General features: G+C 36.8%; 1 protein-coding gene across 1 annotated transcript; it reads right to left on the minus strand.

Annotated features, from left to right (window-relative positions):
- Nucleotides 1–38,948: 38,948 nt before the first annotated feature.
- LOC127125935 (myosin-6) lies at nt 38,949–51,281 on the minus strand. The gene is made up of 39 exons (XM_051054796.1): nt 50,995–51,281; nt 49,744–49,875; nt 49,378–49,521; nt 49,124–49,269; nt 48,884–49,043; nt 48,670–48,728; nt 48,413–48,572; nt 48,052–48,201; nt 47,817–47,953; nt 47,589–47,735; nt 47,364–47,465; nt 47,108–47,165; nt 46,871–46,972; nt 46,206–46,243; nt 45,992–46,118; nt 45,710–45,880; nt 45,488–45,619; nt 45,267–45,376; nt 45,128–45,188; nt 44,859–45,036; nt 44,554–44,759; nt 44,275–44,394; nt 43,805–43,903; nt 43,355–43,567; nt 43,080–43,219; nt 42,833–42,947; nt 42,700–42,744; nt 42,528–42,614; nt 42,263–42,433; nt 41,749–41,904; nt 41,462–41,650; nt 41,133–41,258; nt 40,947–41,017; nt 40,735–40,834; nt 40,528–40,584; nt 39,807–39,863; nt 39,585–39,665; nt 39,441–39,511; nt 38,949–39,305 (listed from the first exon to the last, which is right to left on the minus strand). The coding sequence occupies exons 1-39, from the start codon at nt 50,995–50,997 to the stop codon at nt 39,191–39,193; spliced, it is 4,536 nt and encodes a 1,511-aa protein (XP_050910753.1). The 5' UTR covers nt 50,998–51,281; the 3' UTR covers nt 38,949–39,190.
- Nucleotides 51,282–72,089: the final 20,808 nt, after the last annotated feature.

Consider the following 72,089-nt stretch of genomic DNA (forward strand, 5'->3'; position numbering starts at 1 on the left):
ATGATATAGAAAGTGTTGGGGTAACACGAATAGTATAAAAAATGACGGAGAATAGATTTTGGTGGTTTGGACATATAGAGAGAAGACCTTTAGATTTTGTGGTAAGGAGATTATATTAGTTGGAGAGAGGTGAAATAGCTAGAGGTAGAAGACAACCTATGAAAATTATAAGAGAAATTATTCTAAAAGATCTCATACTTAACAATTTAAATAAAAGTATTGTCCTGGATAAAAAATTATGTCGAAAGTTTATCTATGTAGCTGACTTCACATAGTGAGATAATGTTTGATTATTGTTGTTGTACCTATATTAGTCAATGTATTTTTTAGTCGTGCAATTCTTGCATTTATGGATGTATGCTTAAATAATAATCAGACATTCATAAAAACAACTTTTTATGTGTCATGGTGCACTTGAAATATATGAATGAATTGTCATTTATTTCATACTCAAGAACATTTTAGCCATAAAGGGGATATAAATGTTATCTTCTTCATTGGCAAAAGCATTGAAGTATACATTGATAATGAGATGGTAAAATTCAAATACTTTAAACATTACTTATTGAAACTAAAGCAAGGCTCGAAGATAACTAGGTTGCATTAACTAAAAATAAATCTTACCAAATATAAATTTGAAATGTTGTTGAGATTTTACTAGATTTTTTTTGGGTGTATAACAAATTAGTTGAGGTGAATAAGAATAAATTTAAACTACTTTGAAAACTAAATCTTCCATGAATAAGAAAGAATTGCAAAGCGTTTTGGGGAAAATCATCTTCTTAATAAGAATCATATACAATCCAAATGACAAAATAAAGGTCTTATCACATTTGCTCAAGCTTAAAGATTCAAAAGAAATAGATTTTTCTCGAAGCATAACTTCTATATTTAGTGAATAAAAAAATTAATTAAAAAAATTGATTAAATCCATATTTAGTGATTTTAGGAGATAAGTTAGAAATCTTTCTTCATAAATGTTTGGTATGATAATTCAATGGTCAAACATAAGCAATCATCAATCATCTTAGTTTTTCCTGACAAATACGTACATAAATAAGTGTATAAACCAACAATTAATATAGGGCATTTGTATAATCCATTTGAATTACATGCAAATTATTCCTTTATGATTCACGTTACGCACAACGACAAATTAGACTACATATGAGTTTGAAATTTAAATAATTTTCTACAACTACTTGATTTTTTTCCATTTGATTAATTGCATAGTATATAATCAGTCACATTACTTTATTATAAATTACATACTACAACTTACTATTAACTACTAACTACCATAACGGCAAAGATATGTAACGAATTTAAAAGAAAATTGGATGTATTATTTTAGTATATACAAATTAATAATTATACATGTATCAAGATATAGTTAGGAAGAATGAAATTGAATATGGTTAGAACATGACCGGCCGTTTACCAAAAGAACATGGCTGAAGGATTAGATGCTTATGATATTATTATTATTATTGATGATGTGTTAGTATTAATTAACTACTACATGTTATGAAACTTGTTTGACTATATATATACAATTATATTTTAAGAAAATATAGCATATCACTAGGGAGAGATGTGGACTCTCTAGTGAAACACATGAGACCACATGGAAAGGAAGGTTTAATTGCATACGAATTGGAATATTATTTAATTATAAACTAATTAAGAAACTTACATGTGAAGTAGGTATATAGTTTGGTGGTTAATTATCACTAACAATCTTGTTTTAAATCTTGTCAACAACAAAAAGAACAATTTTTTGCTTTTAAGTTGACCAGCATGCGTATGATTTTCCGGTACAAATAATACTCCATTTCAATGTGTTTTGAGGGAAAAGTAACCATTTATATTGGGGGATAAATAAAGATATGTTACTACAAATATTTCTTCAACTCCTTTTTAATGACCTCTTTTTGACTTTTTTTTTATAGTAAGGAAGCTAATAACTTTTACTATTTTTTTAAATAATAATTGTTTTTTATTTAATACTCTTAATTATTTATTAATTTATTTGATTTTTTTTATTTCAATAAATAAGTAAGGATAATTTTGACAAAACGACAATCAATGTTACCTTAAACTTTGAAAACTACAATTAAAAAGAAATAATTTTTTTACTCAAAAACGACAGTTAAAAAGGAAAGGGGGGAGCATTGTTTTTTGGTTACAAACTATTTTAGGTGAGTTGGATCAAGGTCAGGACGTATTTTTAGACAAAAAGAGTGTTTATTGTTTCATTTAGGAATTACAAAAGATTAGTGAAATGATGAAGTATGATCTTGGGGGGAGGGGGAGCAGATTTTCGATACGACTGTATAGTGGTCGAACTACAAGGTTATAACTCAAATAGCTTAAATCAATAAGAGAATGAAGAGTAAAGTGAGTTATGGTTCAAAGAGAGAATATTTCAAATTCCACACGAGAATTTTTCTCATTTAAACAAGCAAAACCTTGTCATGCTATATTATTTTTTCTATATGCATAAACAAATTATCTTCTTCCAAACTCAGTAAACAAATCCACTAAATTAAAATTAGAAGGAAAAAAAAACATCCAGTCACAACAAAGTACGTAATCTTTTTATTTATATATTTAACATTTTATATATATGATTATACTAATGAATAGTGCTGACCAATTTGATGTACAATGACAATTATTGTAGAAGTATAAAGATGCACAAAATTATAAAAATATATTTTTTGTTAAAAATATAATTGTTTTAATATTTTAAAATTTGTATGATATGTCTATCTAACCATGTTTTTGTTTTCAAAAAAATCTAAGTATAATTTTAAAACAAAGTCTTACTTACATTATCATTATCATTGCGTAATCTTTAAAATTAAAAAGTTAGTTATTTCTCATAAAATGTTATGCACCCTTCACAATCAGTTTTCCTAATCACTCATAATTATTAATTACTTTAAAATAAAAATAATTAACAGCTATTTAAAGCTGGATCAACAACATTAATGGCCCATCAGTTTGAGTATATTCTTCCTTTCCCACTAGAACTGTCATACTGAAAAAATGGAAACCTGTTCATTATCTTCATTTTGTTTCCTTAACCCTAAGCCACAATTTTTTGCATCTAAGACATGTGTGTGTACTTTATAGACAGTGATGTATCATATAAATCTAATTTAGGAACTTGTGGCTAGGGACCATTTTTTGAGCTATATGGAAATTTGAAAATGACCGACTTGGAATTTCTCATCATATATATTGATTGGTTAATAAATTAATATCACAAATAAGACAAAGCAAAGCAAAAAGATTGCATCTCTTTGTGACAAGGAATTTCATGATAGTGATAGCTTTGGGTGGCTTTTGTAGATTATGGTTGGCATAATAAGTTTTTGGCTAATACACACTAATCTGCATTTATCGTGCATTGTCCAAATTAATGTCTAATAGGCTTGAATATTTTTAGGTTTTTATAGCATATCAATTTTTACTCAATTATTGTTCTGGTCTCTGCCAATTAAGAATGGCAATTGGATTCATCTAGAGGGCATTCGTAAATATTATCTACAATATATATAGGATAAAATCCATAAAAATGAATATGGCAATGACATGGACAATTAACACGAAAATAAACGTGTGTATATATATATATATATATATATATATATATATATATATATATATATATATATATATATATATATATATATATATATATATATATATATATATATATATATATATATATATATATATATATATATATATATATATATATATATATATATATATATATATATATATATATATATATATATATATATATATATATATATATATATATATATATATATATATATATATATATATATATATATATATATATATATATATATATATATATATATATATATATATCAGTTTTATTATAGGCATCACCATTAACCTTGTACATATTTTAATATAAATATTTATTTATTTTTTAACTTATCAATATCATCTTTGAATGTTAAAAATTTAAAATGTCATGATAAATTATAATAATATATTTTTTTATTAGAAACTTGGATAGACGGATATATGTATGTGTACTTACGTACTCATAGGATACAGATACTGGTACAAACATTGATGTTCATGTAGGTGTGAGCTCGGGTACAAGAATTTTTTTAAACTTCAGATATTGGAATGAGTATTATAGTACTCTGTCCAAACCCTGTCTATTGATCGTTACTGAAATTGTTAAAGAAAAATGGCACATCAAATTTCTTTAGTTTTCATACAAACGTGAATATTCAATGTTTTTTCAACTAACTATTTTTTTCATTATATTCCTTTAAATTGTTGAGAATGTAATTCTTGGTGTCGAAACATGTTGATGTCGAAACACTTAGGTGTCGAAGTGTCGAGGAGTTAGTCTCGACATGGATTCTTTACTTAGGCCCAATTTGTAGTGTTAGCAAAATTAGGTATTTGCACTTTGCTTGCGGAGTAAGCAAACCCAAAATCTATAAATAGGGAGTAACTCTTATTGATTGTAATACAACACAACAGAAGTGCAGTTGCACAGTTGAATAAAATCTCAGTTTTAAGAGCCTAACTCTATTTCTTCCCAATTTTCATCTTTTATTTCTTCTTCCATTAACAATTGTGCAACGCTATAATCTTGCAACCTAGGGTGGTTTATTTACTCAAGTGAAAAGTGAAGAATAAGAGGGATTCGATCGGTGTGATTAAATCTTATTCATCAAGATTATAACGAAATTCTCCATAGGTTTTGGTGAATTTCTTGAAGGGAAATTGGTGAATTCCAACACCTGGTGTCTAGAGCATTGATTGAGTGATTCGTTGGAATCCAAACACGATGGTGATGATCATTTGAACGGGAATTTTCTGACGAGTCTCCCAATTCTGAAGAATCATAATTACGAGAATTGGTGCAACCAAATAAAGGTTGTCTTTTGCTATCAAGATCTTTGGGATCTTGTGAAGGAGGGAGTGTCGCTTGCAGCAAACGCAACGAATGAAGAAAAGGTTGCACACAAAGAATTGAAGAATAAAGATTATATGGGTCGGTCAAAAGGTCCAAATGGTTAAGGCCCAAATCAACTCAAATTCACTTCATTTTACCCAAAAAAATAAAATTCATCTCACACAGAAAGCAAGGTACATTTTCTGATATCCATTTTTCACTACAATCATCTTGAATCTTCGACTAACTTGGGCGTTGAAGTACTAACCTTGCATGTCCATCTCGCGCCCCCATATCGAAGATCAACATCACCAATTCAGGATTCCTCACTACCTACTACAACTATTTATGCTTCTAATACAAAACAGTTGTGCTGTATGTGGGGACGACTTCTGCCTCTTGCATTTTTCAAGATTTCGTGTTAACTCTTCAATTCGTGAGTTCGTTACCTCCTTAGGTAACCAAATCAAGAGCATTCAGAATCGAACACGAGGATTCAACGTGTTCGATCTGATCAAGCATTATTTCATCTTTGATTCCTCAAATTTAAAGACATTTGATTCCCGCGAAAATTTCACGAATGGATCATCCTCGATCCAAATTCAGATCTATTTTAAAATTTCCAAAAAAAATGGAGGTAATTACTTCCAATCTCCTATCAAAGGTTCCTGGTCAACCTCCTAATCATGTATCACTTTAATTATCAATCATCGACACGATCTTTACCGTAAAGAGTTCTAACATAGATCTATGACTGACACATCTTATCGAGAAGGTGAAGAACCTCTAAGCGATAAATGAAGATCGTAGTGCATCGGAATTACTAGATCATGATAGATTATATCGAAATCCAAACAAAAAATTATCAATGATCAAATAAGTTGCCATCCCGAATCATATTATATAGTGTTACAGCACGGAGTATCATATATTTCAATTTTATTCTATCATGTCTGATTGTCACCACTGAAATCCACAATGCTCATGTACTCAATACCAATCTATCTACTAAAACACCTATTCCTCCTAGCCACTAATACTACAATAAAATTGGAAATACAAATGCACGAAGATGTTTGAAGGACGGGGAAGTTCCACATATCGCATATATGAACTTGTTGATGGTCCCAGCAGTTTCCACCATCAACGGAAATCTTTACGAGATACCCTATAGGTAATAATTTCATAAAAATAATTTCCAATACGAGACCATAGAGATATCAGGTCTCCCCAAACCGGAACCATATGTATAAGATATTAGAGACTCCTTTAGTGTTCAGTAGCTCGGTAACTCATTCCAGTGAAACGATGAAGGTTACACCCCACATGGAGAAATACGAGGGTAAAAAGACACCTCGGACTCCGTATAGTTGAAGCAAAGTATTGTTGAAGATATCTCTGGTCAGCATTTTCATTTAATCTCCCGTTCGGCCTTGCCAATCCGTAAGGAGGAGATCAGGTGAAAGAAAGAAACCAGACTCATACCATAAGGACTAAGGGGGAGACTTTAGAAAATATCCCCTAAGAAACCTCACTTTTGGGAAGTTACGCCCTCAGCCCGAGCATAATCTAATCAGATGCCATAGGATAAAATTTCACCCCTCCTATTGGCATGCTGCCAGTTGCATTTCAAAGGGTCATGATGATCGCCTACCTCTAAGTGAAGGGAGGCAAAGATCCCAAATTATAACATCGGGCTACCCCTAAAACATCTACGAAGATGCTGACAGTCCAGGGGTGTCTGTTAGTTAAAGAATCCCAAATGAATTTGAGGCGAGTCATCACCTCATCCATCCATGTCGACGCTCTGATCAACTGAATAATATGTTATAAAATTGGGAGTGAATTGTATCCTTACAACTCCTTCTATGAATTAAGTACTTTGTAAAATTGTTGCACAATTTCAATCACTAATATGTAAATTGTTAACATCACGACTGCAAACAATCTTGTGAGTTCCATTCAGCATGGCGTAAGTCATTCTTTTCAAACAGACTTTATGCCTAAGGAGAACTCTTTTCAACGTAGTTCGCACACACCCTATGAGGAACTAGCCACTCCAAGAGCGTAGGAGGTGGAGCCCAGAGGTGTTCACCACAAACTAGGTCAACCTTGGGCGTAAGGACGTGAACCTAACCTTTGGTCAGGGATGGTTCCTAACAACGTGGAGAAAGCGAAATAACCTTTCTCACTGGGATCTATTTATAACGAAACTCTGATTGAGACTACATAATTTAAAGAGCACACCAAGAACTACGACTCAACGAGGCACTTCCTCCTCATGAAAGTAAAGTTGCTAGGGTTCTCACACCCATAGAAGGCAACACCTTGCAGCTTCCACACCGCTTACTTACGACCGACCAGTGGACACCATTGATGCCCTTGAGGCATACAAAACCTAAATTTCCCACGAGGAAAATGAATTTTAAATTACAGTGATAATGAGCAAGTTCTGACGTTGCAACAACTAGCAACCAATCAAAAATGTAATCCGACAATAAAATGGAGCCAAATACATATCCAGGACACAAAGTTAAATAAAGCCACAACTCACTGAGGTAAAATCTATTTATAAAAATTATTATCATCATAAACAAGGCACAACATCCTGGAAAGTACTACATGAAAAACAAAAAAAGAATAAATAATCAAGACGCGTCACCTGGAGCAGAAGTTCCCGAATGACCCCCAGAATTTACCTATAGAGCAACTTTGAAAGGGTTTAAATCTTCAATAGGAATCAGGATAATAAGACAGAATCCCTTCGCATGTTCCACGGCTGGATCGCAAACCCCATACACACCCTACACAATTCATTATAGAGAATATGGAACTTCTCCCGCAGATGTGCAACCTCACCCTCAAGAGCCTTTAGAGCCTCAACATGAATCTTTACTTTGCGCTAAACATATTTTTGATCCTCCTCTACATTGTGGTTCACCTTAGAAACAACATCATAAGCTTCTTGACGCCGTTTTTTCTCCGCCTTGAGGGAGGACTCCCTCTCAGTAAGGGTTGAAGGACAGTCATGCATCTTCGCTTCCTCTTGTCAACATTCAGCAAGTTTATCCTTCTCCTGTAAATCGGAAAATTCCTTCTAGTAGGACGAGCACTTATACTCCATGGTTTCATCTCCCCTTCCAAGTGTACATCTCCTTGGTAGAGTTTCCTAAAGCAAAGACATCCCCTCTGTCAGCAGTGGCCAGAGATAACAAGGAAGCATCTTGGTATGTATGAAAGGTGACCTCAGAAAGAAGCTCCATCTTCTGAGCCTCAAATAACTTCTGGAAGAAAGATAAATTATTTGTCGATACAATAGCAGCAACTTTCTCAGAGGTGTGAGGAATTCAAGAGTAAAGAATAATATGCATTCACATGAAGGGAGTTCAATACCCTGAGATAGAGTGTCTTTTGTTATTTATACTATTTTAGTATGTTTCCTTATCTTAGTTTATCATTACATTTATTTTAATTTCGTAGGGTATTTTCTAAATAAATAATTATTTACACCCTCTCGCTTTGTAGGTCATAATTTGGGTTATGAGAATCAGATTGACATGTTCTAATAGGCGTTGGAAAGTTGAGAGGATAAAATAAAAGTTTTATGTTGAGGTCAGAGGCAGATTTAGAGTGTAGAAGACTCGAATAAATCATTTTAGTTTCAGACTTAAGAAAATACTTAGTTTTGGGGCCGATTTTGTATTTTTTCGGGTCGGTTGCTATTAGTCCTGAATTCCCTTGCTGTATTTAAATAAATTAGTAAGTTTATGATTCATTATTCTGCAATTACAAAAATTAGAAACTTTAGACAAATTCATCGAGAACTAATCACCTAGGGTTGATCTACTGTAATCGCGTCTCCATCATACTTTGAGATTTTTATATTAATTAAATCTATTTTCCTTTCAATTCTTCTCTTTGATAATCAAATGCTTAATTCTATTTCTCTTAGGGTTGATTGATTTATTTCGATGATTGTATGTTCCTTTACCTTAAATTTGATTTGCTTAATTTGCGTTTGTGTTATCGCGTTTGCCTAATTCGCGATTGTTTTAACTCATCTGCTTAATTCAGAAATTAGGAATATATATCTTATGGTGTCAAATGCGTTGGTTTGATTGATACTATAATCAAAAATGGAATAGAGACTGCTTAGACGTTGGGAATTATTTTGATTGATGATAAGTTGGAGATCGAACAGTAGATTAATTTGTTAATCGTAATTATTATTAAACTAGTTTTATCGCTTCCATTAATTCTAATCAAAATTCACCCCCCCCCCCCTGTTCCAATCGGTTGGTTAATTTAATACAAGAATCATTATGATATGACTCAAGTGTCGCTTCCACTTTACTACACTTTTATACTCATTTTTGACCCATGTGTGACAACGGATCAAATTGGCGTCGTTGTCGGGGAGTCTTGTCGTTTTTAACCAACATTAGAGTCTTAAGTGTTATCCCTTGCATTTTGGACCCTTTGTTCTTGTTGTTTGGGCCGAATCGTGCATATCCGTCAAAACCGGTCCGAAAACCCAGTTTTAGAAAAATTGTTTTCGTTTCGAAATTTTTCCATGCCATTTTAGTGGGAAAAAATTCAGGTGTCAAAACCCTAAATTCATCATTTTTCTATTTTTTATGATTTTTTTACTGTTTTCATAATTTTAGAAAAATCCAAAAAAATCTCAAAATTCTTAATTGGCTTCATTAGCTTAAATTGTGTTTTTATATTTCTTTTATTTTTATTTTAATCGTTGTGTTTTCCAACTATTTTGCTCTATAAGGACATTGTTGGCATTTTCAAATTTGTTGTTGCATTGCTGAATTAGTTATGCCTACTAGGTTTGGTTGTTCTGACTTGTTTGATTTTGAATCTAAAGTTGAAAGAACCTTGCACACACGCCATAAAGCAAATTAGGCTAGCACTAGTTCACCACTTGTAAGCGATACTGATTCTGATTCTTTGTTTGTGCATAGCTTATTTGATTTTGAACTTGCTTTTGATAATAACATGGCTAAACAAAGGACATTAAGAGAGCTTATTGCTCCTGATATTAATTATAATAGTTTATGTATCGAATATGTTGATGTTGTTGTTCCTTTTAAATTGAAATCTAGTTTAATACACTTGTTGTCAAGGTTTAATGGTCTTGTAGGTGAGGATCCGCATAAGCATGTGAAGGAATTCCAGATTGTTAATTTTACACCTTTAAGACCTGAAGAAATAACAGAAGATCATATCAAGCTCAGATCCTTTCCATTCTCACTACAGGGTGCTGCAAAAGACTGGTTGTACTATCTTGAGCTAAATTTTGTCACAAGCTGGAATGATCTAAAAAGAGTGTTCCTCAAAAGTTGCTTCAATCAGAAAAGATATATGTGGTATTAGACAGGTTGACATGGAGTCATTGGTCGAATATTAGGGGAGATTCAAACAGTTAGTGTCTAGTTGCCTCAGATCCATATCACCAAGCAGTTTCTTAAGCAGTACTTTTATGAAGGGTTGCTACCAATGGACATAAATATTTTAGATGTTGCTAATGGTGAATTACTTATTGATAAGACTCCAACTGCTTCCAAATCCTTGATTGAGAAAATGTCACTCGACTCCCAACAATTCACAACTAGAAACAATTATGTGGTCCAAACTAAAGGTGTGAATGAGATTCAGGATTTTTCTTCCAACAAGGCTCTAGAAACCAGAATTGACGAGATTACTTCTTTAGTGAAACAGTTGGTAGTTGGTAAATCTCAAACAACAAACTTGTGTGGTATGTGTACTTCTCCTGAACACCCGACCGATACATGTCCAATTCTACAAGATGATTTGGTCAATGAGTTGCCTCAAGCATACACATCAGCCCTTTACAATCAAGGCAACAATCAGAACGGGTACAACACTTTTGACCTATCCACTAACAGGTATCATCCCAACTAGAGAAACCATTCAAAACTTTGGTATAGGAATCCACAACCTAGCCAACAACAATTGATGTTACCCCTGCCACCACCATAGAACCCTCCCCAAGTAACCACATGCACCTTCCGAACCTTCACTTAAGGACTTTGTCAAGTAAGTGGATGTAAAAATCTTCAGTTTCAATAATGGACAAATTCTAGTATTCAGACTTTGCAAACACAAATTGGACAGCTTTCCACTTCAATGAATGCCATGTAGCAAGCTTAAGGATCGAACCAACTACCTTCTCAAACAATAGTGAATCCAAAAGGCCCTAATGTGAGTGCAATTTCCTTGAGATCCAGAAAAGTTGCAGAACCAGCCCCAGAAAAAATTAAAAAATTATTAGTGCGACACCTAAACCTGAACCTTCTGTTGTTGTTGAGGCTGAAAAAGAGTATGTACCACCAATCTCTTGTTAGAACAAGATTTGGTTCTGCATCTATACCTTGAGTTTTGATGATAACAATGTCGTATTTGTGTGAGAATAATTTTGGTACCCTAATGGTTTGTTATTGTGTAGCTTTAACAGCCAGTTTCTATTTTGAAGATATGACGTGCAATGTCATCAATTTCTGAATGATGAGTTCTCATTCTATTTTTGCGCCAGTTATAAGGAGTTTTGAATGATGTTCAAAGTTGCTACAGTAATGATCATTCTGCTTCTGTGATGATTAACTCATGAGAAGCTTCTAGGGAGACGCTATGTTGCTTCTGAAACATTCTCTCAGTTAGTGCTTCTCGATGTGACTCTGATCATAAAGCTTCTGAAGAATGGCAGGCTTCTGAATTTATGTTTCTTAGTTGAAGATTCTGAAGATCTCAAGCCAGAGTTTGAGGTTATCAAGGTTCTGACTATAGATTCTAAAGACTCTGAAGATTCTAAAGATACTGAAGATCTCAAGTCAGACTACCGACGCTATCAAGATTCTGAAGTTTCTGAATCCAGCTTTATGTTTCTTCATTTCATGCTTCATTAACTTTCATCAGAAGCCAATGAACTTGAAGATAAGACTAAATGGGTACGTGATCAAATAGTATATAGTACAAATCAAATATTCTTTACAGTGCCTAATTTCGTGGACAAGAACAGTATTATACATCACACTTGTCACTGAATTTATAGGCAAATGACAGTATGCAGTATCACTCCTTTCACCATCCAATACTGAACAACCACTCTATTTGGTTTCCCCATTTTTCCCTCCAACGATCTCTTTTCTTATGCTATATAAGTGGGACTTAGAGACTTGAAGAAAACGTGAATACTACAACAATTTGACAAGTCTGTTTCTTTGTGAAAAGCTATCAATTCTATACACGGTTTTTTTTAAGTATTTGCTTATCATTTGTGTAAAATTTGCTTGTGTAGAAGAAACTTGTAACACACAAAATATTACTCAAACTGTTTGTTTGATTCCTTAAGGAGACTAGGGTATAGTCAGATTCTTAAGAAGACAAAGAAATTTGTTCTTTGTGAATTCTTAAGGAGCTAGGGTATAGTCGGGTCCTTGAGAAGACAAAGAAGGTTATTCTTTGGGATTATTGTAATCAGTTGATTATAGTGGATTAAATTCTTATATATAAGGCAAAATCACTTTGGCGGGTGGATTCGAGTAGCTTTTAGTTTCAAGCGAACCAGGATAAAAATACTTGTGTTTTTATCTCCTTGTTATTAACATTTAAGTGGTGTTCTTGAGTTGGCAAAAAGATTTTGTTTTGTAAAACCCAATTCAAACCCGTATTTCTTGTGTTTTTCACACCTTCATCCCTTTCCCACAAAGAGTATTGAAAAATAAGAAGATTGATGAGGAAGACAATGAGAGAGAGAGAGAGAGAGAGATTTGGGATGTATTCAGAAAGGTGGCAGTGAAAATTCCACAACTTGATGTGATTAAGCAGGTTTCGAAATATGCAAAATTTCTGAAAGACTTGTGCACACGTAAGAGGAGGCTAACCGGAAACGAGAGATTCAATTTGGGATAAAATGTTTCAGCCCTTATTCAGCCTAAATCTTCACCTGAAAATATTATCAGTTCAGCCCTCAATCAGCCATGCCAAAAAATGCAATGAACCAGGAACTTTTGCTATTCCATGTACCATTGGAGATAGTAAATTCGAAAATTGCATTTAGATTTAGGAGCTTCTATTAATGTTATGCATAATTCTATTTTTAACAATCTTGATCTCGATCCTTTGCAGCATACAGATCTTATTATTCACTTGGCAAACAAGAGTAATGCTCGTCCTATTGGAGTAGTGGAAGATGTGCTTGTTTAAGTTAATGGCCTAATTTTTCTTGCAGCTTTTTACATTCTGAACATGTATGGAGAAACAAATTCAAGCAGATCGCCAATCATTTTGGGCAGACCGTTCATGAAAACAGCGAAAACAAAAGTTGATGTTGACTATGGAACCATGTTCATGGAATTTGGTGACATTGTCGCAAAATTCAACATTTTTTATGTATGAAACATTCCTTGAAAGAGAATTTTGTTTTTCAAATAAAGTTGCTTTCTGAAGTTGTTGATGAAGCTTATTCTGATTTGTTTTTATTTGATTTTCTAACTTTACTTGGTTTTGATGATATTTACTCATATGATGATTGTACTAACACTAACATTTATGTTGTTTGTGCTGAGATTGATGTTGCCTTGCAGGGTGACAATGTAAATGAAGCTATTTATGCAGTTGAAGCTCTTGACAACCCGACTGCCCCAAACATACAGTCAATTGAAGTGCCACTTTCCTTAATGATGAACCCACTTCCGGAAAATCTGAAATATACTTATTTATAGAGGAATGAAAAACCTTCGGTTATAATTTCGTCTAACCTTGATCTTGATCAAGAAAATAAGCTTTTGCAGGTTTTGAAGAAGCATAAGAAGGTGATTGGGTGGACCCTGACACTCATGATATTAGCCCATCTATGAGTATGCATAGGGTCTCACTTGAAGATGGAACAAAAGTAGTAAGGCAGCCTCTTAACCCTTTGATTCTTGATGTCGTGAAAAATGAGATCACTTTCACGTGATCATTCGACATTTTTACTTATCGAATATCCTTCTTTGATCCTGGAACAAAAGACGAAGGCACTATTAAAAATTTCAAGAACAATGGACACTTTCCAAAGCTACTCCATGAGATCCCCACTTTAGAAGAAGAGACTGCACAAGAGCTCTCTTTGGGAAAGGTTGCTTATGTGATCACCTATCCACTTTTACTACTCAGGTGTGTTCTTTCCTATCTATAATCTCTCTTATTTTATACTTATGTTCTTTCATTAAGGATAATGTGTGTCTTAAGTGTGGGGGAGGGAGGGAATCATTTACTTGTGTATTTTCTTGTTTTCATTTACTTACTTGTTTTCTTATTTCTTGTTTTCATTTACTTACTTGTTTTCTTATTTTTTTAAATGCAAGTTTTTCCTTGATTTTTGGGTTACAAGTGTTGTGTGAGTAATTTCTCTGTTCTATTGATAAAAAAAGTATGGTGTGATGTAATTGATTTATTATGCATTCTTAGTATATTAAGTAGGGTCAAACTCTGAATTGTGTATCATTTGTGGTAGATCATTTATCTTGTGAGATTTTGAGCCTAATAATGGATAACATTCAAAAATCCATCTTTTTCTTTCTTGTGTGTTTCACTCATGTCTGTTAGTCTCTAGAACTTGAATTGACTCTTGTTGAAGCTTTTTGTTTACTTGTGCATACTTATATGATAAAGGCAGCTTATTTTTGTTTTATTTATCTTTTAGTCAGTTAGCCATGAAGTCAATCCTAAATATATCATCCCTTGTTTGAAACCCCATTGAGCCTATTATCTCATTCTTTGTTTAAAACTCATTACAAGTCAAAAAGTGAAAAACAATGATATCATCATATTCAAATGGTTAAGCGAGTCTTGTTTGGAGTTGTATGGGATTGAATTATTATAGTTGTGAAACTTCAAAAGTTGGAAGAAAAGAAGAAGAAAAATTAAAAAAAGTGGAAAAAGAAAAAAAGGATGACAATACATATTCCTTCTGGAAAAAAAAGAATAAAATGAGAAAAGAGAAGAGAAATAGTTTCAAGGTTGTTGTTTGAGAATAAATGAAGTTTTATCTAGTTCAACTCCAGCAGTTTCTTTCATTTTTCTTTTTGACCCTTTGAATCTTAGCCTAGTACCCCTTAGGATTTATCTCACCCTTACCTTGGCCAAGTTATAATCCGAATAAAAGTCATTTTGATCTTTGTGTGCATGTATTTTAATTGTGAATGTTAGATTCTTTTCAAGCTTATGGTAGTACTAATTTTCATGATGTGCTTTGAGTGTAAACAGTAATCTAAATACTTGAGAGTTGAGTGAATTTTATCATGTGAGAATCTTGCTGCTTTAGATGTACTCTTTGGTAAACTGTCTTCTTACTCCTTTTGAATATCATTGAATTTATTCACTAACACCATATTTCTTGAAGGTTAGAATGAGGATTTTACTTGTACCCTTGTGATTTTGAAAGTCTTTGAATTTGCATGATCTGTTTGTTCCTATTTTTCTGATTTGAATTTTAACTTTAGAATTTTGCTCGGAGTGCAAAAGTTCAAGTGTGAGGGAATTTGATCAGTGAATTTTTATGCATATTCTTTCACTATTAAGTTGCAAAAATTCTAGAGCGTATTTTCTTATTTCTACTATTTTAGTGTGTTTTCTTAGCTTAATTTGTTATTACATTTATTTTAATTTCGTATGGTATCTTCTGAATAAATAACTATATACACCCTCTCACTTTGCAGGTCATAACTTACCCTACAAGAATTGGATTGAGGAGTTCTAATAGGCGTTGAAAAGATGAGAGGATAAGCTAAAAGTTTTATGTTGAAGATAGAATCAGATTTGGAATCTAGAATACTCGAATAAATCGTTTTAGTTTCAGACTTCAGAAAATACTTAGTTTCTGGGCCGATTTTGTATTTTTTTTTCCGGGTCGGTTGCTATTAGGCCTGAATTCCCTTGCTCTATTTAAAAAAATTAGTAGTTTTAGGAATCATTATTCTGCATTCATAAAAATTAGAAGCTTTAGACGAATTCATGGAGAACTAATCACCTAGGGTTGATCTACTGTAATTGCGCCTCCATCATACTTTGAGGTTTTTGTATTTCCCAATTAAATATATTTTCCTTTCAGTTCTTCTCTTTGATAATCGAATGCTTAATTCAATTTCTCTTAGGGTTGATTGATTTATTTCAATAATTGTATGTTCCTTTACCTTAAATCATGTTTGCTTAATTCGCGTTTGTGTTATCGCGTTTGCTTAATTCACGATTATTTTAACTTGTTTTCTTAATTCGGAAATTAGGAATATATATCTTATGGTGTCAATTGCGCTTGTTTGATTGATACTGCAATCGAAAAGGGAATAGAGACCGCTTATGGGTTGGTGATTATTTTGATCGACGATAAGTTGGAGACTGAGAAGTAGATTAATTTGTTAATCGTAATTGTTATTAAACTCGTTTTATCGCTTCTGTTAATTCTAATCGAAATTCACCCCCACCCCCTTGTTCCAATCGGTTGGTTAATTCAATACAAGAGTCATTGCGATACGACTTGAGTGTTGCTTCCGTTTCAGTACACTTTTATACTCATTTTTTACTCATATGCGACAGCGGATCAAGGGGAATGTTGGTCTTCATCCCCCCTTTGGACTGGAGCAGGGGACGGTGGTGTATCCTCCACAAACAGAGTGGCTACCATACTAGTGAATTGATTGACCCCAGAAGAAGGCATTGTAATCTCGATAGTCGGGATAGGAGTAGTGGTTGTAGAAGGAGAAATGGTCGTAGGAAGGGGTGTTAATGCCCGACCAAAAGGACCAGTCTTGATACCTTGAGTGTTGGAAAATTTGTACACTAACTCCAATTTGTCCATGTTATCTACAACGTACAAGCACACATGTTAAAAAAAATTATGGGACTCTTTCCTCACTAAAGACTTCCCTCCTCTCTGCACGACCAGCTGCACTAACAATCGCATAAGGATCAATTTACTTTTTCCTCTGCTCAGAGGAATGAACTTCATTAGGGCCAAACTCTTCTTTATAGCCAAGTACTTTAAACTAAGAACGTATATCCTCATTCATCATTACCTCGTCGAGGGAAAGAGGACCTAACTTGACGCGGTAGAAATTGATAGTATAACGGAAGTGAGGCTATAACCAATACTCAGAAATCTACTTTTACATAAATGATAAGTTTCTGCTAGAGAGTAGTAAAATGCGAGATGGGCCTCTAGAGTGAGAGGTTTCACCAGTAAGAAGCACCGCAGAAAATTGGCCCATTCGTTGGTGAAAGGGCATAACCAAGGATCATTTGGGTGAAAAGTAATAAGCCATTAGGCATGGGTGTTGTCCTGAGAGATGCGCACCATATAGAACAGGTCAAAGTAAAACCCACGGGAAGGACTGGCCAATCCAAAAGGTCGTCGACCATGATATCAACAACATTTATAGTTAACTCAGTATTGTGAATGGACTAGGTCTCCACCATATATGCAACCACCGAGACGTACATGACCGCTTCTACCGGCTCCACCAGGGTCACACCCCTCCAAGACAATTCGTCATCTTTAAAATGTATGTTCGGCTTGATCCAAGAAACTACATTTGACCTACCCTGGAACTCTAAGTGGGTCCTAATTTCAGCATCTCTAGCTTCAGTGTTACGGGTTCTTTAATAAACTTTATCAAAATCATTAGCGCATTCTCTCATCCGCTTAACAACTTGTATTTCTGCATCGGTCAAAACTGGAGGGGGCATGGGGACCTTGGTGTGATCATCCTCACCATCTTCATCTGAAAAAAGAGCCTCGAAATAATCCAACGAAGAAGCTCTCTCATCGAGGGAGTTCCTAGATACCCTTTCTAGATCAGAATCATCGGTCAAGGACACAACTTTGTGGCTTGTGTAATCATGAGTCAGTGAAGGAGAACGTGAATCAGAAGCTACCCTAATTCCCGCAGTGAAAGAAATACTACTTTCAGAATCATTAATTATGCAAATAGAGTTATCATTCATCTTGACCAGATAACGGGAAATGATGAAGGTAAAAGCTTGAGTTGAGAAGGATACCTAGGTATGCGATGTTGAGGAAGTGGAGTAATGAAGAAAGGCATAAGCTTTAGACTAATAATTGCAATTGATATGATAGAGCGCTCTCAAGAAGGAAGAAAAGAATATGCTTGCCAATAAGAAAGCTTATGAATGAAATTGAATGTCAAAGATTGTGAAAAGTTTTTTTGATGTGTCATACCCCAATTTTGTATAGGCATTTTACTATTATACGGGTTTCAATCATATTCTATTTCAAATAAGTATGATAGTCAATTTCATAGTGAAGTGAGAATTCAAGGATATACAATAATAAGGTCTCGTGTTTGAATCCCAGTTTTCTCATTATTTTTAGTACATTTTTCTCTTTTGACCTTTATTTATATTTTTCACAAAATAAAAAAAATTGCATTTTTATTTTTTTAACTTTTAATTTTTGTTTTATAAGCATTTCTTAGATAAATATTAAATAAATATTATTTTTTTAATTTTTATGCACTTTTATTTAAAAAGAGTGAAAAAAATCCAAAAAAAATGTTATTAATATTATGTGTTCTATTTTATAAAAAAAATAGTCAAAATATCAACAAAAAAAACATTTTATTTCGTTAGGTTTTTATTTATATTAGTTTATTAATTCGATTATTAGGTATATTAATCTAATTTAGGTCTTCTATTTTAGTCTTATAAAAGAATAAAAATACAAAAAAAATATTTTATTTTTTATTTTTAAAATTTATTAAATCAATCAAAGAATTACAAAAAGATAAAAAAATTCTCACACACTAAAATCAACTAAACCCATCAAATCAATTCTTTTTTTTCGCCCGTTGTGATAAAACTCTTTTTTTCACAAAGTAAAATCAATCAACCAGTAAAATGGCAAACTACGTAGACTTTGACTTTCTTACCATTCGGTAAGAATACGTAAGCACAAGGTTGTGAAACCCTGGCGAGTCCCCTAACGTAAAACTAACATTTTTCCTCTTTAACTCTTTTTGTAAATTTCAAGTAAATAAAAGCAAGTAGAAATAATTAATATGCAAACACTCCTTTAGACAAATGCACTAAACCATAAGCTAGAGAAGGTTCCCATTGAGTACAAAGGAGGTGAGGGGTGCGTAACACTTTCCCCTAACTTAACTGACTCCCGAGCTCATATTCGGTTGCAATGATCGTCTTATCCTTTCCTTTAAAATTTTATCATTATTTTCTTGATTCCTTGTAAATGAATAAAATATTGTGGCGCCTCTGTAATTTTTTCCGCTCGGGATTCTTTCCTAAAGAGAGTCAAACATATCTCTTAGTTTTAGGGTTGTTTGTTTTCTTTTGTTTGCATGTTTGTTTTTATTTATGCTTTATTTATTTTTGCTTTATTTATTTTGTTTTATTCATTATTTATTCATCTGCGGATTTGAGAATATCATTGTGTGAAGCTCTACATTTGAGCTTGAGAAAAACCATAGGCTTAAGACAGTAGTCATGTCATATCAATCGGGGTATATCCATCTCATTGATTGGTATGTAGATTCCACTCAGAGTAAATCATTTTCGACTCGTCTTCACGGTGGGGGTCTGTCCCTCATTGTGTTGATAATCTGAATATGGTCCATGACTCTGGGAACCTTTATCTAGAATCCATTTCACCTATGGTGATCTTATGTTATCAATTTGCAAGGGTCAATACTAAGGTTTCACCTAGATGAGACTTATCCCAAAGGGTCACCTTGGTAGGGTCAGCCCTTAATCGTGGTGAAATTTTTGTTATAGTTTATGACTTTAGGTTCTTTTATCCAAAAATCATATAGCCTATGCGTTATGGGATTGGATAGTAAAGACTTAGAATCATCCTATCATTGGGATCCCTCCTAAATAAGGTATTCTTATATTTATCATTATTCCTAAACCCATTTGGATTTCCTTATGTCTGTCATTATCTTAAAAATGCATGTACATTGCATCTCCATATAGAAAAACTTTTAGCATCTCTCAGAAAAAAAATACTTTTGCATTTTCATACATGCAGTTGCATAACACTCATACCTCTTCCACCTTCGCCAGAGTCTCAGTCCGTCACTCGGCTAGCTGATTTCCTGATACTCACAAACAAACTCGAAGCATGTCTCAAGAAGATATAAAGGAACTTAAAATAGGTCAGGAACTGTTGAAAGAGGAGGTCAATCAGCTAAAGTCTCAAATGAACTTAGTCATGTAAGTACTACTGAGAAGAGAAGGAAACCCTTCGTCATGCCAGCAGCAGGCCTACCCAGTGCCTCGAATACAACAACCATTCATGGCGCCTCCGCAAAATTAACAACAGTATCAACAGCAGCAACGGGGCCACGTGTCGTACCAACAAAGTCATTATTATCAACAAAGAATGCCAACACTAAGGAAGTTTAATCCACTCCCTATGCCTCATAGCCATCTACTTCAGCATGATATGTTGTCAGCCCGGACACAATCGAACAAATTATCTCAATGTTTGAGCAAGTTCTACATGATCGTCTATTTTTTTTTCAATAAATTTTTGTATACTTGGTATTTATAATATATTTAGCAACTTTTGATTACAACAAAAATAACATAAACACCCCTAAAAAAGTTTTTGCACACGAGTAACACACGACATAGCATACCAACATAAATACACATAAAACAACAACACAAATAACAAATCAAAAAGACTTAACACCACGACATATCTAAGAGATTGCAACAATTAAAAAAACGTCATATGCACCAACCATCATATCCCTAACACTATTGTCATATTTAACTTGCACCCGCATACATTGCATAGCATTATTATCATATGTAATTGAGATGTACAAAACAAGCCTCTTGATATTTATAATACTTTTTTATCATTAATCTCTCTGTCTAACCAACCTTTCAAACTCCTTTCAAGATGCTCGAAACTTTGGATGTTCCAAAAAGACATTTTTATTAAAGATTTCGTTGTCGAATAATATACATGCCCATATCTTTCAACAATTATGATAGAGCTAGTGAATAAAATAAAAGAAGAATTTAAATGAGGTGTGAAGTGAAGTAAATGGTATGAGGCACCTTTATTTATACTAAAAATTTACAATACACACTAGTGTCAGAGAATTGGCACCACCTTTGATAAGTTGTACACTGGCGCCAATTGGATCGGCAACACCATATGCTGACACCACTTTTGATAAGTTGTACATTGCTACCAATTGGACCGGTAACATCATATGCTGACACCACTACTTTGTTCCAAAAAAAATATTTAAAAGTGGGGTAGATTGAGATTTTTTTAAAACCTAGAATATTGAGAATAAATTTGAAAAAGTGAATTGTTTGAGTAAAATATTCTAGAACCAATCTATTGAATTAGGAGAAACTAAGAGACATTTAGGTTAAACCGTGTGTCTTTAAAAGCACTACGGAGACTTTATTATAGAGAGAGATATTACAACTAATTACATGATATAGTCGATGTGGGACTATTCTATATACAAATATTTCTAACACTATATATTTACAAATATCAACACTCCCCTTCAAGCTTGAGCATATAAGTCAAATGCACCAAGCTTGTTACATATATAATTAGTTTTGGGGCTTCGCAAAGATTTTGTAAACACGTCTGTCAATTGATCATTAGAGTTGACAAAGCTTGTGACGATGTCACCTGACTCGATCTTCTCTCTAACAAAGTGACAGTCTATCTCAATATGTTTGATCCTCTCATGGAAGACTAGATTTAAAGCAATATGCAATGCAGCTTGATTATCACAAATAAGTGTCATTGGTCTTGCTTCTTCAATTTGAAGTTCCTTGAGCAACTGTTTTAACCAAATAAGTTCACATGTTGCCATTGTCATGGCTCTATACTCTGCCTCGGCGCTTGATCTTGCAACTACGTTTTGTTTCTTACTTTTCCAAGATATAAGGTTTCCTCCAACAAGTACACAATACCCAGAGGTGGGTCGTCTATCAATGGGTGACCCTGCCCAATCAGCATCAGAGTATTCAATTATCTGAGTATGTCTTTTATCTTCATACACTAAACATTTTCCTGGAGCACATTTGATGTATCTCATAATCCGGATAACAGCATCCATGTGTTCCTGACAAGGGGAATTTAAGAATTGACTTACCACACTAACCACAAAAGAAATGTCTGGACGTGTGACTGTGAGATAATTCAACTTTCCAACCAATCTCCTATTCCTGAGTCAGATAGAGGCTCCCGCTGATTGGATAGTAGTTTGACACTTGTATCCATAGGAGTATCAGCTGGTTTAGCTTTCAACAAACATGTTTCTTCCAAAATATCCATAGCATATTTCCACTGAGAAATCACCAAACCATCTTTAGATTAGGCTACCTCAATACCCAAGAAATAGCGGAGTTTACCAAGGTCTTTTGTCTGAAATTGATTCGAGATATGTTGTTTTAACTGGAGTATACCCTGCTGATCACTACCAGTTATGACAACATCATCTACGTACACAATAAGATAAGTACACCCTTGGGCTGAGTGACGATAAAAAACAGAATGATCAGCTTCACTACGGACCATACCAAACTGTTGTACTACAGCGCTGAATCTGCCGAACCAAGCTCTCGGAGATTGCTTAAGACCATAAAGAGACATGTGTAACCTACACACCATATTCAATGACTCCCCCTGAGCAACAAATCCAGGTGGTTGCTCCATATATACTTCCTCTTCAAGATCACCATGTAAAAAAGCATTTTTGATGTCAAGTTGATGAAGAGGTCAATGTCGAATGGCTGCAATGGCTAGAAGAAGTCTAACAGATGCCATCTTGGCTACAAGCGAGAAGGTATCACTATAATCCAATCCAAAAGTCTGAGTGTATCCTTTGGCTACCAAGCGAGCTTTAAATCGATTAATCTTACCATCTGGACCAACCTTCACTATATAAAGCCAACGACAACCTATTAAAGATTTCCCAGAGGGTAGAGGAACCAGTTCCCAGGTACCACTGCTTTGAACAGCATACATTTCATCAACCATTGCTTGCCTCCACTCAGGGTGAGATAATGCTTCACCTGGAGTTTTAGGAATAGAAACAGAAGACAAACAAGTATACTACAAAGGGGAAAGACGATGATAACATAAATCAATATAATGTGGAGAAGGATTTCGTGTTTGACGTAAACCTTTTCGAAGGGCAATAGGAAGATCGGACTCAGGTTGCAGGATCGGATCCGGTGTTGGCGGAGGTGTCAGAGGAGAGTCTGCAATGACCTCAGGAACAGGTATGACCTCAGGGACAGGGACGACAGACGTTGGGCGACGACGCTGATATGTTTGAAGTGGTCGAGAAGTAGGGGGTCAGGAGCCATAGACTGGTGGGGGATAATGGTAGGCGGGACATTAATAACTGTCGGAAAAGGTGTGGGAGTACTTTCTTGAAGAGGTTCCAGAGATACTGGGTAGGACCCGAAATATGGAACAGACTCGAAGAAGGTAACATCGGCCGATATGAGGTATCGTTGTAGATGTTAGATACCCAAAAGTGCTTATTTGAGCTATCAAATATGGGCATCTTTCACTCCATTTCCTTGCTAAATTGTCAAAACCACCTTTGTTTTAGATGAAATGCAATACATTGATAAACGATCTTGGTACCTTTGATTTGTGTGTTATTGTGCAGGAAGAAGGCATGAAATAATTGAAAATGAAGACACAAGAAAGTTGGCAAAGGAACCAAATAAAACAAGCATTCATCAGCTTGCTCGCTAGGCGAGGTCTGTGGCGAAGCACTCGCTAGGCGAGCGTCTAGCGAGGGTCCAGCGAAATGCTCCAGGATTTTACAGTGGCAAACATGACCAAACTCGCTAGGCGAGCTTCCAGCGAACATTGCAGCGAACGCTTCCAGACTTGGTGAAAAGCGCAGCCAGCACTCACTCGCTAGGCGAGGCTCTAGTGAGTTCCCAGCGAGCATTCCAGTAGCAAAACCTCTCAACCTCGCTGAGGCGAAGGTTGAAGCGTGTCCTTCGCTAGGCGAAGGTTTTGTTCGCTAGGCGAACATGACAGTCTGAGATAGGCTGTTTCTCTAGGCGCAGGTGCCTCATGTGCCTCAAATAGACCCTCGCTAGGCGAGTCATTCTGCTCGCCTAGCGAGCATGACAGCCCATTACAACTCTATAAGTAGCAAGTGCCACTTTTTGGAGCCATACCTAGTTTTCCATACTTTTGCACTTTTTCTAGATATTTTTACAGCATTGTTCTTAGAAGCTTTTGTGCCCTAAATTTCATTTCTCTTCATCTCTTAACCATCTTTTACAAAAAGAAGGTGGATTCCCATCCAATCTCGATTATTCGACTCGGATGTTGATCAACCTTCTTCCGAAACTTGCCGACCAAGCTACCATGAAAATGAGTAGCTAAGTCCTCCATTTGTCAAGGTTAGATGTAGATGATCATTAGCTTTGTGTGTAAATGTAAGGATCTTCATGTGTAAACTCTTTAATGGTGAATATATGATGAAAACTTTGTTCTTATTCAAAACTCTTTGTGTTGGTTTATGATCGAGAGATGTTTACCAACTCTTAACCTAGGTTTTCATCCAATCTTGTTTGTTAGCTAGAGATAGTAATGAATGATTTTGTTCACCATAAGGTTGAACCAAAAAGTTGTCATTTTGATAGGTTGTGTTAGAGATAAACAATCGATCAAAATGGGAAAACTCACAATGTGTGTTCGAGAGAAACACATTGGGAGGACTTTGTGAAATAATTTATCATCTAAAGGAGTTTATAAGATTGTTGACCGAACAAATACATGCAAAGTGATCGTTGAACCCTAACTTTGGCAATATTTCTCACATATTCAAATCAAACTTTTACCGCATTGTATTACCTTTTTATGCAAGATAACGTGATTAAAACCAAAACCCCCTGTGTTACTTAAGCTAAGATAAATACAACCATCAAACGGCGGTGATATCTTACAATCCCTGTGGATACGATAACAAAAACCCGACACTTAAAATTACAACTAACAAAATGGCACCGTTGTCGGGGATTGTAAATTGATATTGCGAGCATCGTAATGGTTGCTTAATTTTTAGCTTTCGAATTTTTGACTTGTGCTTGTAATCTGTTTGGTTTAGTGTGCAGCTTACGTTTTATGCGAGGGCAAATCCATGTGGACGAACTTCTTTTTGATCCCGAGATCGAAAGAACCGCAAGGAGGAACAATAGCAAAACGAGACGTAGGAGGCAACAGGCTAGACAACGTCAAGAGCTAGGAGAAAGTTCTTCTACCACAAATCCACCACCATTCATACCTAACATGGAGCCACCACCACCACCTATTTCTACTCCATGCATAAACAGTCCAAGAAACACCGCTCAGTTTGCCAACCACACGGGAAGGCAAGCTGAGATGAAAACGGGAACTCTCAATTTATTATATGGAAGTCCATTCACTAGAATAGACCATGAAGATCCCTTTGCTTTTCTCACAAAATTTTATGAGATAGCATTGGCGGCCGGAGTGGATCAGGCTCAGGAGCTCCCGTTGTTCCGAAGATTATTTCCCCACGCTTTGCTCGGCAAAGCAAAAGATTGGTACTTAGACCAAACACCAGCCGTAATGACAGACTGGAACGTGTTAGAAGAAAAGTTTATCGAAAGATTCTTCTCCCATAATCGGTTCATGGAATCAAAGACGGCCATCTCGGTGTTTGCACAAGGAATCAATGAATCCTTAAATGAAGCGTGGGAAAGATTCAAGTCCATGCTTAGGAAATGTAAAGGGCATGGATTTGATGAATTGACTCAAATCCATATCTTCAAAAATGGACTTCAACCAAATTGCAAGACGTTGTTGGATGCTACCTCGGGTGGCTCTTTATTGTCAAAAAGTGCCGAAGAAGCTACAAACATTATAAATCGAATGGCTCTAAATGATCTTCAGAGTCAAAGTCGAGGCAACTCTTTGAAGAAGCCGGGAGTGCTTGACCTAGGGACGAACGATGCCATCCTTGCCCAAAACAAACTCATCTCACAACAAGTGGAACTCTTAACGCAACAAATTAAAGAGTTGAGAGAATCGTCTAAAGCTAAACAAATAGCTTGTTGTGAGCTTTGTAAAGGTGAGCATGACACCGGATTCTGTCCACCTCCGGGATTCGAAGATGTAAACTACATGGCAAACCAAAGGGACTACCAACCGAGACAACAACAACAACAACCTTATCAACCGCACCCTCAAAATCAACAACAACATTACCAAGGGAACCAAGGGTTCCAACCTAGGAGTAACTATTACCATAACCAAGGTTATGGAGGTGGTTCTTCTAGCCGTCAAAACCCTCCCTAAAATCCTTATATACCTCAACAACCGCCGGTCGTAACTTCTAAGTTGGAAGACACATTGACGCAATTCATGCAAATGTCAATGGCGAATCAAAAAAGCAACGACGCGGCCATAAAAAATCTCGAGACTCAAGTTGGGCAACTTGCTAAGCAACTCGCGGAACAACAAACTGGTCCTTCCTTTTCGGCAAATACGCAAACAAATCCTAAGGAGCATTGTAAGGCGGTCACAACGAGAAGTGGGAAGGAGTTGATGAGTGAGAATAACAAAAGAGTTGAGAGTGAACAAAGAGAGAAAAAGAAAGAAAATGAGGAGGAAATATTGGAGGAAAATGTTGATGGTGAAGTGGGGGAGTGGAGTAAGGAGGAAGAAGTTGAAAATAATGAAAAGAATGGTGAAGTTGAAAAGAAGAAAAAGTGTGGAGATTGAGAAAAATACGATTGATGAAGTAAGGGGGGAGGAAGTGAAAAAGCCTAGATGGAGAAGTGCTAGAGTTGCAAAGGGAAAGGAGGTAGTGAGCACTACTCCAATCCAAAACCTACCTTATCCTCATGCCCCGTCCAAAAGAGAGAATGAACGGCATTACACCCGGATCATGGATATTTTTAAACAATTACAAATAAACATTCCGTTTGCTGAAGCCTTGGAGCAAATGCCCAAGTATGCCAAGTTCATGAAGGACATACTTACAAAAAAGCGGAGGTATACGGAACCGGAGACCATCGTCCTTGATGCGAGCTGTAGTGCCATTATTCAAAGGACGCTTCCAAAAAAAGAGGTTGATCCGGGAAGAGTTACTTTGCCAGTTAAAATTGGAGATATCTATGTCGGGAAGGGACTAATTGACTTGGGGTCGAGCATTAATCTTATACCGTTGTCTATTATAAAGAGGCTTGGCAACATCAAAATTAAGTCCATCCGAATGACGTTGCAATTGGCGGATAAGTCGACAACCCATCCTCATGGGGTAGCCCAAGATGTTTTGGTTAAAGTCGACAAATTCTTTTTCCCGGTCGATTTTATTGTTATTGATATGGAGGAAGATGATGATGCTCCGCTCATCTTGGGCCGACCATTCATGAAGACCGCGCGAATGATGATAGATGTTGATGACGGTTTAATGAAGGTCAGAGTCCAAAATGAGGAAGTAACATTCGATCTATTCGAAGCAATGAAGCACTCAAAAGATAGAAATGATAGCTTTCGCATCGATGTGACCGAAGACGCTATTTTGGAAGTTTCAAAGCATATTCATGAGATATCTCCTATGGAGTTAGCTCTTGACGACTCATTGGAGGTTTTCACCGTTGAAGAAGAGCTAGCTCTTGAGGAATGCTTAAAGGAACTTGATAGTTTAGACGACCTACAACCGTGGGAAGTAGAGGAAGAAGACTTGAAGAAGGAGGTTATTGACGAAAAAGCGCCTATTGAATTGAAAATACTACCCTCTACTTTGAAATATGTATTCCTAGATGAGACCGAGGCAAAGCCGGTCATCATAAGCAACCTTTTGACAAATGAAGAAGAAGCCCGTCTGATCACCGTGCTAAAAACAAATCAAGAAGCCATGGGTTGGACTCTTTCCGATCTAAAAGGAATTAGTCCCTCCTATTATATGCACAAGATTTTGATGGAAGAGGATTTCAAGCCGGTAGCTCAACCACAACGCCGCTTAAATCCTACCATGAAGGAGGTTGTTCGAAAGGAAGTTGTAAAGCTGTTGGATGCGGGGATGATTTACCCGATCTCGGATAGTCCGTGGGTTAGTCCTGTGCACGTGGTTCCGAAGAAGGGTGGAATTACCGTAATCCGAAATGACAAGGATGAATTGATCCCTACTAAAGTTGCAACGGGGTGGAGAATGTGTATTGATTATAGGCGGTTGAATACCGCGACTCGAAAGGACCATTTTCCACTCCCATTCATGGATCAAATGCTCGAAAGACTCTCGGGCCAACAATACTATTGTTTTTTGGACGGCTACTCCGGGTACAACCAAATTACGGTTGACCCGACCGATCATGAGAAGACGGCTTTCACGTGTCCGTTTGGAGTGTTCACATACCGAAAAATGCCCTTTGGGCTGTGCAATGCACCGGCGACTTTCCAACGATGTGTGCAAGCCATTTTTTCCGATCTGATAGAGAAAACAATGGAAGTCTTCATGGATGATTTCTCGGTATTTGGTGGGTCTTTTAGTCTATGCTTGGCAAACTTGAAAACGGTGTTGGAAAGATGTGTGAAGACCAATTTGGTGCTTAATTGGGAGAAGTGTCACTTCATGGTGACCGAGGGGATCGTGCTAGGCCACAAAGTCTCTAGAAGGGGGCTTGAAGTGGATAGAGCTAAGGTTGAAGTGATAGAAAAATTACCTCCTCCGGTGAATGTGAAGGGCATCCGTAGCTTTTTGGGGCACGCCGGGTTCTATCGGCGCTTTATCAAGGACTTCTCAAAGGTGGCTAAGCCTTTGAGCAATTTGCTCGCTAAGGACCAGGTATTTCTCTTAACCGATGATTGTTTGCAAGCTTTCGAAACTTTAAAAGAAAAATTGGTTACCGCTCCAATAATAGTCGCTCCCAATTGGAATGAAAATTTTGAACTAATGTGTGATGCGAGCGACTACGCAGTTGGAGCGGTACTTGGCCAAAGAAAAGATAAAAAATTTCATGCGATACATTATGCAAGTAAGGTTCTTAACGAGGCTCAAATAAACTATGCCACTACGGAAAAAGAACTACTTGCAATAGTGTATGCGCTAGAAAAGTTTAGGTCTTATCTTATAGGGTCTAAAGTCGTAGTGTATACCGACCACGCGGCGATTAAATATCTGCTAACCAAACCGGATTCGAAGCAAAGGCTCATCCGTTGGATCCTCTTGTTACAAGAATTTGATGTGGAAATCAAAGACAAGAAGGGGTCGGAAAATTTGGTGGCGGATCATTTATCCCGCTTAGTGAATGTGGAGGTTACAGCGTCTGAGAAGGAAATCCGGGAAGAATTTCCTGATGAAAAACTGTTTAAAGTTCAAGTTAGGCCGTGGTTTGCAGACTTTGCGAACCACAAGGCTAGTGGTTTTGTGCCTCCCGACCTAACTTCGAACCAAAAAAGGAAGTTTCTTTCGGATGCAAAGTATTATGTTTGGGATGACCCGTACTTGTTTAAGTTGGTTAGTGATAACCTATTAAGGAGATGCGTCACTGGCGATGAAGCGCAGAGCATCCTTTGGCATTGTCACAACTCGCCTTACGGCGGACACTATAATGAGGTGAGAATGGCCACTAAAATCCTCCAATCGGGATTTTATTGGCCCACCATTTTCAAAGACGCACACACCCATGCGCAAAGTTGTGATAGTTGCCAGAGAAGCAGTGGGATAGGTAAGAGAGATGAGATGCCTCTCCAGAATATACAAGAAGTCGAAGTATTTGATTGTTGGGGCATCGATTTTGTAGGACCATTCCCGCCCTCTTATGGGAACGAGTATATGCTTGTCGCAGTCGACTACGTTTCTAAGTGGGTTGAGGCGATTGCCTCACCTCGGGCGGACGCAAAAACGGTGATAAAATTTTTGAAGAAAAACATATTTTCCCGTTTCGGAACCCCCCGAGTGTTGATAAGTGACGGAGGGTCACACTTTTGTAATGCACCGTTGGAAAGCATTTTAAAACATTACGGTGTATCACATAGGGTGACAACTCCGTATCACCCACAGGCGAATGGGCAAGCCGAGGTCTCTAATCGAGAGATTAAGAGAATTCTCGAAAAAACTGTGTCTAATTCAAAAAAGGAGTGGTCCCAAAAATTGGATGAGGCGTTATGGGCATACCGTACCGCCTTTAAAGCTCCAATTGGCCTAACTCCCTTTCAATTGGTGTTTGGTAAAACTTGCCATTTGCCGGTTGAATTGGAGCACAAAGCCTTGTGGGCCCTGAAATATTTAAATTTTGAAAATGAGTTGGCCGGTGACAAAAGAAAGGTGCAACTACTTGAGTTGAAAGAGATGCGCAATGCCGCATATCACTCAAGTTGGTTGTACAAAGAAAAGGAAAAAAAGTACCACGACAAGAAGCTCCGAAGCAAAGAATTTGTGCCCGAACAGTTTGTCCTATTGTTCAACTCCAGGTTGAAATTGTTTCCCGGGAAGTTGAAATCAAAATGGTCCGGGCCATTTCGGGTGAAAGAGTTGAAGGAGTACGGGGCTATTGTCATTGAAGACATGGACAAGAAAGATAGTTGGACCGTGAATGGCCAACGATTGAAAGTTTATCTCGGCGGTCATGTGGATCGCGAGAGCTGTGCAATTCCGTTGGATGCTCCTCTGTGAGCATCACACCGTCGAGCTTAGCCGACGTTAAACAAGCGCTTGTTGGGAGGCACCCCAACATTGTAAGTATTTACTGCTTTTTCTGTGTGTTGTGATGGGATTCGAAGTGCTAGCACCTTGCTGAATGAACCTGAACTGCTGCCTTTGAAAAGGCAATTGCTGTCATGCTCGCTTGCTGCTCGCTAGGCGAGGCAGTAGCGAGCTGATTCGCTAGCTGCTCGCTAGGCGAAGCAGCAGCGAGCGCTGCATGACAGCACTTATTAAAAATCTCAGCAGGGCACTCATTTTGGCCCAAACACAACTTTTCTGTTTTTCAACTCTGCTGAGGAAAATTTTAACCGAGCACTCTCCACACTCTCTCATTTTCATCTCTCTCACTAACACTCAATCCCTATTTGGAAGATTGCAAACCCTACTCCACTTCACATTTCAATCAATCCGTGTAACTAAGGTTTGCCCTACTACATTTTCTGTATGTTTGAACTCTGTTATTTCCGATTTGGATGTCAATTAGGATGAGTTGTGGTATGGGAAACTTTAGGTTTGCATGTGGGATTTTAGGTTTTGCAATTGGGGATTTTAGGTTTTGCATGTAAATGTGTAATCCCCAATAGCATAGAACGTTCGTTTAATTGATAAATCATTAGGTTCTGAAATTGAAACCATTAGAATGCGGGTTTTGGGAAGATTTCTCTGAAAATGCTGCAGAACCCAAAAACCCGTAAGGTTCGCTAGCACTCGCTAGGCGAACCAGGGGCGAGCGTTCGCTGCCACTTCGCTAGGCGAAGCAGCAGCGAGCATGACAGTTCTTTAAATTTTGGTTTTGCTGTCTAATCTGTTTGGTGTGTGTTGTTTCCTTTTATATTTTGCAGATGGAATCAAGGTCTGGAAATTCAAAGAAGAGGAAGGGAACGAGCACTTCCCGTCCAGTAACGATCCAATTTGATAACGACAAATTTGTCGGCCCGAAGCAGGCCGCCAGGTACATTGCTTTGGAGAAACGGAAAATTCTTCCGGAGAAGCGATTCCTCATCAACCCCCAAGGCACAAACAGAGCATTTGTCGGGTTGATAGACACTATGAAGTGGGATCGGTTAATTTCCCCACTTGAGCATTATGACATAGCAACGGTGCGTGAGTTTTATGCAAACGCACTGCCTGATGACGACGAGCCCTTTACTTGGATATCTAGAGTGGTCGGCCGTCCAGTTGCATTTGATAGGGATGCCATTAACCGAGTCCTTGGTGAGCCGCTCCAGTTGGGAGCTGAGGAAAGAGACACATACCACACTGATTTACGGCTTCACCGAGATGTTGAAGTCATTGCTGCCGCCCTGCTATTAAGAGGGAAATCTGTTGAGCTGAACCCATTTGGGGTTCCAATGAGGTATCATAGGGAGGACATGACTCCCATGGCTCAACTGATACTGCTTTTGGTTCTGACAAACATCCAGCCAAAGTCCCACACTTCTACAGTGCCGATCCCAGTGGCACATTTGGTTCACAGTATCCTCTCCAACGTCCAGATCGATGTGGCGAGGATCATCGCTAATGAGCTTAAGTCCGTGATTGAGAGCGGGCTAAAGTCGGGGGCTCGTGTGAATTATCCCCTAGCTTTCCCGTGCTTGATCATGAGTTTGTGCATTCAGGCAAAGGTGAAACTACCGTCTCGGGGTCAGGTAAGGATCCCGTCGCCTATCGATGACCGGTACGTGGCCAAATATTACAGGGCCAAGAATGCCAGAGGCAGTGCAGCTGCAGAGAGTACCCGGGCTTCTGATGGTCCTGGTACTTCTACTCCTGGACCAGATCCCTACCTGCAAGCTGTGTGCGATTACAGTTTTGAATGGATGGCGGCAACCCAGCGTGCCATGATAGATATGCACGACTCTATGCAGCGGTTACAGCTGCAGGGAAGTGGTGCTCATGCCTTGATGACGCGTGAGCAGTTTCTGCTTAACGCCAACTGGCCTGTGGACAGGCCTGTGTATGGTGAGGGGGCGGGCGCTGGTGCGTCTTCTGGTGGTGCAGCTGATGATGATGAGGAGGAGGCTACCGGTTCTGAGGCCGGTAGCGAGGAGGATTCTGAGCCCTTGGAGGGTTAAGTTATTGTATTTTTCAGTTTTTATGTTTATTTCTATTGTATTTTCGGATTCTGTATTTTGACTTTGGTTTTGTACTTTTGGGGTGTTTTGTCCCCCACGAACAAATTTAAATTTTGAAGTTTATATTATTATTTCTGTTTTAAATTTTGTTGTTTTAATAAATTTTTGGTTGATTGAGTGGCAAACCCTCTAGATTGGTTGCTCCTCAAAGAAGTACCCAATGAAGGTGCATCCGAGCTTGGATGGCAATGATAAGAATAAACAAGTGAATAAGGCTAAGGTACATGGTTACCTCCGGCTAGAATTTTAGAATGCATTAAGAACTTTACTCTTTTTGGTAAATTGAATATTGTCTTTTTGCAACATAATTGAATGAATGTTTCATCTAGAACTTAAAATCACAAATTGTGAGGAAACCTCTATTGTACACTTAAATGCTGGATTCTAATAAGTTTTGTTGATTCATTTGATTCATGCTTTGTCTTTTATTATTTTGAATATGTGGAAGCAATTAGAAATGATCAAGGCACTTGTTTTCTATCGAGCACAACTACATCCAAAAACAACTTACCTGTGAGCAGAGAGAGTATTCGTTAACCCCTTTGAGCTTAAACAGTTGAATCTCTGCTTGAAATAAAGCGAGATTTCAAAAATCTTTTTTTACAACCCGGAAAATCTTGATTATTGTTCTTTTGCCGTAAAAAGTTAAGAGCATTCACTTAGGGTGAGTAAGAAATAAGTTGGGGAGAATCGGTAAGTACCACAACTCTTGAAAAAAAAATGAAAAAACAAGCAAGCATTGAAAATAAAAATATAGAAAAGAAACATCTGTTTTGTAAATATGATGTGAAAGAAAAGAACAAAAATAGAAAGAATGAAAATGAATGCTTGCTTGGAAGAAAAATAGTGAAAAATAAAAATTGAGTTGTGAAATAAGAGTTGTGAAGGTTTCAAATGAGAAACAAATGGAACGAAGTCGAGATGTGTGAATAATGTACAGTGAATGTCTCTTTTGCATCGGCAATTTCGTTTTCAATGGCCTTAGAAATGACCCTTGTTTGTTAACCTGACCAAGCTTCAACCGAAAAGCCCTTAGTGATCTTCGTGCTTCCACATTACCATTTATAATTGTTAGACATTGTATGAATCGAATTGATTTCTTCATTATTTGTTAGAGAGTGAGATTATTCCCGCGGTTGCAAACGCGTAAATTCTTCATTCCTTATTCGAAGAGGAGAGATAGGGTGATTCATTCAGAATAATATTGTTGTAGATAGATAAATATTTCGCATAGCTATTAAGTTTTAGTTCTTGTGTATTATTTTATTCGAACCGTTGGAAACTTGTATATGCTTATTCGCTTGTGTTTGAGTCGTTTTATCCAACTTCGGAGAAACCATTTTCTTAAAGCAAATCCTCTTGTCCTTCAAGAGGCATACTTTGCTTGAGGACAAGCAAGAATCTAGTTGGGGAGAGTTGTTAGATACCCAAAAGTGCTTATTTGAGCTATCAAATATGGGCATCTTTCACTCCATTTCCTTGCTAAATTGTCAAAACCACCTTTGTTTTAGATGAAATGCAATACATTGATAAACGATCTTGGTACCTTTGATTTGTGTGTTATTGTGCAGGAAGAAGGCATGAAATAATTGAAAATGAAGACACAAGAAAGTTGGCAAAGGAACCAAATAAAACAAGCATTCATCAGCTTGCTCGCTAGGCGAGGTCTGTGGCGAAGCACTCGCTAGGCGAGCGTCTAGCGAGGGTCCAGCGAAATGCTCCAAGATTTTACAGTGGCAAACATGACCAAACTCGCTAGGCGAGCTTCCAGCGAACGTTGCAGCGAACGCTTCCAGACTTGGTGAAAAGCGCAGCCAACACTCACTCGCTAGGCGAGGCTCTAGCGAGTTCCCAGCGAGCATTCCAGTAGCAAAACCTCTCAACCTCGCTGGGGCGAAGGTTGAAGCGTGTCCTTCGCTAGGCGAAGGTTTTGTTCGCTAGGCGAACATGACAGTCTGAGATAGGCTGTTTCTCTGGGCGCAGGTGCCTCATGTGCCTCAAATAGACCCTCGCTAGGCGAGCCATTCTGCTCGCCTAGCGAGCATGACAGCCCAGTACAGCTCTATAAGTAGCAAGTGCCACTTTTTGGAGCCATACCTAGTTTTCCATACTTTTGCACTTTTTCTAGATATTTTTACAGCATTGTTCTTAGAAGCTTTTGTGCCCTAAATTTCATTTCTCTTCATCTCTTAACCATCTTTTACAAAAAGAAGGTGGATTCCCATCCAATCTCGATTATTCGACTCGGATGTTGATCAACCTTCTTCCGAAACTTGCCGACCAAGCTACCATGAAAATGAGTAGCTAAGTCCTCCATTTGTCAAGGTTAGATGTAGATGATCATTAGCTTTGTGTGTAAATGTAAGGATCTTCATGTGTAAACTCTTTAATGGTGAATATATGATGAAAACTTTATTCTTATTCAAAACTCTTTGTGTTGGTTTATGATCGAGAGATGTTTACCAACTCTTAACCTAGGTTTTCATCCAATCTTGTTTGTTAGCTAGAGATAGTAATGAATGATTTTGTTCACCATAAGGTTGAACCAAAAAGTTGTCATTTTGATAGGTTGTGTTAGAGATAAACAATCGATCAAAATGGGAAAACTCACAATGTGTGTTCGAGAGAAACACATTGGGAGGACTTTGTGAAATAATTTATCATCTAAAGGAGTTTATAAGATTGTTGACCGAACAAATACATGCAAAGTGATCGTTGAACCCTAACTTTGGCAATATTTCTCACATATTCAAATCAAACTTTTACCGCATTGTATTACCTTTTTATGCAAGATAACGTGATTAAAACCAAAACCCCCTGTGTTACTTAAGCTAAGATAAATACAACCATCGAACGGCGGTGATATCTTACAATCCCTGTGGATACGATAACAAAAACCCGACACTTAAAATTACAACTAACAGTAGAGTATGAGAATAACAACGATAACCCTTTTGGGAACGATGATAACCAAGAAAGACACACTTTAGTGATCGAGCTGCTAGTTTATCAAGACCAGGGGAGAGATTGTGTACAAAACACGTTAACCCGAATACTCGAGGAGGAATTTGATGGAGAGGAGAGTTTGGAAACAAGATTGAATGAGGGATTTTATTATTAAGGACAGATGAGGGCATGCGATTTATGAGGTAACATGTCGTGAGCACCGCATCCCCCCAAAAACGGAGAGGAACATTACCATGGAGAAGTAGGGTCCGAGTGGTTTCTACAAGATGCCGATTTTTGCGTTCGGCTACCCCATTTTGTTGGGGTGTATGAGGGAAAGATGCTTGGTGAAGAATACCATTGGATGACATAAAAGTTTGAAACTGTTGGGATAAATATTCACGTGCATTGTCACTTCTTAAGGTACGAATAGACAAGCCAAATTGGGTTCTTATTTCTCGATAAAATTGTTCAAAAATAGAAAACAATTCAGATCTGTTCTTCATTAAAAATAGCCATGTGCAACGTGAAAAATCATCAATAAAAGTTACAAAATATCTGGACTCAAAAGTAGACACGGTACGCGAGGGATCCCAAACATCGGAGTGAACTAAAGCAAAAGGGGACGTAGCCCGTTTATTGACTCGATCAGGAAAGTGACTACGAGTACATTTCCCTAACTAACAAGACTCACAATGTAAAGTGGACAATTTAGATAGACTAGGCACCAACTTTTGTAGCTTGGGAAGACCTGGATGACCTAACTGCGCATGTATAATGAGCGGAGAATCTGTGGTGGAGCATGTGGTAGATGACATAGAGAAGTAGTAGAGGCCTTGAGACTCACATCCGACGCCAATCGTCTGTCCCAAACTCCGATCCTATAGAGTAACATTACTATCAATAAAGGTGATAGAACAATTAAGGGAACGAGTTAAACGACTGACTGACAGTAAATTAAATGGGCAATTAGGTACATATAGGACAGAAGTAACAGAGAGAGATGGTAAAATTTGGACAGTACCAATCCCTTGGGATCGGGTTTGAGAACCATTTGCGGAAGTTATACTCGGTAAGAAACCAGAGGTATAGAGGGAAGAAAAAAGACTTTTATTACCGATAACATGATCAGACGCACCAGAATCGAGGACCCAAGGACCAATAGGAAACGGTTGAGAGAAGCAAACAGATGAATGACCAGTGTGTGCAACCGAAGTCGTGGAACCAGAGGTCTGATTAGTCTGACACCACTTGAGAAAATCCTCGTAGCTTGGCGTAGGACTCTTAAGAGAAGGTAAAGTTTGCATAGTGTCTGGGTTGTCAATTTGAGCTGCATTTACCTAGCGTGGAGGTCTGCCATGTAACTTCCAGCAACGGTCGATAGTATGTCCAAGCCGGTTACAATGATCACACTTGGGACGAGGTTTGGAGTTGGATGACCCTCCTCGAAGCCTATTTTGATTGTTTCCAAGAGATGCAAGGGCAACAATGTCACCTGGTGTCGGAGCAACAATAGATGGAGGGGAAACCGGACCAAATGCATGAGGTGTAGCCAAGCGCAACAGTTGTTCACTAACTGCATCATAGTTAGGAACAGTAGTACCTGATAAAATCTGATTACAAACGGACTCGAGTTCGGGTGGTAGTCTCTTAAGTGCCATGACCATGAAAAATTTACTTAGTTGTTCGGAATGAGCTGTTGCATATTTTGCATAAGGCATGAGGGTTTCGTAACTCGCTTTCAAGGCATCAAGTTTACTCAGATAGGCTTGCATATCCATATTTTGCAACTTCACTGTGTCGAGTTTGAGGATGACACTGTATAGACAATGAACGTTGTTGGAGAAGACTTTCTTAACCTTTTTCCAAACCTCATTGCAAGTGGAGAAGGCTTGATACTGCGCTTGGAGGTTAGGTGCGATGGAAAACCATAACACAGTACACAGAGAGACGTCCGTTTTCTTCCATTTAGCGAGTTTTGCGACGGCAACATCAACCAATTTTGTGGTTAGGTGATCTTCATATCCCTGACCATGAAACCACATATCGACAGCACGAGCCCATATGTTGTAGTTGACTGATCCGGTTAGTTTTTCACATGGGATAAGCGGAACTTTAGTAAACGAGATGGAATCAACATCTCCCATGGCTTAAAGAAACAAAATCAGGGTTTTTTGATCTGAAGCACAAATTTTCGAGAGTCGAGATGAAAAACAGAGACCGGATCTGTGACCGATGGAGGGAGCCGAGTGGGGCGGCTGGGAAAAATGGCTGAATCGGGCGGCAAGGTGATTTTACCTGAGAATTTTGAGAAGTGAGAGGCAAACCAAAGTGATGACACGGTTTGCAAAAAAAATATTCTCACCGGAAGACAGTGGGTCAACCGGGTAAAGCACGGCGAAGAGTTGTCTCTTAGTAGGCTCTATATACCATATTGAATTAGGAGAGACTAAGAGACATTTAGGTTAAACTCTGTGTCTTTAAAAACACTACAGAGACTTTATTATATAGAGAGAGATTACAACTAATTACATGATATAGTCGATGTGGGTCCATTCTATATACAAATATTCTCAACACTATATATTTTCAAATATCAACACAATCAATTGATGTTAAACACCAACTATTATTAAAGTGAATTAAATCTAACAATATCAAATCATTGAAAATTATGATGAGAATGTGAATGGTAAGAGAATTTCCACAGCTAGCTTATACAGGCTTAGGTCTAGGGTGAGGACCTTGTAGCCCTTGAAAAATATGGACCAACAATTGGTGAGAAATTCAGGTGAAGTAACACTTCCACATAGCATGGACCAGAAATCATAACCTGGAATAAACTCCATTACTCGTTTTCTTGTAACCAAAGCTTATCCAAAGCCACAATTGTTCAATAGTACGGTTACAGTTGTAATGCCTGCAAATTTAGACAGAGTATAGGATGGTCCAACATGATAGGAACTTGGTCCCAAACCCTTTTATTAGGCGTGTGCCATGTGAATTTCAAATGGGTTGGCCACAATGTTTCAAATGATAAAGGTCATTTAGAAAGCATCCACATATACCTTCTAAGGGACCAATAATCAAATAAACATGCTAATGAAAAAAAAAAATCAGATGACTTCAAAAGAGAGACAATGATGAGAAAATAAACACTGTTGTTCAAATTCCTGCTTTTCATTACTATATATATTATAGTTGAATGCTAACAAATGAATGCTAACAAAAGAATGGGGGGAAATAACTATACAGCTGGGGGGAGCATCAAGATTCATGATGCAGGGATATGGCCAGAAAATGAACTATAATTTACTTTTAAAGGAAAAAATGTAAAAGAGTAAATATAAAGGGCATATTTACAAGCACCAAATGGCACAATCAAAAAAAGTATGGTGAGGTTACTCATTTAAAAATTGGAATGCTGGATTCTCAAGAAGTTCATCTGCCGGTTTCATGTCTGAGAAGTCCTTCTCTTGTAGTGATGCGGAGAGATCATCCACTGAGAAGGGAATGCTGTAAAAAAAATAACATATTATGTATAAGCATTTATTTGATTAAGGGTTATGGTATAAGTGTTTAATTAAGTTGTTTATTTAAATAGAGCAGGCTTGGAGCATGTGTTAGTAAACCACCGTCTAGTACCCTCACCTGAAACTGTCATCCAACAAGAAAGAATCGCTATGAGGATTACTGGAGTCCATTCTCATGCTAGCAAGGACCTGAAGGAAGATCTAAATGCGTCAAACATTTGTCATTTCAAGGATACTTTTTGCAATATAGAATCAAACATACATGTGGTGATACGCTTTGTGTATTGTAGTTATCATCCCAATAAAGTGTACATATTTTACACAGCTGCTGGACATTCAAAATCTGTAGAAAAACCGGGAAAAATATGAGAAAAAACATATAAACTAAAAAAACTGTGATGGCAAGAGTATAATGGCGAGAGTATAAATGAGGGATGTGGGTCTCATGCACGGCACATGTGGAGTTTGAGACGTATAGACTTACGGGGCATAAATCATTAACGATTTCTTCGTAGGAAATCCTATACTTTTGATGAATAACCTGTAATATAAAATGAGATGTAGAAGTAATTAAAACAAAAAGTCAGATTTCGATCATTTCATTTAAAAGAAATATGCATCAAGAAAGAAACGGAAACAGGTTGCACAGATATGGTAAAACAGTTTCCATTGATTCCCAATATGAATAATATATATATATATATATATATATATATATATATATATATATATATATATATATATATATATATATATATATATATATAGGCTTGATGGCATTTTTCAAGTGTTTACAAGAACTAATGCAAGAGATATTTTATATCAGTAACTTTATTGAGTGTCACTTTTCACTCTAGAACTAATGATATCCATGTTGCTAATTGAGTAAACTTAGGTTTAAAATCTGAATCATAGTCTCATTGTAATTTTATTGAGCATGATTTTTTATCCAAAGCTAATACAAGAGGCATTTTGTCTGAGGAGATCAACGGTGGTTACTTCAAATGAGTATAGGCATTTAAATCCAGTCAAGCTTGATCTAAAAGTAGAAGCAAATGACAAGTCATTTAGCTTTACTGGATTCATTTTGTAAACAAACCTAATCATCATAGTCTTGGCCTCTCGGGGTATATATGAATCAGGTAAATAAAATTAAAAAGACTTAGGATGAAAAGATAATATATTATCAAGCGAGGCACACTTACCAAGAACCCAACAGCCTGTCTTATGTGTTTGAGTTCATCCCAAGACGTTCCTGCATACTGCAAATTTAAGGAAATTATTTTGGAGCTTTAATAAAATTGTGTACACCAGTGCTAAAATGACATGCCATCACCAATTCAACATACCAAGTAACATGTGTGCGAACTAAAGATTAAAAAAACATTACAGTAAAAGTGAAAACAAATTACCTCCTCCTTTGCTTGGCAGCACCACAGCTCTAATTCAGCTAGTCCAGCTTTCACATATTCCCCATTGCTGAATGTGCAACAACCGGGACGAACTAGAAGACTAGTAACCATTTTAGGGGGGTAACTTGTTAACATCCATATTTATAAGATAAAAACATTATAATACAACAAAATTTATTTTATGTTAAAGGAAGTGTATCAAAACCACTTACCTATTGAAGAGTTGCACATTGATATAAGAGAATGTTTGACTGAAGATCTTTCGGATAAGAACTGGAGGCACCTGAAACCCAAAAGATTATTTATCTTCTTTCAGTAATTTCAGAAATTGAATGGACAAGGCTAACAAGGAGGTAATTGCATAATATTCAGATGTTAATAATCACAAAGCTCCTTACAAAGTTCTCTTTCAATGTGCATAGGAGGGCGTTGAGGGATGCGATGATACTCTGCCAATGAGCCATTGGTGAATCTTTACCAAAGGACCGGCCAGAGCGTAACACTCCCTTTGATGTTCTTGGTGCCTGTATATCATCAACGAGGTTTGCATAAAGAAGAGAATAAAAAATCTGACTAAAAACAAAATCTAGACTCAATCCTTTTGAGGTTTTTAGAAAATATCTCCAGAAGGGGAAATTGTGCATGAAAACATACTATGAGAACTATATCGGATGAGGCAATGGTTCGTTTAAAGCCAACATGAATTCCCAACTAGATTTCAACACACCTGGATACATAGTGCAAGAACCGACGTTAACTCCTGCATCAAGTTATCTCGAATGATGCCGTATATTTTCTCCAAATAGGCTGTGAGCTGCTGCTTGAAAAGTAAAGCTGGGTACTTAGCCTCTACCTTGCGTACAACCACTGATGAAGGGGAAACAAAGCTGGCAGAAGAAGGTGATGAAAGAAAACTCTGCAGTTTACCATTGAAATGAATAAGGGCAATATTTTAATTTAGAAGTGTTTATTGGAAATTAGAAAATATACAATACAGTAAGAAGTATTCATTACCTTAGTCATTCTTCCAAAGAGGGATGTTGGATTGGGCGGTTTTCCAACCGGGGTTGAATTTGTTGAATTCCCAGTATTCAGGCTTTGTTCAAGTAAAAACAATAATGCTGATAAATTTGACATCCAATAGGCCATAAGATCATTGTCATCTTGATCCTGCAAGGTAAAAAAGGGAGTATGTTTGAAGAATCCCAATAACTTTTTTTAAAGAAGTGCTTGAGTACTTCTTCTTTATTAGACCAGAAAAGAAAAACACCATAAATATAGATCATCATCAAACATTTCAGTTGCCGCAAAATAATTCATTGTCTAACATTATGACCTACTTAAACATGAAATACAATTTCGTCAAAAAAAACATGAAATACAGTTTAAAATGTCACAATTAATAGGATATTTGCATGGTGTCTTTCATAATTAAATGCTCTTGTTCTAAGTATAGTTATTTCCTATGTTTTTTCCCGGTGTTATCATCTCCCACAAAGTATAACTCAGAATATAGTAGGAAAGTCACCTCAATTGCGGAACCAATCATCTGGACAAGGCGATCAAATACACTAGATCTTTCATCTTCAAATGATTTCCAGTGGAGAAGACATTTGTAAATGGTAAATGCAGCAATAGGCTTTCCATGGTTGAACCCAATATTTTTACTAACACAGTTGACAAGTGAGTCGAAACTCCCCTGCAGTGAAACAGCATTTTAAGATTGAGAATCATACCTTTGATGAAAATCTATGAATACTAACATAGTTAAATTCTTAAGCTCAAGCACATACATGACGTCGTTCACTGCATGATCGCTTCAATTTTGAGTCAGATTCGGTGCCAGATTGTTTCACTTTCACAGGTGTAACAAATGCATCCTGGAAAGACAAATCATTTTATATTCCACTAGACACAGCCACTTGTTAAAAGGGACATAGAAATAGTAGCAAACAATGTACTTACAATGTCATTCTGTTCTTCTGCTGCATGGTGACCATTTTCCAACTTCTGCATATGACACAATGTCAATATTTCAAACATCACATGCGTAATAACAGAGAATGAGGACCTACGTAATTTAGCTGCTATAAATTACCTCAGATACAGGAGTAGAGAGGTTCTCCACTGTCGTTTTCACAGACGCGTTTAACAGAGGTTGTTTTAGAAGAATATGTTTTGCAAGTTCCATGTCTGCAAATTTCTCTTCAAGCCTATCAATATTAATTAAGAAATGAAAATTGTCATCGAGAAAAACGTAACTGGATGGTTACAGTTAGAACTAGAGGCATAATGTTCAATTAAATATTTATCTGATATTAGCAAAACTTAATCATGAACGATACCTTTCCATGGCAGTCTTCATCTGGATTACTTTTGATTCTGCATCCAAAGCTTGCTTCAACCTTTCTTCACTAACTTTAGTTTCCTCTTCATACCTTTTCTCTGTTTCATCAATTTTCTTTTCCAGTGAACTCACCAAGTTCTGTAAAAAATTCCATAGGGATTATATTAGTAATACAATGCGACAACCTATCTTATGCTAAAATATCTGAAGCATATCATCAAACTACTAATACTTCAATTAAAACACAGATATCTAAGCCCATAACCACCTCACCTTGAGTTTCTCGTTTTCACTACTTAGCTTCTCCAACAAAGCATGGTCAACAACTGGAACCTCTTGTATGACAGGAACTCTCTCCTCTAATATTTTTGTAGCCTCCCGCTCCTTTTCAAGAAGTGATTTCGTTTCTTTGAACTTAAATTGCATCTCTAGCAACTCCGACTGTAATCTTACATTTTCTTTTGTTTTGGCTTCTTCAATGGCCACCTATATTTAACATTGGAAGTTTATTGCAACGTGAGATACTAAATTTTATGCTACCACTTTCTTACATGTTTGACAGAAAAAGCAAGCAAAAAACTTTATCAGTTACACAAATCAATGCTATTCCACTACAATATTTTACTGAATTTGGAGTGGATAATTCTACTATAGGAAGTATACCACAGTTAAACAATTTATGTTAACAGTTAGTACTAGCAAAATCTTAAGTCATTTATTTACCCTTAAATGTTTTTCCAGCTGCAACTTCAATGTAAGGTCTTCAACTTGTTTTTCAAGCTTATTTTTGGCATCTTGGAGAGCCCCTGTTTCTCTCGCAGCCTACAACCAAAATAGCAAAAATCTCAATCATTAAATGAGAAAAGCAAAAGAGGCTAATCGGCAACTCAAAGTCAATTAGTGATAAAATCTAATAATTTTAAATGATTCCCCCTCCTTACCAGAAAAAAAAATGCCTTTTTCTCATTCAAAATGTATTTAAAGTCGACTCTAACTGTTGATGCATATAAAAATCTCAATACAAAGATTGATAGAATATATCAACCTTTGTATGTTCATTGAATTATAAACTCATTTTGTATAACTATTATCTCCGAGTCATATCAGTAATATGATAATTATAACTCACAATTTTACTTAAAGCCAATATCATTGACCGACTCAAAGGCTTAATCTTAAAAAAAGGTAATTACCATCTTGAGTTTCCTCAATTCTCGCCGGGCAACTTTTCCTCTCCATGCACATTGTGTTGCAATTGCTGCCTTCTTTAATTTCGTGAAATAAAGTTGTGCCAAGTATTTCCTGTAGTGGCTCTGCAGAACACAAATTCATCAGAGTTGTAAAAGCTTTTAAAACCAAAACAAATAAACTAATTTCAGCAATAACAATTTTGGATACAATGGATGAACAACAACAATAGTAAAAAATGTTCAAAACATCTTTTAATGATAGCTCCTCCAAATATTGCCTACCTGAATGACAATTGTTGCTTCAGTTCTTCTTCTAAAGTGTAGGTCACATCGAGCCGCCATTGCCCGCATACCAGTCTGGATAGAGACAGCAGAGGCATACAATTCTTTATACGCCTTCCTATCAATATGCATGCGGAAACACCTTTGAATGAGCAGACTAGAAGCCTCCCGCCTCATTCCCTCGAAAACTTGCCTCGCAAGTTGTCCTGCAATCAGTATAAAGCAAGCCATCAAACTTCAAAATTCTAAATTATTCCCAAATCCCATACTGTGAGCTAATATCTCAAGAAGCAATGAAAAGAGACCTCTGCATGCAGCTTGAATCTGCACGGCTGACAAACGAAGCGAAATGAAACTTTGATGTGCCAAATAGGAGCGGACTTTCCCCTGAATAATACTCGCTGACTTTCCTAAGATCTCACTTCTACGGGTATCTAGTTCTGCCATTTGACCAGCTCGAAGAAACACCTTTGTTTTACCAATCTATGCCAATAACCAGTAAACTTAGTTAGAAAAGGATAATATAACCTTGTGTGGTCAATCTGAAATCACTGAATGCAATGGTAATAGTCACCTGATAACCCTCAAGTCCAACATTCTTGAGAATCCTCTTGCAAGCAGTGGCCTCGTCAGAACTAGCATAATTAAAATATGTAGTAAGTAAACATTTTCAGACTAACAACCAACATTCCTGATAAGGAGGGTGAACATACCTTCCGTTCAATGCTTCAGAAGCAAGAAGGCCAAATCGATTGACAAATTCATCGAATGTTTTTCTAGTGGGATATCCAGCACAGCTGATCCTAATTGCTTCCATAACTCCCTACAACCAGATAAACTAATAAGCGTAAACTTACATAATCTTTAATTGACCTTCAACTACGACATGAAGTATATGGTAAAAAAAAAAGGATACAAATTGTAGCAGTCTTACCCCACAGCGCAGTTGCTGCAAAACATTTTTATTCTCAAAAATTGCCGCCTTGAGAAGATTATTAGGTTTCACACATCGAATGTAGTGTGGCTCACTGGAACTTAGAGTTTCAAGTAAAGATTGCAATTGTAGCTGCAGTGCATCACATATGAAGAGTTTTAACAATCCCAAAGATTAAGCAAGAAAGATATATTAGTTGTATTTTTATATAAATAAAAACACCTTAAATCCGGAACCTATTGAAGAGAACTTTGATTGTTTAGAAGTTTCCACAGGTGAAGGGGGAAACAAGCCTGATACAAAGGAGCATTTGGAAGCATTAAGAAGTGCCTGGTGTTCCGCAACAACATAATCTTTGTTCTTGTCAAGGAAAAACTCAGTTTGATAAGTGACCTACAAAAAAGAATACACAAATCACATCAAGCAATTTTGACATGCACTATGTCATATTATGTATCCTGTTTATTATATTTCTGAACTAAAATTACAAATTCACAAACTTACATCACCAGCATAATGGCATATTGTGAAGTCACTAGGTGATAATTTGGGCTTGTTAAACCTTTTATGGCCTTTGAAGGTCTGATACAGCTTTTGGGAAAATGTTTCATGTGTTGATCTAGGAAACATACTGGATAACACACATATAACTAATTTACTTAGCATCCGTAGAAATTATTAAAACAAATAAATATGGGCTATCAGTATAAATGTGTACCAAGCTTCATCCAAAAGCGAAATAATGCCACCAGGTTTCTGAAAATGAAGCAAGCCAATTCAAAAGTTAAAAATATTCCAAATGATAAATAATATATTCATTAATGAGTAATAATAGACGTGCCTAACTCAACTATGTTATGATATGAGAGTTTCTCTTTTTTTAGGGGAGGGAGAGAAGGGTTAACGTGTGTACACTCAACTAGTAAATTGTTATATCAAGGTAATCCGACATAGTCTTTAAGTGGATAAAAGTTCACATACTACAAGTGGTCATTCTTATAACCTGTAAAAAAAAAATTGTTTTTATGCCCTTCATTTGATTTGAGAGTAAATATTCAAATAGCTTTCCCACATCAACTGTGATTTTCCGAAAATCTTCCTTCATTTGAATGTTAAAATGATAGAATATGTACTAAGAAAAAATTCAAAATTTAGTGTGCCCTTTTTAGTTTGAGAATTTTTCTTCAGTTCCCTATATAAATTTTTTAAAACAGAAAACAAAGTGGTAGTGAAAGTAAAAATGTTTTCTCAAACAAATAAGCCCTGAAGTTGACTTTCCATGAAAGGATTTCTCGTTAGAAAGAATGAATATCTTAAATAAAAATCATCCAACGGGAGATAAAGACCAATTAGCTTAAGCATTGCAGAGTTAGAAACTAAAACCTTTTCAATCAGATCCAGAATATCTTGATTATCCACAAATTCAATGTAACTCCAGTCAATTTCTTCTTTTTTGTATTCTTCTTGCTCCATTTTGAAAACATGCTGTAGAACAAAATATTTGAGGGCAAAAATAGCATATGGAGTAACAAAAAGGTGGCATTATTGTCTGATTCAAATATTCAAGCAATTATAAGAGAAAAATATAGATCTTCCATAAAAAAATATTTTTAAAAAAACCTGATTAAAATGCTGCTGAAGCTTTTCATTGGTCAAATTAATACAAAATTGCTCAAAACTGCAGAGTACACGTGACAAACAGGGTTAATATACAAAATCAGGGAAAAGAATGTCATTTCATAGAGTGTTTAACAGGAAACCAAACTGGCAAAGGGGTTTATAACAATATGCAAGTTTATTGGAGTAACTGTTGATTTGAAGAAACTATTCCGTGCTAATTACACAATAAAGGGGGTACTAGTTAGTAGTTACACACCTGTTAGTCTTGAAACTCTCAAAACCATAAATATCCAGCACACCAATTATAGATTTTGACTCGGGATCTTGGCCGATGGAGTTATTTATTGTACCAACCAACCTGCAAAAGAATGACAGAAAATTTAAAATATGATACCAATACTTGGGAGCGAATTGACCAAATTTGTAAGTACCTCTAACTAAGGTTCAAAAAAGTATATCTGACTAATTTGCGCAGACTTACCAGTCAAACAATCTTGTGTATACAATCTTAGCCAATGCATCTCGACTTTGTGCAGCAGCTTCTGGATCCAGCCATCTTGTAACTGTTTCATCACGAGTAACAAGCACACGTTTGCAAAGAGAATCTTCAAGTGCCTTTGCATCACACCTGAACAAATTTTTTTAGTCAAGGTGGAAACGATATAAAATGTAAATTTTAAAATGGTGCAAATATTCAATGTTTGCTCACATAAAAAGCTCAGCTGCAGTCTGTAGGTGGAACCGGGATTTATCATCTTTGGGCATAGATGAATCTATCTCCTCCCCTTTCACAAATTCAATGTTCCCAAGATGCAAAATTGCAGCAACAACTTGAAATATTGCATCCTGGAGAGACATGGAAGAAATGGAAAAACAAAGAATTGAGTTATAGACCATACTTGAAAAAAATTATCATGAAACTAAAGAAACTCCAAATAAAATACCTGTTCCTCAGAACCTATTCCAACAACATCCATTGCGTTTCTTATAGCACTATATTCTTTAGATTCATCAACCCCTTTCAATTCATAGCAATCTGATTGATTCAGATAATGAAACGTTCTTGGATGCCCTAATTTGTACTTCTTAACATCCTGTAAAAAAACACAAAAAAAAGGTCCGGAAAAATTAAAGCGCAAAATCCCAAAATGCCAATCATGAATTTTCCAATAAAGAACTTCCAAACATTCTACAGGTCCATTTGCAGACAGATTTTTCTACTGGTAAGTAACTGCATTTTAATTTTATGAACCAAATTCCCAGCCTAAAAACAAATCAATATAAAAAACAAAAGAATCTTGCTACCTCTTGAGGTGCAGCACAGAGCATGTAAAAACAATGATAATTCCTCTCAGGATCTGACACTTGGCAAACACGTGATTTTTCCAGAAGATAAGTTCTGATAGCAGCGCCTGATATTCTTCCTTTTTTATTAAATTGAATCTCCACAAACTTACCAAACCGACTGCAGAAGTCACAAGTGAGAAAAAATAAAGCACATAAGATGGTAAGGCATAAACATTTGCACTATAGCTACAACAAGAACACTTATCATTTTTCACCTTGAATTATTGTTCCTCACAGTCTTTGCATTGCCAAAAGCTTCTAGGACGGGATTTGACTGTAAATCAAGGAAGAAAGGATGAAAAAAAGGTCTACTTTAGTTTGTGAAGATTGTAAGCAATTTAAATACTGATTGAAATTTAACAAAATAAACTGTTTATGTAAATGAAATCAGCTTGCCAAACTAAATTTGTAAAGATATAATTCTCTCACCTCGAGGACTTTTTGCTCGACAGTTCTACCTTCAGCAACAGACACTCTCCCTCCCATGTAAGCAAGATATCGCATGAGTAACTTAGTACTTTCTGTTTTACCAGCACCACTTTCACCACTCACCAATATTGACTGGTTGATTCCATCATTTATCATGAGCCTAAATACACATAAAACTTATATAGTCAGACTTTATAAACTAACAGTCTGCTCTAATTACAGGACATATATGAAAATTACCTATAAGCTGCATCGGCAACCGCAAAGGGATGTGGACTTAACTCACCAAATGCTGCTCCTCTGTATTGTGCCATCATATGGCTATCATATAAATGAGGAAGCTTTATGAAAGGGTTCACAGCAATCAATATATTCCCAGTGTAAGTCTGGAAGCAGACCATTGATATTGAACAAAAGTTAACACAGCATGAATGAAAATATGAAAAATCACACAAAGGCACCATCTAAGGAGCGTTGGGAACCAAAATGCGTACATAAATTTCATTGATTTCGTATCTTGATCTCAGATTATTTAGGACTCCAGGTTCATGCAGGTACGCGAGCTTTGTCATATCATCCACTCCACATGGTGGAACTTCGGTATCTTTATGATAAATACTGGAAGCTTTAACAACAACCTGCATATTGCAAATCAGACATATGATGGGGACAAAATTAAGCATCAAGAAGTTCAAAATTCTGAGTTCAAAAAAGAAAGTGCATATCTACATTATGCTATCCTTCAAAGATTCAAACAAATCAAAGCATTCATGTAAAACCAGTAATTCAAAAAACAAAACAAAAAATGCATCCGTGAAGGTCAAGATTAACTTTGAGCAAATATTACAAAATGCACTCACCGTCTTCCCAGAAGTGCAAAGGACTTTGATTTGTTCTCCATTAATCTCCAAGACTTCGCCATCTATCCAAGCAACATCAGAATCCTCCAACCAAACATGGGTCCCAACTATAAGATTGGCAGAAGCAGCAGCCTACAATCCAAAATTTATGCATAATCAAGCAACTAGGGGGGAGCTCATAAAAACACTGGAAAATGAAAGGGTCAACTTTGGACCAAATTAAAGAACATATAAAAAAAAGCTGTCTACACTTAAGCCATTGAAAAAAATTAAATCAATCAACAACACAATGGCGGTATATTTATGAAGTTATAATCAGCAATGTCAATCCAACATGGTCAGATTTCAAAAACAGACTAATAGATTTGAATAACCAATTGAAAACAGAAGATTCATAACACAGATAAAACAATTCACAAAATTCAAAGTGAAATAACTGCATATCAATCTAAACTATAGTTAAAATAAAAATCACTAAGACTATAGAATTGGATTCTTGTCCGCACATCCTAACTCAAATCACAAAAGCCGATATTACTAGGTTGGACGTCAACACTAGGTTACAAACCCTAGCTCTCGGGTTATGTTTGGATTGATGGACTAGAACGAAGCAGAGCAGAATGGAACATGATGAAATGGAATAGAGTGGAATGCAACAGAGGTTCCATTCCATTGTTTGTGTATTTTTAATAATTTAGCAGTACAAAATAGAACAAACTAGTTCATTCCATTGCATACACCCCAAATTGGGGGAAATGAAAACTGTAAAATCGAATGGAATAGGATGGAACGGATTCCATCATGTTCCATTCCGCTCCATCCATTATTTACAAATCCAAACAATACTCCATTTCATTTCATTCCATGGTGTGTATGAGTAGTAGTTATGATCGGTTCCACTACAAATCAAAAAAATAAAAAATTGGATTCCTACATTGTCAGCTAGCAATAAGAAAGAGCAAGATTCATAAAAAAGAAAAACAACCACCACTAATTGTAACATTGATGAGTTCCAAGATTAAAAAAAAATAGACTCTAATCTGTTTTCTATTGTATTATATAAAAGATAAGATCAGTAACACAGGGAAACAGCAACAAGAACTCCATGTGCATCAATATAATGAACAACACAACCTCCTTACAATCAAGACAAGAAAAAATCACAGCCCCATTATCCTAAAAAAATTCAATTCCAGTAAAAGGTATACAAGACTTGAAATTGACTAAACCAACACCACAAGAAGTAAATACCATATTGTAAGAAAGATCTGATGAAAAACTGAGCTTGCAATTGGATCCACCTCCAATGACAACTGCACCACTTGAAGCTCAAATTTAACGCGGTTTACAACAACTTTCAAATGCAGAAAAAGGTGCACACAGAATAAATTGTTATGAAGTAAATAACGATAATGTGGATAAAACAACGAGAAGCCCCTTAACAAAAATCAAACTTTTGAAGCATAGCTGCAAGTGTAACAGCAAAGTTTGGTGCTGCAATGGCGTAATTTTCGTTTGTTAGAGTTTATAGCGTTCTATTGGTGCAATCTAATAATAATATTTTTTTTATTTCTTTTTCTTTTTTCATTATACCAATTTTATCCTTTGACTCTAAAGTCAACTTTTTTATTCTAGATGAAACTCACGTTATACTTTATATATATATATATATATATATATATATTTTATTAATATTTAAATTAAATAAATTAAAAAAGAGAATAAAATAAATTCAGATATCAAGATATTAAATGCAACAAAATCGTGTTATCATTTCATTTATTCATTTTTATATGTGACTCTTATTCATCTTTAATAAAATAAATTTTATTCACTAGATTATTTGATTAAAAAAAATTAATTATGATTTTAATCCCCTATTTTATTTTAATTAAAGAATTTGATCATTTATTTTAAATTCATATTTTTTTTCGTATATTTTAAATTTAAAGAGTTTTGATTATGTGTTTTTCATTTTTTTTAAAACAATTTATTTATGACAAAAAAATTTATAAATTTATTATTAAACTTTGTAGATTAAAATATAATTAAAAAACAAAAAGTTATCAATTTTTTATAAAAAAATTTATAGAAATTAAAATTATTTGAATTTAAAATAAAATATTTTAATTTTAAATTAAAAATAATAATTTTGTGAATTAGACAAAATTAGGGGATTAATACTATAATTTATTCAAAAAGAATTAAATGAAAAATGTTATTACAAAATAAATGTATGTAAAAGAGAATCAATGTTTGATACGATTTGCAATGAAACGGTTCCTTTATTTATGCCGGTAGATTGCCATAAATGCCCCTTTCATGACAAATGTCGCAATCAAACACAATATTGTACAAAAGTTAATATTAATTTTAAAAAATCAAAATATTTGAAGCGCTAAACTGCATAACGTGACTCTAAAGTCTACTTTTTTATTCGTACCCACTTAACTCAAAATCTTCTATAATTAATACTTCATCTGTCTCTCATAAAAAAGGTCTTGTTTAAATTTTTCTAACGTTTAAAAATAATCAAATTTATCAATAAAATTATTATTTACTAAAATATTTTTAGTATAATTACTTAAGTTGTTTAATGAGAAAATACAACGAATTTGATTTTATATTTTTAATAAGGTTTTCTCTCTTAAATAAATATTTACATATAAAAAACTGCAATGAAAGTATTAGTACCTCTCTATCTTCAATTATAAGACTCTCTTAAATTTTTTATTTATTTATTTAGAAAATTCTTTTTAGTTTTTAAAATGAATTAATAATTTTTTTCTAAATATATCTTTTTTATAATCTATAATAAATATTCTACTTTAAATATTAATTACTTCTCTCTCGTAAGAATTTAAAATTATATAAATACTCAATAAACTTAATACTTTAACCAATTTTTTTAATTAACGTGGAGTTTTATATTTAAAGACGGAAGTGGTATTATTTTTATTTATTGTAGTGTTCACAATTTAAATGTTTTTGATTTGTTGTTAAACTATAATATATTTTCTGTAAAACTGAATTCAAATTTATATTACGGATATTTTCCTATCTTTATAAATATTTATGAGAGTATGTATTGATCAATAACCAAAATATAATATTTTAAATATTTTAAACAAATATATCATAAGATGTCACTCTAATTTTTTTAACAATATTTAATATTATATTTAATCTTATTTATAGAAAAATATATTTTAAATTTATTAAATAATTAATATATCTGAACTATATAATATATCATATACATGGATTATTCAATAAGTCGACTTTCTCTTATAAATAAAATCTGAAAGAGTAATATTTTATGGGTTTATGGTGATGCACTGACATTGTAAAATAGTTTTACACTATCATCCAATAAGAATATATCATTTTGTTATGTTATGTCAATATTTTAAAATTTTCAGTCTGATTTGGTGGGATGCATGCTCGTCATTGATTGACACTGTAAAATAAATTTACATATCGTCAGTGCATCATATATATATATATATATATATATATATATATATATATATATATATATATATATATATATATATATATATATATATAAAAGTGTTTTTTTAAAGGATGTGTACTTCTTACAAAGGAATGTAATAATTGAAAATAATGTTATGTAATTAATATTTAAAAAGTGATTTTTTTTTCATTTGAGCTTTATAATATATTCGAATTATATATATTATTCTGAGTCAAAGACCTAATAAAAATATTCAAGTATACATAAGTTCAATCAAGCTTATATAACTTATGAAGTCAGCATACATGAAATTTAATGTATATTTTTCTAATGTCTACATTTCACTATGTTTATTTTGGATAATGTATTAATTTGGGCGATAGAGTGTTAACCTTACAGGTCCACCACGCACCACCATACCGGAGATAAGTGTCACTGATTCCAAAGTCTTATGTCATCAATCAATACTAATTTTGATTCCACGTCGGAATAATGGCGTTGTCTGCGGGAATCGACTCATAATTCCCTCAAAATCACACGGATAGATTATCTTCAATCCAAAGTCATATCTCTACTGAAACTTTCATGAGATCCAAAGTCAATCCAAAGTCATGCGTCACATCGAGGACCCAATTAAATCTTTTGATCATATTCCACCTTAATTATCGATTATCGATGAAATCTGCATTGTAGCAACATCCAACGCAAATTCATCATTGGAGCGCCTCCTCTGAGCAACAATTGATACCAGACTATGAAGCAAATATCAGTTGGTGATAGTATTTCTAAATTGCAAGAAGACAAATAGAGCCTCGAACGTGGAGTTGCCATTAGTTATAGTAGTCATTGTTGATGATCACACACTCACAGGATTCCTCGTCGAAAGTTCATGTAATGTCCTCTACACCGACACACTAGAGCAATTCTATCTCCAATAACTATATCTGAGTCCAAACAATGGCGGAGATCAATTGACCTTCAATGATTCAATAACTCGCCCTTGCAGAATGATAAATCTTACATTGTCGCTGGGAGAAAAAGCTTATGAGAGAAAGGTAACCCTCAGCTCCCTAGTAATTTCGTGTAGGAACGCCTTCAGTGGTATCCTTGGTAAATCCTTATTGGCAAAGTTAAACGTTGTGGCTTCACCAGTCTACTTGAATGTACCATATCATAGAAGTGAAAGGAAACCAATTCTAATCAACACTGACCTCAAGAAGGAAAGGCATGTCAGAGAGGTCATCCTCAAATATCTCCTCACCTTTTCAGCGGTAGTAGAAGAAAGGTCCTAGGAGAGTTAATATATTTGATCTGGATACGCACGAAGATGAAGTTATACATTTACCGGACGGTGATTTCGAAGTTATTTAGTTTGATGATAATCCTACCTAGTCGGTAAAGATATGATTCAGGATTCCTTCTAAAGTAAAGTTTGCATTAATCAAATGTCTTTAGGCAAACACGAATCTTTTATCTATCTCTCATACTAGATGTATGATATCAACCCACGGTATCTTGCCATCATTTAAATGTGGACCCTAGCGCCTGGAACGTCTCCCAAAGAAGAATGAGGTAGTCCTCTGAGAGAGTCCAAGCTACCACTAGCACAGTGGAAGGCCTGTTAGACGCAACTTTCATTTTTGAGGTGAAATACACTAGGTGGCTTTCCAAAGTCGTATTGGTTAAGAAAGCCTCGAGAAAGTGGAGGATGTGTGTAGACTATACTGATCTCAATAGAGCATGCCTAGAAAACTCATACTCACTACCAAATATCGATAAGCTTGTAGATAACTCGGCCAAATACAAGCTTCTAACATTCATGGATGCTTACTCTAGGTATAACCAGATACCTATGTTTGGACCCAACAAGAAGAACACGTCCTTCATGACTAAATAAGCTAATTAGCAATACAATGTAATGCCTTTAAGACTGAAGAATGCATGTGCGAGATATCTAGGATGATGAATAATGTCTTTCAGGAAGAGATAGAAGAGACGTCGGAGGTATACATGGAAGACATGATCGTAATGTTCGATCGAGAAGAGCTCTATGATAAACACGTCTAGAATGTGTTCAAAATAGTTTGTCAATACAACATAAGGCTCAATCTAGAGAAGTGCACATTTGGAGTGAGAGCCGAAAAAATCTTAGGTTCTACTTAACAGTGAGTGGATTTAAAGTCAACCCTGACAAGTGTGGAGCGATTGTTCAAATGAATTCCCTAACCTTTAAGAATAAGGTTCAAAAATTGAACGGTATGTTAACCACTTTAAATAGATTCATTTTAAAATTCGACCAACATGCATTTCCTTTCTATAGGCTTCTAAGGAAAGAGACGAAGTTCGAATGGACACCTGAATGCGAAAAAGCATTCATGTAATTAAAGAAAGCACTAGCCACACCATTGGTACTCACACGGCCACTCCCTAGAAAAACCATATACATGAACATGGCAGCCTTGGAGGAAGCAGTAAGTGTTATCCTGATTAGATAGCTAAATTCTAACTAGAGTATGGTATATTTCATATTGAAGGCTCTTGCTGGATCGAAGACGCACTACCAGAAGATAGAGAAAGTGACTCTGGCATTAGTAATTGCATCGAGAAAGCTCCAGAGGTACTTCCTTGCACATTCTATAATTGTTCAAACAGACTTATCTTTGAAACAAGTACTTCATCGACCAAATTTGGTCGGGCATTCGACAAAATGGTCCATTGAATCTTTGGAGTTCAGAGTATCTCTTAAAGCGAGAAAGGCATTGAAAACTCAAGTATTCACTGATTTCTTAGCTGAAATGACTCTCATACTAGTGGAGTCAACTCATACTTGGATAATATTTGGGGATGGATTGTATAACATTCGTAGAAGTGATGTCAATGTGATTCTAGAAAACGGGGTCGCCCTTATAGTCGAAGTTTCTTTAATATTCAAGTTTTTGGCCACCAATAACCAAGTCAAGTATGAAACATTAATTGCAAAATGAAGTTAACGGAAATATACCTGAATGCATCACACGCTCGAAGATGCAACAAAGTCGCCATCGAACTTTATTTATTCTCGAAGGAAAGGAAAAACATCGATAAAACCCGGGGAAAGAGAAAAAGGGTAAGGAAGTCGGTTATGTAAAGGGAAGGTATTAGCATCTCTCACATATGGTGTACTCAAAGGAAATCGTTTTGATTGTTCTATGTTCGAATGGGTGTTACTATCTAAAGATTACTCGCAAAAGAATAAAGGGCAAACGAATGTAATAAATAGAGTGCTTGGTGAGGATTAAGGCCCTCATGCATATTGTAGCGGTAAATTCATGACCATCAAGCTATGGATAAGCTTAACATCAATAAAATCAAAGTCGCCACCACGCTTTTATTGTTTCCAAAGGAAAAGGGAAAAGTACAAACAAAACCCAAAGATAACAAGTTTTCAAATAAAAACTAATAAAATTCCAAAAATTACAGGTAAGGGAGTTGATTACACAGAGGGAAGGTGTTAGCACCCAAAGTGTCATAGGTACTCCTATGGAGCACTTTTTTTATGTGTGTATGTGTTTTGGTATAAAAGATGTTTGAGAAAAATAGAATGTGTGGATGAGAAAAGACTCCATTGATTATATTTTTGTGTTTGACAAGAACTTCGATCTTGTGCCTACGTACCAATATAAAAATGAGGGATCAAAACCACGTAGTTCGTGATAACAATTTCAAAGTGAGTGAGTTGCTTTTAATAAAAGGTTAATAAGAAAGGCACAAAAGGCCAAAAAGTTTGAATGAAGTTGTTAGTTCTTTTTGTCTTTTGAAATTTTAAGTCAATATTATTAGATTTATTTACAAGTTTGATTTAAGAAAAGGAGTTTAAAAATTCAATGGCATAAGGCCAAAGTTTCTAACTGAAATAGGGTCAAAGTTTAAAATCACAAGCAAAGAATTTTTTTGAAAAGGGGGAGAGATTTTTAAATTTAAGAAGTGGGAGAAGATGAAGAGACTAATCCTAAGCATGAAATTAAAAGTTAAGAGTTGAAAAGATCTAACCAATGGGATGCAATCCAACAAACAAGAATGTCATATAGAAAACCCACTTTCCCTTTGGACTTTGAATCAAGCAATTATCAGCAAGCAGTTAGCAATATCAGACATTATGAAGATCAAAGCATCAAATAAAGATAGCCATATCCAAGCAAGTAACTCCATAGCTAGCAATCCTCTTTGTCTTTTTATGTATCAGATGCCCTAGCCAATCCAATTGGTGCCCATGTGTATTACTTGAGAGGAGGCGCCAATTGGATTGGCACCTCAGTGTAAAATGCAATTTTTTTTATAAATGGTCTACGTGATACATAAATTTGAAATAAGACCAATTGATATTTATAAAATTTTCTGTTTACACAAAAAAGTCTAATGGTGATGACCGGGATTACTTAACCGACCTCCGGTCCCACATCCCCTAGCTACCCTAACCCATGTTGATGATTCACCACTGGTGTTTGAGCATCTGAGGGGTCAGGAGCGTCACTACCAACTATAGAAGATGGCCTGTTGAGGTAGTCAGACAAGTCGGCATAGTCTTTAGTATGCATCGAGGGTATACCGTCATAGCTGAGTTCATGACCCATGCTAGAGTAGTTGGGTTGTGGTTGACTCATTGGTGGGCGATCGAGATGGTTAAAGGGAGACATGGGTGTGAATGATGCGTCGAGGAAAGGTTGGAAAGGTTGTTGGGGTGTTTGGTAGAGATATGGTTGTTGCATGTTTTGGTTTTGTGAGGTTTGGGCTTCTTGGCTATGGTAGGAGGAGGGGCGGTTGGTGTTGAATGATCGTTGGGTGTTCTGGCTAAGGCGGTTTTTGTAGGGTGATGTGGTGGGTGCGAAGCGATGTTTGTAACAACCCAATTTTAGTAATTATTTCTTATATTATTATTACTATATTTTATTTTATTTATTTAGAGTGTTAATTAATTAATTGGTTGTTAGGTAGTATAATAACCGATTATATTAATTAATTTGGTGTGTTAATTAATTATTTAGTTGATATGAGGTATAAGGAATAATGGAATTAATTAACTTGGTGTGTATATTGTGTTAGTTTAATTTAATTGAACTAATTAGAGATATTTAAATATTAGGTCTTATTGGGCCTATTAATTAAATTAGAAGTATCATGCTTTAAGCCCAAATAGAATACTAGTATATAAGAGGTGAGGAGAGTGAGAATTAGGATTCATTTGATCATTTGAAGGCAATAGAGAAAAAGAAGAGGAAAAGTAAGGAGAAGAGGGGAAGAACAAGAGAGAAGCTAGGGTTTCCAGAAAATTGAAGAGGTAAGGGGGAGAATCCTTATTATTATGGGTTAGTATGATTGGGTCAATGGGTAGAAATATGTTTAGGTTGAAATCCCTAATTTTGCATGGTTGTTTGAAATTGTTAGGTTTTGATGAGTATTCTTGGATTGTGGTGATTTGATTGTGCTAAAACTGCAAATTAACGTTATATACTTAGAGTATTGTATGAGTTAAAATTTTCTGAACGTGTGGCTTTTTACGGAATCGAAATCGGAGGTCCGAAAGTCCTCCAACGATGAAAAATGCAGAAAATTCTGCATTCTATTTTGTGTTAACGCAGGAATAGCATTCTGTTTTTGCGTTAACCGGTTAACCAAAACCGTTAATCGGTTAACACTATTGAAAATCTGTTAGAAATTGTGTTCTGTTTTGCGTTAATCGATTAACCAAATGCGTTAACCGGTTAACACTATTGAAATCTGCCAGGAAGTGCATTCTGTTTTGCGTTAACCGATTAATCAAATGCGTTAACCGGTTAACACTGTTGAAAAATGAGAAATTGTGGATTTTAAATGTTGTAATCACTTTGAAATGAAATCTAATTGTGCGTATTTGATAATTAGTTTATATATGTGAATAGTGGATTGTGATGAATGTGTATATGTACTATTGATGGATAATTCATAGAATTGAATTATGGTTATATGTGGAATGATTAAGATGGTAGGGATGATCTTAATTGCATATTATGTGAATGGTGTATTTGTTATGAATGTGTATTTGATAATTAGCCTATATTTGTGAATGATATATTGTTATGAATGTGTATATGTACCATTGATGGATAATTCATAGAGTTGAATTATGGGGATATGTGGAATGTTAAGATGGTAGAGATGATCTTAATTGCATATGTATTGGTATTTGTACATTCATTCATGGCATGGTCGGCTTCATAGTGGAAGCGGTGAAACTGTGGGTTCACATAGACGTTGATCCTTAACTGGAAATAGGCGTAGCATAAGTTGATCCTTGATTGGAAATAGGCGTAGTAGTGGCTTGGATTTTAGATATTGAATCGGAAAGCGGTGAAACTGTGGATTCACATAGACGTTGATCCTTAATTGGAAATAGGCGTAGCATACGTTGATCCTTAATTGGAAATAGGCGTAGTAGTGGCTTTGATCTTGTCTGGATCGGAAGCGTGGCTTTGATTCTAGATATTGAATCGGAAAGCGGTGAAACATTGGATTCACATTGAGGTACCGCATGCATAAAGTCACATGCCTTGCATTGAGTCACATTAGAGTTATGTGGTAATTGAGTGTATGCATTGATGTGATTGTGAAGTGTGTATGAGATATGGTAATTGAATTGGTGATGTTTGGATACATAATTTGGCAAAATATGTGATTATGTGATAATTGTAGTTATGTGTATTTTTGGGAATATAGTATTGGATTTTAATATTGGACTCCTTGAGTTTTGATGAATGAAACATGTGAAATAAATGTTGATTAATATTATTTACATGGTTGTACGAAGTGTGATGAATTCCTTTAATTGTTGATTTAATCATTGTGTCTTATTATACTTCTTCATAATGATTTGAATTCTCACCCTTCTGTTGGAATGATGCTTTACACGGCATCGTGTAGATACTCCAGAGTAGTATTGCTGAAGTAAGTGGACGGTAGCTCGCTCGAGATTAGCCGGAGAGTTTCCGTATTTTAGTTTGAAGATTAGGTAATGAGTCAATGCTCTGGTCATGTAACACGGGGTAGATTAGTAGTATTGAACTCATATCTTATTTGGATATGCATTATGTTATTACTTATGAATATGTTTATTTGCAATTGTTGTTGAGAGGCCGTAGTGCCAAATATTCTGGATATGGTCTTCTTTTATCTTGAAGAGATTATAGAGAGATGATCATGGTATGGGACATGGATCATTTTATGAAATGCATGAGTATTCATTATTTTCCGCTGCGAACGCATATTCTTGAATATTCATGATAAATGAAATGTGTTATTTTAAATGACCATGTGTATTGTATATTGATGATGAATGATGATGGTTTTTGAAAGCTTTTAGTTTTTGAAAATGTCGATGTGACGCCCTTTTGTTTATATGCGTGCTTATTTACTCTGATTATATGTTAAGTATTTTGGGGTAGAAAAAGGGGTGTTACATTAGTGGTATCAGAGCATGGTCGACCAGTTGGTCAATAGTCGTTAGGGTTTCCCAATCCCGTTGTATTTGATTTGTGTATCTGACACGATCGATACTGTTTGTTGGTCCATCCGACCAGGTTGTTTAATTAGGTTTGTTCCCTAGTATGCGACATGTGCGTGAGAACACTGTCGATGCTTGTTTTATTTTCTATTGGCAGGTTGGGAATGAAATAAGTGGGGGAGAAGCGTCTGCTTATCTTAGATGTTCCAATTGTATCGAGCTTGGACATTATGTTGTCGCTTGCAAGAGTGCAGGGTTGGCTAGTTAACCTGTTTTGAGAATGTTGTGTTTTTCCTGAACCCGAAGAGAGGCCGGAGTCGAGGATGGCGTTGGTTAGAAGTTAATCGGGTGTATATCAACTGTTTTGAGAAGACGGTTATTTTCCTGAGGTTGGTGCTAAGGAAGATTGGTGTGTCTGCTAAGCAAGTTGATGAATCGGTGCAAGATGGTGCCGAGTTGTTTATGTTGTTGGCAACTTTGGATATTCGTGAGAAGAGGACGATTGAAGAATTGCCAATAGTTTGTGAGTTTGCGAAGGTATTTCCGGAAGATATAAGGGATTTACCGCCGGAACGTGAGGTTGAGTTTTCGATTGATTTAGTTCCTAGAACTAGTCCTATATCGATGGCTCCCTATAGAATGTCTGCTTCTGAGTTGAAAGAGTTGAAGAGTCAACTTGAAGACTTGCTTGAGAAGAGGTTTATTCGTCCTAGTGTGTCGCCGTGGGGTGCACCTGTGCTGTTGGTCAAGAAGAAAGAAGGTTCTATGAGATTATGTGTTGACTATAGACAACTGAATAAAGTGACGATTAAGAACAAGTATCCACTTCCGAGGATTGACGATCTGATGGATCAGCTGGTTGGAGCTTGTGTGTTTAGCAAGATTGATTTGAGGTCTGGGTATCATCAGATTCGTGTAAAGGCGGAGGATATTCAAAAGACTGCTTTTCAGACAAGGTACGGTCACTACGAGTACTCCGTGATGCCTTTTGGTGTGACTAATGCACCTGGTGTATTTATGGAGTATATGAATAGAATTTTCATGATTATTTGGATAAGTTTGTTGTTGTGTTCATCGATGATATATTGATTTATTCCAAGAGTAAAGAGGATCATGCTGAGCATTTGAAGGTTGTGTTATCGGTGTTGAAAGAGAGGAAGTTGTTTGCTAAACTCTCTAAATGTGAGTTTTGGTTGAGTGAAGTAAGTTTTCTTGGACATGTGATTTTGAGTGGTGGTATTTCTGTGGATCCTACGAAGATTGAAGTTGTATCTCAGTGGGAAGCTCCTAAGTCTGTTGCTGAGATTCGAAGTTTCCTTGGTTTGGCTGGTTATTATAGGAAGTTCATTGAAGGATTTTCTAAGTTGTCGTTACCATTGACGCAGTTGACGAGGAAAGGTCAAGCTTTCATTTGGACTTTGCAGTGTGAAGCTGTAACACCTCAAAATTTCCCTCCTCTCTTGGGACTAGCATTAACATATTGCATACATTTTTAGGTCATTAGGCATTTCATATTGCATATCATGTGGTTACATTGTGCAAGCCATCTTCCCAAGTCTTGATCAGAAGAAGAGGAAGTTAGAGAGTGCAAGCCTAGGGTTTATTGACTGATCATGGGCCATTTGAGGATTGGGCTGTGAATTAGGGTTTTATGATTCCCAAGGGTATTGGTCTTCATATGGATTGAATTGATACATCATCATCATCATGGTTGGATGTCATCAGAAGATTGAAGAAGATTCCTTGAGATTAGGGTTCTGACCACTGGTCAACCCTAATCAGTTGTATTGGGCCAATCAGGGTTGGATCAGGAGATGAGGTTTATGATGGTTATGGGGTTCATTGTGTGATTATATGGTGCTTATTGAGGCTAGGGTTTCACCCTTGAGCCATTTCAGTTGAAGATTGGGGTTCAAATTGATCTATGCATTGCCAGATTCATCTATCAGATGAAAAGTCAACTGTGGTCAACTGTACATGATCTGATGGATTTGGAGGTGAAAATGAGTTGAAGACACTTCATTCATGTTGGAACAAGTGTTAAATGACATCTCAAAGCTTAAAAATGAAGAAAATCAAGTCAGGACGAAAACTGCCAAAAATAGCAAGTGACTTGTAATTGAAGTTTCCAAAAATGGAAAGTTTTGGACCTCAAAGCCACGTGTCCAAGGAAGCTTCAAATGAAAATTTGTTCAACATGAAAGTTGTAGATCTTGTTCTCACCTTTCCAAAAAGTCCAAGAACTTGAAAATCCAATGTATGGTTGGAAAATTAGGGCTCAGTGAAATTCAAAAATGACCCATAATCAGGAGGCCATAATTTCCACATACTTTGTCCAAATTGCAAGTTCTTTATATGCACAAACTCCATTTAACATGTACTTTGAGGGTGCATCATTGGATTTGTCCAAAAATGGCCAAGGCAAAAAGTCACTTTTCAACTGGACAGCTGAATTGGATCAGGGGCAAAATGGTCCAACTCTCAAAATAATTGGAATTTGGAGATGGGACTTTTTGCTACACCTCATAAATGGAATTTGGAATGTGTTGGAATCATCATTTCATGCATAGGCTTTGTAAATTGAGATTTGGTTTGAAAAATGCAATGGTTAAAAATGGACAAATGCATCCACATGGTGATTTTGAGATTTAAGCAACCAATGAGCATGAGGCAAGTTTCTACAGCTCACATGTGATAATTGGAAGGTGTATGTGCTGTCAAAACAGGTGGCATTGGCTGTTATGTGGAAATACCATTTTTACCCCTCACTTGAAATTACCATTTTTCACTTACAATGTTGATTTGGTTAATCACACACTTAAGCATGGTTTAAGGATCATATATAAACTTAATCATCTTCATAATCATAACAGAAATCACACACTCCAAGATTCAGATCTAGAAACCTCTCATTCTCTCAAATTTTCATCAAGAACTCAACACCTTCAACTTCACAATTCTTCCTCAATCTTGAACCAAAACACGAAATTCTTGTTGCATTCAACTCCAATCCTCTTCTTCTCCATCTGTTTGAGTTGCTTGGAAGGCATAGGGTGTTGCATCGTGACTGTTCCAAAACTCATCATCAATGGCAAATCCGAATTGTGGACACTAGGAGCAAAGGCAATTGAAGCTAGCATCTCTAATCACCTTCTCTATCCCTCTACTGTTGCTGTTTTAAAGAATTGAGCTCTAAAAGCACGTGAATCACTGCTGCCACTTCCAGGTTGGTCAAATTCGAATCTCAAGGAATGTTTAATGTTTATATGTGTTTAGAAGAGCTTGAAACGGTGATGATGATGATGTCCTTAGTTTTAGGAATGGATAACCGTAGCTCAAGAAATCTGGAAATGAAATTATGAACACAAACCCTAAGTGAGTCGATTCGGTTGATTTAGGAACTTCTAGTCAAAAATAGGATGATATTTGTGTTCCTCACATTGAGACGGTTCGAATGATACCATGCTTGTCCATTTTCATTAAGATTTGATGTTCTTCGAATTTTTTGGTTTTCTGGAAATCGCGTGCGAGAAGATGATGAAGCTTTGCGCAGAAGGCTGTTTGATCTTCCAAACCGTTTGAAAATTTGAATCCGGCGTTTCCCGCTCCCGCCACTTCTATTTACAATAATGCCATTATTCAACTTTAATTATTTTAATTAATTCTAAAAATATTTTAACACATGAAAAAATTCATAAAAAATAGTAGAAAATTCCTAGAAATATGGAAATTTTTTCTATGGTTTCCTTGTTGAGTGTAGAATTTTTTTGACCTATTGGTCAAAGTTGTGCTTGGTAGAAAAATCATTTGACCTAGGGTTTCTTCCACATGTGTATATTTTGATACCTTAGACCAATTTGTTCATGAAATGCACATAATGTAAAAGAAATTCTTGCCAATTTTTGTGATGATTCTTGACTGGATGATGTTTATTTCCATATAAATTTCATGTATTTTTGATGCCTGCCCAGGGAGTTATGAATTTTAGAACTTAGGTGTGACAATTTGTGTCACACCTCTTGATGTCAAATTGCTGGAATTATTTGAGTGACCTATACATGTTGAAATTGATTGAAATTTTGCATGATGCTTAGTTAACATGTTAGGAAGCTATGAGAATTTTTGTGGAATTTTACATTGCATTTTCAATTTGATCATGATTTTTCATTTCTGGTGGTCATTTGTGCAAGCTTGTATGACATATGTTGGTAGATTGATTGGGAAATGCTCATATGGTATTGTATAATCATGAAATTTGGTATGAATGTTCTAGACACATTGTGTGACATCCCTGTTTTGGTCTCATCCATTTCTTTTTTGTTTTCAATGAGTTATGATTTTTTGAAGTGGATGTATGTGTTGATGTTGTGATTTGAAGCATGAAATTGTGACTGTTTTTGTTGATTTTCATTGACATGGTTCCATTTGCCCAAATGAGCTCAAATTTGACATGGTAGACCTTGATTATCCCCTGTTTAGGTGTAATTAATTTGAGAATTTTTGGATGTGTCTTGGTATGGATTTGAATGCAATACTTCTGTTGGTATGTTTGATGCTTCATATGAACCAATGTGCCTTGTTTTGTGCATAACATGAACATGATGGATGATATAAACATGAGACCAATGATGTTTGCTCTTGTTTGATGTTAATTTGAATTTGGTTTGAAGATACCTTGCTGTTTAAGATTTTTTCTTGCTTTTGGACCCTAGGCTTGGCCTAGTGGTCTAGTTGCTAATGTTTGCTTGATTTTTCAGGATCAAAAAGGCATAATGCACATGGAGAATGATCCAAATCAATTTTAATTGATGTTGTTTGATGTTTGTACACTAACATAGCATTGTTTTGTAGGTGGTGAAGCTTAGGCTTAAGCTTTGAGCTTGCCTTGATTGTGCATTGCTTTGTATAGTTTAATTGATTGAACACTTGCTGTTTCTGGTTTGTCTGTCTGAGTACTAACTGTGTTTGATTGTTTCCAGGTACTTTAGTTGCTCAGTTCCTTGTGAACTTTTGCTTTGCTTTGCTTAAGCAACTTGCATAGAGGTATAACTTTCTAACTTCATGTAGTCTGGAGACCCGGCTGTTACCGGGCCGGGCAAATTGTCTGAAGTCCTCCTTAAGAGGCAATGATTGTGTATGTTTAATTTTAAGCCCAAGCAGGAAAAGTCCTTCAAGTAAGGCAATTGGTGGAAGGTAGGGATAAGCAATCTATCCCCCACTATTCAGTTGAGTCTTCTCCTTGCTCCCATTACATGGTTGTAGCATTGAGATCAAAAGCCCAAGATCTGTTGTGTCAGAGTCTTCGAGTATAGAAGGGTTCCCCTATTCTGGACCCATGCTCATTTGTCAGAAGCTCTCCCTGGTTAGGGATAAGAGCTGTGAGGTCTGATCCTCACTTCATCCCATCATCTGCTTCACCTTAGCCTCGTAATGGCAAGGTTAAGAGCAAACACAGCCTGTACAGACGATTGCTTAGGCAGTCAAACCTGATTGATTGAGCCCCCTTGTTTGGCTATAGTGCGTGTTATGTGGATATCTGATTGACATGCTTGTTTGAGATACCTGTTCTCATTTGATGATATATGATTGTATGCTTGTGTGCTAGCTTCTTTCCTGGTTAGGTTAGTTTGCTTATGCAAGTAGGATAGAAAACCGAACTTAGGGTTAACGATGCATGACAACATTAGGCTCGAGTCTCAGCTCCCTAGTTGTGTATCTTTCCCCGGTTTCTGGTTAGCAATTTAGTCCCTTTCAGGGGAACTACATCGCCCTGATCCTCGTTCCAGACGAGGTATGTAGGCAGGTGGTCGTGCGAGACCACTCCGGGCAACCTTTTTCTTTTTTGCGTGCGTTTACTTGTTATCTAACTGTGTGTGGGTTCGGATGCCGACGTAATTCCATCCAGTGGTTGTCGGGCTCCACGTTTGCCCTTTTGAGTGTGTTTTGGTTCGGATGCCGACGTAATTCCATCTAGTGGTTGTCGGGCTCCATGTTTGCCACCTTGCTTGTTTGTATGTTTTGTGTTGTTTGGCGTGCGTAAGCCGAACTACAGAGGCTCTGATTCTTGTTCCAGACAAGATATGTAGGCATAAGGTGCGATACCTTATCGAGCTCGTTCCTCTTAACCCCACCTGCGTTCCCTGTGTGTGTGTGTGATGTTTAGCAACCTTTCTTTATTCTAGGACGTGGATCCCGTCGAGTACGACGGACGTGAGGGGTGCTAATACCTTCCCCTTGCGTAACCGACTCCCTTACCCTGTCTCTTTGGTCGCAAGACCATTTCCTTTCCAGGTTTCTCTGAGCGTTTCCTTTCCCTATCTTGGGATAAATAACGCGCAGTGGCGGCTCTGTGTGTTTTTATTTTGAGTCTCGCCGGTTGATTTTTCGCAGGATGCGACAGCTGGCGACTCTGCTGGGGACCCTGATCCGATGTAGACCTATGCTGGTCCATCGTCCCTAAGCGAGTCTCTCATAGCGTTCTAGGATTGGTTTAGGTTGCTTATTGTGTGTTATTTATTGCATTTATTATTCTAACCAGTGTATATATTTGCATTAATGTCTGCATGCATCATACTATCATGTTGTTGCCGTCCTCCGTGCAGGTGGTTCCTCTGTTTGGGGTGGGTGTTCTGAGTGGGGCTAAAACCCAGGCCCGAGTATACACCTAGGATTAGTGTGGTCTTGCGTCCCTCACATGTCGGTTGGGCATGATGTTGCGACGTGACATACCACAAGCCGGACGAGGTTCATTTGATAGTGCTTTCCATTGTGGAATGTTTCACTTTGGCTTAGTTACTTCATCTGAGCTGCTGACTCTGGTGACCGATCATTTCCCGGATCTTCGGTTTAGACGATCTTAAGGGAGCTACAATGGCACACCCGAAAGGGCAAACCCATTGAGTATCTCTGCCCGATTGTCGAGACTATTATCCGCCTTAGGATGACCTGTGTAGAATTTACCTGTGAGGGGAGGGTGATTCTTTCAGATGCATAATCAGATGGTGACTTTTTGATCAGTGGTTCAGAGACATATTTATAAGTCGGATTTATGATCATTTATTGCCGAGACGCCGGAGTGCTGTCCGTGATTTATCAGTGGGGATCCGTTTATTTCAGGATTCCCCGGGCCAAGATATTTATCAGTGGGGATCCGTTTATTTCAGGATTCCCCGGGCCGATTCAGATGGTTGTGAGTGTCTGCTCAGAGATTGATGATGATGATGATTTATCTGTCTTCCGTTTATTTCGGAACCCGTGGGTCAGATTGATGATTGTACACTCCTCAGATGGTTATGATCGGTTCAGAGATCCGGGCTGTGATTCAGAGCAACAGAGGATCAGATGACTTGGAGGATGGCCCAGTGCATTGCATACATCTGCATCATTCTCATTTTGCATTCATCTGCACCAAACCTATGTTTAGCCATATGGGGAATATTATTGATTGAGAATCTGGTTGAGAGACATCCGGATGTCAGAATATTATTGATGAATTTTTATCTGTCTCGATGAAACCAGAATCAAAGGACAGAATCTTCCTCATATGGATAGACGTTGCATCCATGCATATTAACCTGTTTGCTGTTTTGCAGGAATCATTGCTCGTGCTCGCAGAACTGTACCTTTGCACTCGACCCGTCCTCACAGATACTTCACCCGGCACAAATCCAAACTGATGGATCCGTCCAACGCTGACATTCTCGAGCTGAAAGAGAAGATGGGAGAACTGATCAGTGTCATGCAAGAGTTCGCCTTAGAGTAGAAAGTACTTGCCGAAAAGGTGAGGAGGATTGAAGACTGGCTGGAGATGGGGAACGTGCAAGGAAACGCTTCGTCATCTGGACCGAAGAAATCCTTTGGTAATGACCAGCGCAAGGATGAGGGTGGATCGAGTGCTGTGTACGCCCAGAGAGGACACGGTAGGGGTCGTTACTACCAGCACACCGCTGCGGTAACTATTCCTGCTGACAATCAGCCTGCACAACAGCAACAGCAGCGTCAGCCATTTCAGCGGAGGTCTCAGAGGGTAGGATATCCAGTCAGGAGGAGGATGAGTGATCGGCATTTTGACAGGCCGCCTGTGACATACTCTGTCCTATTGAAAAAGCTGAAAGATAGGGGGCTGGTACAGTTGAGGACTTTGGCACCTATGGGACCTGATCAAAGGCCAGCCAATTTTGATGAAAATGTCAAATGTGAATTCCATTCGGGTGCTCCCGGGCACAGTGTAGAGGACTGCAAAGCTTTTAAGCACGTAGTCCAAGACCTGGTGGATTCCAAGGCCCTCAATTTTACATTGTCATTGAATGCTGATGCCAACCCCATGCCGGCGCATGGACAGGCGATGGTGGGTGCAATTGCTGAAAATTCAGATCGCGCCTGTGCGATGGGGGAAGAGACTGACAGTGACTGTGAGCTGGAGTCGTGGATAAAAGCGTGCGTACCAGGAAGCTGGAAGGCCTAAAAGATCAACACTGTTACTCGTCTGGAAGAGTATTATTTCTTGTTTTCAGTTTATTTGCATGAAAGCCATACGTGTTGCCCGACACGTAATGGTCCATTGTAAGGGCCACCTCATGTTTAAATTTGCATTTCTGCATCATTAATAAATGGATGTTTTTCAGTCAAAAAGCGGTGTTCTCTGTTTTTCACTTATTTTTGCAGTTTAAAAACAAATAAAAATGGCAATGTTTATTTTCATTTTTCATCTTTTATTTGTCTCGTCCCAACTTCAAAAATAATTCTCCGGATCTCGTTGATAACAATTTGGTTACCCCTCATATGACTTCGACGAACCGATCTATCTTGCTGAAGAAGAAGACGAAGAAGATTGGGATCTGCTGGAATTAGCCAGGTTGTTGAAACAAGAGGAGAAGGTGATTCAGCCGCATGCGGAGCGAGTTGAGATTGTTATTCCAGGTACCGCCGAGGTCAGGAAGAAAGTGAAAGTTGGAGCCGCTTCAGAGGCGAGTCGAAAGCAGAATGGTAGCCCTGTTGAAAGAGCATGTGGATGCCTTCACCTGGTCATGTCAGGATATGCCAGGGTTGAATACCGGTGTCGTCGCGAACAGACTACCATGGAGAGAGGATCGTCCTCTAGAGAAGCAGAACGCCCGTGCCTGTATCAGAGAGCCATGGTGACTTTGTTTCATGATATGATTCATCATGAAGTTGAATGCTATGCTATGACATGATAGCAAAGTCCCAAACAGGAGTGGGGCATCTGGTGGAGACAATTCAAACCGAGGTTGAATTCAGATAATTGCACGTTCAGAGTGCGATCCGGTAAGATGTTGGGGTTCAGTGTCAGAGAGGAATCGAGGTTCCCGCTAAAAAAAAAAAAAAAAAAAAAAAAAAAAAAAAAAAAAAGCCTGAACCGAGAAAAAGTAAAGAAAGAGAGGTTCGTGGTTTCTTAGAAAGATTGAACTACCTGTCATGGTTCACATCTCATCTAGCAGCCACATGTGAACCCATGTTCAAGATGTTGAAAAAAAAAAAGATCAATCGGTCAGGCGAATTAATGATTGCCAAGGGGCATTGAAAAAAAAAAAGAAAAAAAAAAGAACAAGTTGCAGGAACCTCTGATTCTGTTGCCTCCCTATGGAGAGAGACTGGTAAATCTGTACTTGGCGGCCTTCGAGGGGTCTACGAGGTGAAGTGGGTCAGCATGACGCGTCTTGTCGAAAAGAGCATGCAATTTACCTTGGCAAAAAGTTTACCGACTGTGAAACAGTACATTCACTGCTCGAGAAAACTTGATGTACTTTGGCATAGGCTGCTCGCCGACTGAGACAATGTATGCTGGTTCATGCCACTTTGTAGATTTCCAAGATGGATCTGATCAAGTATGGGTGTGAGAATCCAGCATCGACCGGACGGGTTGCGGGAGAGCAAAAGAATGTTGACTGATTTGAGATCCGCTCAGAAAGCAATCAAGGGGTGTGTTGTCTGATTACATCTCTCTGCAACCCGTTGAGGTTATCAACCGATGAAGTTTGAGTTCCCTGATGAGGACATCTCGAGGTGCTCTAATCGAAAGATTGAGAGTAGCCGATCCCGGAGGAGGGGCCTGACCCTGAATCCGAACGGATTCTGATGTCTGATGGGGAGGTTAAGGTGAATAAGCTTTTGTTGCCCGGATAACGTTTGAATACACCAACGACGGTGTGATTGAGTAGGAAACTGGTATCCTGGGTATTGATCTTCGGTGTGTCTACTGGGGCAACTCCTTTCTCATTGGTATATGGGATGGAGGCGGTATTACCTGTTGAGGTTCAGATTCCCTCTTTGAGAGCCCTGATGGACGCGAAGTTGCAAGAGGCTGAATGGGTAAGGACCCGGTATGAAGAGTTGAGCCTGATTGAGGAAAAGAGGCTAGCAGCCATTTGTCATGGGCAGTTGTATCAGCAACGGATGAAGCGTGCTTTTGACAAGAAAGTGCGACCTCGGGTATATCACGTGGGTGATATGGTGCTGAAAAGGATCCTTCCTCCTCAAAACGATCGAAGGGGCAAATGGACGCCGAATTATGAAGGTCCATTCGTGGTCAAGAAGGTTTTCTCTGGCGGAGCCTTGTTGCTAACGACCATGGATGGTGAGGATTTTCCATCCCCTGTGAATGCGGACGCAGTTAAAAAATACTTCGTGTAAGTTGACCCGCTGGACGAAAAGAATAAAATAGTCCAGGCAAAAAAGGGCATCCCGGCGAACCGAAAAACAGAAAGAAAAAGGTTCGGGCAAAAATTAGGGATCTAAAAGAAAAATGTACACCCGACAAGTCGAAAACCTGAAAAGGCGACTTGGGCAAAAAAGGGTATCCCGGTGGACTGAAAACCCGAAAGGGCGGTCCAGGCAAAAGAGGGATTGAAACGAATGACTGCGTCTAGCATGATCGTTTGCGCTTTGGTTAAAGCATCCTGGATAATACCCGGTAGGGATCAGTCAGAATCGTCTTGCTCAGAAGGCAGAAAGCAAGGAGAGTCTGAGGACATATGGGGTGTAACTGAGTTGGAACTCGATGAGATCACGGGTTCACATTGCCATTAGGATAGATTTTTCCTTTTGAGCGCAATTACCTCTTGTCAGGAATTGCTTCCTTTGTATTGCTCATTTGAGCCACACTTTTTCAATCAATAAAATGCATATTCAGTCAAATAATTTTGTTTTTGTTTTTCATAACCGCTTTGATTGCAAAAACATCCAGATGTTTTTGATAACGAATTTTGCATTTTAAGACATACAGGTCCCTTCCAATGCATGCTTATAAGATTGAAAGCTGGAGATCTTATTTGGAAGGTTGAGTGACCCAAGTGTTGAAATCTTGACACGCCTGGGGCACGGTTTTATCTAACGGTC

This window comes from Lathyrus oleraceus, chromosome 3 (genome assembly GCF_024323335.1).
Source record: "Lathyrus oleraceus cultivar Zhongwan6 chromosome 3, CAAS_Psat_ZW6_1.0, whole genome shotgun sequence".
Lineage (NCBI taxonomy): Eukaryota > Viridiplantae > Streptophyta > Magnoliopsida > Fabales > Fabaceae > Lathyrus > Lathyrus oleraceus.

What these genes read in the sequence shown, in the direction of transcription:
- LOC127125935 (XM_051054796.1), bottom strand. An exon ending in TGATTGGTTCCGCAATTGAG is followed by an intron (nt 41,905 to 42,262) that starts GTGACTTTCCTA and finishes TTTACCTTGCAG; the next exon opens with GATCAAGATGACAATGATCT. An exon ending in TTGTTGGATGACAGTTTCAG is followed by an intron (nt 39,306 to 39,440) that starts GTGAGGGTACTA and finishes TTTTTTTTACAG; the next exon opens with CATTCCCTTCTCAGTGGATG.